General features: G+C 40.7%; 2 long non-coding RNA genes across 2 annotated transcripts; one reads left to right on the top strand and one right to left on the bottom strand.

Annotated features, from left to right (window-relative positions):
• Window positions 1–15,943: 15,943 nt before the first annotated feature.
• LOC145533482 (uncharacterized) lies at window positions 15,944–21,363 on the bottom strand. The gene is made up of 2 exons (XR_014074123.1): window positions 19,796–21,363; window positions 15,944–18,842 (listed from the first exon to the last, which is right to left on the bottom strand). It is a non-coding gene; the product is annotated as an uncharacterized LOC145533482 (long non-coding RNA).
• On the top strand, window positions 20,146–49,813 carry LOC145533483 (uncharacterized). Its single transcript, XR_014074124.1, has 4 exons — window positions 20,146–20,589; window positions 29,208–29,286; window positions 44,923–45,023; window positions 48,574–49,813. It is a non-coding gene; the product is annotated as an uncharacterized LOC145533483 (long non-coding RNA).
• The last annotated feature ends 22,276 nt before the right edge of the window (window positions 49,814–72,089 follow it).

A 72,089-nucleotide genomic window follows, 5' to 3' on the forward strand; every position in this document is an offset into this window, starting at 1 on the left:
AAAGCAGAGCTGGATTGGAAATAGCTGAAAATGTCCTCCATGTCACATGTCCACCATGGCTTAACTGAAGAATTTTCATGGTGACACTATAAATGGTCACATACCCTCCTTGTCCTATGCCTTCAAAGGAATAATATAAGAAGCTGAGAGCAGTTCAACTTTCAAAATGTGAGCATACTCTATAAGAAGCAAGAGAAATACTAGAAAAAGTGCCAAATTTACTGTCATGTAAATTCCATATCGCAATCTATATTTCAACCAGAAGAAAGCAAAGTAAAAATAATATTGCTCTGGCTGTTTTGGTCATTGATAGTATGCATATATTAAATACACACAAAGAACTTTTTTGAAAGAAATTAGGAGCCACTTTAGAACCAAGAAATGACTAGAGAGCCAATGTCAGAATTGGTTTTATTTTTTAATTGAAATAATTACACTTGTCATTAATGCATTGTTTCTAAATATTTGGAGACATCTGAATAATTGCTGATGAATAAGCATTGGATTAGGTAAAATACTTTATATAAGTAAAATTAATCTAAATGGTGGTGTGAGTGGTTCCCTTCTAAAGAAAATGCTGACCATCCTCAGTTTATTAATGTTAAGGGTTAATATTTGAAGTTGGAGGGAAGCATTGACAAATTATTAAAAATTTAAATGCATGACCTATAAAGAGACCATTGTTCTTACAGTTTATGTTTAATGATTCAAATCAACTGATGGAAACTCAACTGGAGTATTCATAGGATAATGTACTTAATGAGAAAAATAAATTATATTCTTTGGTCATCCTGATATCATCATGAAAAAGTAGCCCACTTTTGCTTAAGACATTTAACACATCCTTGAAGGATACTGAGAACTCTGTTCATCTCTCTACAGGAAGCCACCTGGTGACAAGGTCTCAGTGCCAGGGATGAAGGTACAGAGGATGAAATTTGCTGATGTTAATATCAATGACCCTGAAAGTTACCTGGTAGCCAAAAACTTTACATAAATTTGAAATAGGGGCTCACCATATACTTGTTTGCAAAGAAGGGACCACTCATTTTATCAATGCAAATTTGACTCTAAATTACTAGGAGTTTAACCTGATGAAAGTAAGGCTCAGAAACACCTAGAATTAAGATGACAACTCTCCACATTGTCATCTGCAGAATAATTATTTGTCCTACCAAGGAATTCGTGCACTTCAGCTTTATGAGAGGATTTAATTATTTTCAGCTGTGGAAAAGCTTCTAAGAAGCTTTTTATTAAAAAAGATTAATATTCGAACTGAAATGCTCGCTCTAAAGATTCAAACCACAAAACTTTTAAATTCATGTAATAATGCTGACATCCAAAGAAAATATAACAGTATACATATTAAAAGTATAATAAAAGTTGCATGATGAGATGAATCTATTCATAAAATTATAGTGCTCACTTACAATGCCCTCTTTAGGGAGGAAATTTATGTCACAGTATAAATCCCTCAGTCCTAAACCATTGCCCTGAAAATCTACCAGCAAAAACACATATTTTTGGCTTTCTTAGGTTTTCTTGAAATTCTTTTGTTAGGAAAATGCTCCAAATGATACAGAAACATAAAGGATAGCATGATGAACTGTTCTATTTGTTCCTCACAAACCACCCGTGGCTGTCATCTCATGTCTTCCTTAAATACTCAGCATACACAGAGAGCCTTCTTTTCTTCCTACAGGACTTCTAGTCTTCAGGAATTACTTAATAAAATTATTCTGACAGGGATTATTACATATAAGTAGATTAATATCATGAAAAATAATTTTAAAAATTTTATCTGAAATATACATACAGTATTACACATTGCTTCCCATATATGTGTATATATACCATATTACATTTCATATATATTACACTCCATATTCTAAGTTCAGTTCAGTTGCTCAGTCTCGTCCGACTATTTGTGAGCCCATGGACTGCAGCACACCAGGCCTCCTTGTCTATCACCAACTCCCGGAGTTTACCCAAACTCATGCCCATTGAGTCGGTGATGCCATCCAACCATCTCATCCTCTGTCATCCCCTTCTCCTCCCGCCTTCAACCTTTCCCAGCATCAGGGTCTTTTCCAATGAGTCAGCTCTTCGCATCAGGTGGCCAAAGTATTGGAGTTTCAGCTTCAGCATCAGGCCTTCCAATGAACACCCAGGACTGATCTCCTTTAGGATGGACTGATTGGAGCTCCTTGCAGTCCAAGGGACTCTCAAGAGTCTTCTCCAACACCACAGTGCAAAAGCATCAATTCTTCGGTGCTTAGCTCTCTTTATGGTCCAACTCTCACATCCATACATGACTACTGGAAAAACCGAAGCTTTGACTAGATGAAACTTTGTTGGCAAAGTAATGTCTCTGTTTTTTAATATCCTGTCTAGGTTGGTCATAACTTTTCTTTCAAGGAGCAAGCGTCTTTTAATTTCATGGCTGTAGTCATCATCTGCAGTGATTTTGGAGCCCAAAAAAGAAAGTCTGTCACTGTTTTCCACTGTTTTTCCATCTGTTTGCCATGAAGTGATGGGACCAGATGCCATGATCTTAGTTTTCTGAACGTTGAGCTTTAAGCTAACTATTTCATTCTCTTCTTTCACTTTCATCAAGAGGCTCTTTAGTTCTTCTTCACTTTCTGCCATAAGGGTGGTGTCATCTGCATATCTGAGGTTATTGATATTTCTCCCGGCAATCTTGATTTCAGCTTATGTATCCTCCAGCCCAGCGTTTCTCATGATGTACTCTGCATATAAGTTAAATAAGCAGGGTGACAATATACAGCCTCGAAGTACTCCTTTCCCATTTGGAACCAGCCTGTTGTTCCATGTCCAGTTCTAACTGTTGCTTCCTGACCTATGTACAGGTTTCTTGGGGGGCAGGTCAGGTGGTCTGGTATTCCCATCTCTTGAAGAATTTTCCACAGTTTGTTGTGATCCACACAGTCAAAGGCTTTGGCATAGTCAATAAAGCAGACGTAGATGTTTTTCTCGAACTCTCTTGCTTTTTTGATGATTCAGCAGATGTTGGCAATTTGATCTCTGGTTCCTCTGCCTTTTCTGAATCCTACTTACAGTATTGCACATTATTTCCCATGTATGTGTATATATATCATATTACTTTCCATATATATTACACTCCATAGTCTAAATGATGCTATAATACAGAGCATGATGGATACAGGACCCCCCTCTCACTCACAACAGTTTCCTCTTGTGCCCCCATCTCCACACCATTAGTAAATTCTGTGAATGTTTTTGTCTGTCTGTTAATTTTCACAATGAATCTTTAATCTCTTCTGAGGGTAAGGTTTAGGTTTTATTCATTTTTTAGGCCAAACTTCTGCAATACTTTGCACAAAATGAGCTCTCAGCAAACACTTATTAAACAAATAAACTGGGTGAAAACCAAATATTAATAAAAAATATTTTGATCAGAAAATTGCAATCCTCTTAGTGAACACTTGGCATGTGCTATGTTTAAATTATCAGCAAGTTTCAACCTCAGGCCAATTTGTTTAAAGTGAAAAAAATTAAATCAGTAAATGGAAAATGGGCCCTGTTCATGGTCACATAATGTAAAATATAAATAGTGTTTCTGTGCCTTCTGCGGAAGTGAGTTTGAGCAAGTTCCGGGAGTTGGTGATGATCAGGGCAGCCTGATGTGCTGCAGCCCATGGAGTCACAAAGAGTCGGACACGACTGAGCGACTGAACTGATACTGATGATGCCCTCTGTGGAACCGATCATGATGATTTTTAAGAGCTGTAAGAAATTTTTAAATTTAAAAGCCATGAGAAGAAATGTTCACCTAGAGAGTATGGAGGAAGAAAAATTTTAAATATTTGTGTTGTCATACTGAAGTACAAGCCTATCTTGAGTCTATGTTAGAAAATGTAGTCCCTACACATGACTTAAATTACATGAGTCTTACATATCTGACACTGCAACCCTGAGACACTTTAAAAAATTAAGCAATATATTCACAAAATGAAAACAAATACATGTGGCTGCCTATGGAAGAGCCATGTATCACTGACCACTGCAGTGATCAGACATTAGATGCACATCGAGAATATACACCCATCTACATAAATGGAAACGGTGCTACAGGAACAGATATATTTATGTCTTCATAAATGTTTTTCTAGCCTTTGCATTCCCCTCCCCCAGGACACACAATGTGAATTACACAAGCAGTGCAAGAACCCACTAAGCAAAGCCAACATTCCTCAGATCTGAGTGTCATTAATCATGAGTGATCTTGAGTTGGTGAATACTTGGCTTTCATAATATGGGGGACAATACCTTTCACCACCAGACAGTGGAGTTTCTAAAGAGAAATACCTCTCTTAAGAATACAGAGACAACAAGAATGCTCCTATGATGGGGTAGGTAATGAACAACAGGGCAAAAAATTGTAGATGACAAGATATGTTAATGTACAAAGTGAAAACAACTATGTGTGTGTGTATATATATACTTATACATACATATATATATATATATTTGGTAAGTAGCAGAATCATAAAATTTTTGATAAGTTCATCAAAGAGGAGATACATACCTGGAATTTCCCTTGGTAGATTTCCTTGGGACTCAATATGTACTTAAGAACCATGCTGACCAAATACCTCTTAAGATTAATATTTTAATTTGTATTACAGTAGAAACATTACTTTTATGGAATGGAGCATTATTGGGCTAAGACATATGGAGCTAAGACACAAATACTATACCATCATGCATAAGGAGCTACATTCAGTAAAGAGGCTTTTAATTATGCCATTGATGGAGGTTAAGGATTAATTAGGGACAACTCAGTAACTACCTTTAATCCCGCAGCACAGTGGAATAAATGCTTTGGAATTAAAGCCTTAAGGCTAAATTGTGGTTGTGTGACTCATGGAGTATCATCTTGGCCTTTCCATTTCACTTTTAGTGACACAATTTTTCTCATGTTTAAAATCATGCAGCAGAACTGATAAGGTTCAAAGCCTGCTATACATTAGATCATCAGTTCAGTTCAGTTCAGTTCAGTCACTCAGTCATGTCCAACTCTTTGCGATCCCATGAATCGCAGCACGCCAGGCCTCCCTGTCCATCACTGACTCCCGGAGTCTACCCAAACCCATGTCCATTGAGTCGGTGATGCCATCCAGCCATCTCATCCTCTGTCATCCCCTTCTCCTCCTGCCCCATATCCTTCCCAGCATTAGGGTCTTTTCCAATGAGTCAACTCTTCACATGAGGTGGCCAAAGTATTGGAGTTTCAGCTTCAACATCAGTCCTTCCAATGAACACCCAGGACTGATCTCCTGTAGGATGGACTGGTTGGATCTTCTTGCAGTCCAAGGGACTCTCAAGAGTCTTCCGCAACACCACAGTTCAAAGGCATCAATTCTTCAGCACTCAGCTTTCTTCACCATCCAACTCTCACATCCATACAATGACTACTGGAAAAACATTAGATCATATTTATAATAAAAAATGATGTGGCTTATACTGTGGAGTTTCCATAAAAATAGGTCTCCTGGACAACAAAAACACATTTAGGAGATTAAAACATATAAAACAACTAAAGGAATGGGACTTCCCTGGTGGTCCTGCAGGTAAGGCTCCCTGCTCCCAACAGAAGGGGCCCAGGTTTGATCCTCGGGCAGGGAACTAGATCCCACATGCCACAATTAAGAGTTCCCATGTTGCAACTAAGACCCCGCATGCCACAGCTAAGACTGGACGCAGCCAAATAAAACACAAGTCAAAACAAAACAAAGACACACACACACAAAATCCAAAGGAACAAACCACACACACTAAACTAAGTGCTAATATAATAAGTGGGCTCTTGCTGATTGCCAAGGTCAAGAAAACACAGCTACCGTGGATACATGTTTTAGGAGGAGTTGGTATGAGGATATACATATTTACAAAGAAAGATATGAAAATACTTTCATGCGCTGGAACCTGGGGCATCCTCTATCCACACACAGACTAACAGGGAAGCAGCTCTAAGGAAGCAGCTGGCCCACGCTGCCCCTGTGGTCAGTCTTCCCTGTCTCTCCCTCTCCCTGACCCGCCTGCCCCTCTGTGGAGTGACCAGCTCCTTCCTGCTCTGGTGCTCAGTCCTAAGGGTGAGTCAGTGACAGGAAGGGCTACAGTGCAAACGCACTCTGCCTCCTGCTTCTCTGCTGTGGCTTCTGACAGCACTCCATCCCAGGGCCATTCCACAATGGGGTCCTCCACTGTGTGTTTTACGTGGACTCTCCAATGGAGAGAGAACTGCTGGGGTTGATTGGTTTCAGAAGTTCTTTCCCCTGTTGGACTGTGGGCCAGAGAGCCACAGTTGGCTTCGGTCCGGGTCCCTAGTCTAAAAAGGCAGGGCCGAGATCCTCAAGAGTGGTCAATCCACACACGGCTTGTGGTATCCCTGCAGCACTTCCACATTACCCGATTCCAAAATAAACATGGCTCCGTTTACCAAGTAGTTTAGTCCAAAAGACTTAATAAGTGTTTATGTCCTAACAACTTAGTGGCCATTGGAAAAAATAATACACATAAGTTGAAGGATAAATAATATTTTTATTTTATAGTTAAATAACTACCATGACTCAGTACTAGAAAATATGCACCTGTTAGGCATTGCACGACTTCTTAATCCTCATTTCTGGACCTGTGTTGATTTTCACTGCATGTGGTTTTTATCATAGCAAGCACCCAAACCTCTGCTTTGCAAAGATGTGACATTACAGAAAGTTGCAATAAAAGATCTGCCTGCAATGAAGGAGCTGCAGGAGGTGCAGGTTGGATCCCTGGGTCAGGAATATCCCCTGAAGAAAGCATGGCAACCCACTCCAGTATTCTTGCCTGAGGAATCCTATGGACTGAGAAGCCTGGCAGGCTACAGTCCATAGGGTCACAAAGAGTCAGACATGACTGAAGCGACTTAGCAGCATGCAATGTTGAAGTCACTAATCATTCAAGCTAGTATTTTAGCAGTGTTTGACAGATGCCATGGATCTCTCTGTTTCCTTCAAAAGTTTAAAACATCTTGTGGGGCTCCCACGCATTTGTTTGATCCCCAGTGGTACCTTGATACAGTTTCTGAACCATGTTAATAAGAAAGACGGTAGGCTGTCTGATACACAAGAACTTAAGGATGAGTAAATGAACGTGATATGTATTTTTTTTTCCTCAGAAGGGATTAGTGACTGTGACAGAAATGAAGTACATGAGGGAAAGTTCACTCTAGTTGATTATGAGGTATGGGTAACAGTTGTAATAAGAGTTGTAAGAAAAAATAATCACTGAGGAAGAGTCTATGGAAGAGCTCAGAGTGAAGGAAGGATAAAAACTATGCTGAGATGAAAGCAGAGGGTGTTCCCAGGTTAAAGAACCCATCTGCCAAAGCAGGAGACATAACTGACCCTGGTGTGATACCTGGGTTGGGAAGATCCCCTGGGGGAGGAAATGGCAACCCACTCCAGTATTCTTACCTGGGAAATCCCATGGACAGAGGATTCTGGTGGACTACAGTGCATGGGGTCCAAAGAGTCCGACATGACTGGAGCAACTTAGCATGCAGGCACACACGAGGAAAGCAGAGATGCAGAGTCAAGGGAGCCTGTTGGTGCCATGACAGAGGAGTCACCTTTGAATATGGCTTTGGGTGAGACTGCTCAGTCAGAGATGGAAACATGGGCTAATGTTGGGGAGTGAACCCCCTCCTGTAACCTGGGTATCAGGGGATGAGGATTCTCCCTCTTGTCTCCTGGGAATATGCTCCATCAGTCCTGACCTCACCTCCCTCTTCTGTCACTCTAACATTGCTCTCTAATTGCTTCTTTTCCATTAGCACATACATGAACTCACTGAAATCTAACTTCTTCCTTATTGCTCCCATAATGATGTCCATTCTTGTTCAATATCTTCTGTATGGTAAACCCAACAAGCATGTCTCATCTCTTTACTGAATTCTCAAAACGCTTTCTCCCCTCAGCATTTCTTCTTTCTGCTTCTCTCCACTTTCTGTTTCTTCCCTTCTCTCTGGACGTACTTCCCTCCTCTCCTCTGTAGAAGGAACTATTTTCCTCTGTCATCTCTCCTCACAGAAATCCTCTCGGGAGCTCAGTGCAGCACTCCTGTCACTCTGAACACATGGCCCGCTCTCGCCCCGGGTTCTCCTCTTACTTCCCAGCCCTCTGGCCAGGCAGGTTCCCCCCACAACTCCCTGCGGTTACCCTGAACCCCCCGCCTCAGCTCACATGCTCCTTGAGGCTTCTGTGCCTTTTGCACATGCATTTTCTTCCTCTTGAGCTAGCCACATCATCTGCAGAGACTAAAGCAAAAGGAAAAGCCCCTTAACCCCCCAAATTACTAAGAATTTCAGAGCTTTAAGGCAAGTACCGGTCCCATGGGCCATGTGTGTCTACACAGGTCACTCTCCCTGCAGCCATGTCTGTTTCATTGTCTATTGATCCTCCAACACTCACCTCAGGCTTCCTCTCCTCCTGTCTGGCCACGCATCCCCACCATCTCGGTAAACACTCCACTCCTGTGCACCCCTCAACACCATGCTGGTTTCCAGGCCTACTCTCCTGACTGTGCTGTGATACCATTAACAGCAAGACAGTGTGTCTTTGTATCTCCAGCACCTTGGACCATGCTTTGTAAAGTTTAGTCCTCAGTGAATGTAAGTAATATGGTGGGGGCCAAGAGTAGGAAGAAAAAATGTATACAGGATCTTTAGACAGTTAGAAAGAGAAAAATCCAAGGATAGGATTCTATGTGAACTGGAAGACAGTTCAGAGAGGCAGAAAGGAGGGGAAAAATACAAGTTGAGGGGAGCTGATACTGCAATCTAGAACTAGTTGAAAACTCCAACACATCTGACCTCCACATACGTGAACTTTATTGAAGTTGTCTCCAAGTTTAAACACAAAATCCCAAATGAGGAAAAGAACCATAGGGTTACACCTAGGTTAACCCTACCAAACAGCAAACTAAGAACACAGCTTTTCCCATGTGTCCTGTTCAGCACTGGCTGTTTGTCCTGTGTCTGCAGGGGATGGTGTGTGTTGAGGAGGAGGATGTGGTGCTGGGGAAGTCTTCTTCTATCATGCATTTCCACCTATTGCCCATCCACTGCTGTGCAGACCTTTCCAGATAAGCCATCATATGGGGGGAGGCATGTTAACTGCTAAGCCAAGCCACGTGGTTCCTCCGCAGATGCCTGCATTTATTCACATGTACAGGGTGGTACTGTCAAGCCCACAGAAGAGTGCAACCAGGGCCAGGATGATCTGCACCCTGCTCAGAGCATCATCGTGACTTTCTCATTATTTGATCTTAATTTAACTCCATAAAATACAGGTCTCATAAAAACTTGTGTTTAAAAATATCTTGCATTCGATCATCTGGCTATCAGATTGGCTCCAAGCAAGCTCTACATTTTTTAATAAAGGAACATCCTGCTGGCAGTGGTACCACAGCAAGAGTGCAGAACACTATGCCAGCATCATCATATTTCTCAGAGGTATAGTTTTATGCAAAAAAAAAAAAAAGATTTTAGAAACTGCAGGGAGGGGAACAACCATGGGGAAATGAAAGATTAAATATTTTTAATGTGAGAAAAGTGAAAAACCATGTGTGTTATTTGATGTTCTACATAGGATTGTTGGTAGGTTTAATTGTCGAAAATAGTCAAAGATAAAAATAAAGGAAGGAAAGGGAAATATGACTGTTGACTGAGCATATCAGCTTTCTCTGTCTGGTCCTGAGTTGGGAGTGAAAATAGGATTGATGGCAGCTGTTGCCCCTGTCCTGACAGCCCTAGAATGACGTCTGCAGAGGCTGTGGGTCAGACTTCTAGCATCATGTGTGGTCTGGCCATTGTTCATTTGCATATTTACTCTCTCAGTAGTACTTAACTCTCAAGAAGATCTCCTAAGTGGTTGGAGTTAAAATTCAGGATTTATAATACAATAGGAGAAAAAAAGGAAGAGCCTGATATCATCATTTTTGAGTGCTTCTATGTTACCAGCACTTCTTATGGTACTTATTTTTATATATTTGAAACTGAAAACAAGAAATCTATATTATTGATCCCGTACTGAGATAGAGAAATAGACCCACAAAATTTGAACTTGTCCAATAACAAGGAGTAAGGTTTCCCAATGTGTGGGTTTCATTTGGTGGAAAAGGGCTTCTAATGCTACATCTATGTGTAGTACAATTATATTATGAGAATATCTACATGAAGGTATGAGGTTGCTTTACTTACGAGTGACACATCAATAAGATGCTATCCACTGATCTACAGACCTTATTTGTATTCTGTCAATTACCCAACTGTTGCTCTTTCTACTGCAGCTCCAGATGGTCCCAGATGCCTGGGGTTGATCACTCTCATTTCTGATGATGTTCTCTTAGAAAAGGCATAACTTTAATTTCTCCCTTTGTCATTAAAGAGTATTGTGTGTGGTGATGTTTTTAGAGCATAGAAATATTCTATATCTCTCCATACTTTTACCCACTAATTTTAGGGTCTATGATCATTCTTGCCTGAATCACACTTGATTGTGGTGTTTGTAAATGGTGATTTTCTATTTTCACCATTCCTTCTCTTTCTATATGCTGGAATTACACCATAAGAGAAAGTCTCCTTTGCTCCCATTTATTTATTTGATTATTTATATCAGGAGAGACTCATGCATAGATGCTTTATTTTATGAGCTATAATTCATCATCGTCATTAATTATTTTGTAGCTTAAATTGTCCTACATTCTCCTTGCATTTAAAAACATTTTGCTCCATATGTTTTATTACAAGCTCTTTTGCATAATTTAGGCTTTTCTCAAATTTTCCCAATTTTATTGACCCAACAAAGTCTGCTAATAACAATTTTAAAGATTTCTATATACATTTACATGATACATTTAACAAAACCCATAGTTGTGTACCTGTAAAGGGGTTTTCAAAACATTATGAAAAGTGTATTGAATGACTAACATGTCCATACTTCTTTTAGGTCACTGGTCTTACTCACTACCACTTCCTTCTGCATCTAGTTATACCAAAAACTATCTCCACCCTTCATGTGCATTGTAATATTTATCAAGAGAAGATAGTCCTCCCTATTCCTTGAAGTTTAATGCTGCAAACACTACTATGTCTGGAAATAAATTATGACCCCTGTTTTGTTTCTATCTTCATTGGCTTGTGTTAGTGAACTTTTTCATTTTTCTATACTGATGTAATTTCCCCCATTGCTGTTATATTCCTCTGGTCATTTCAATAAGAGAAAATTTACACATCTACACTTGTGTCCCCTGTCTGACAAAGAGTCCCTTATGTTTGTTTGTGACGAGTTACTATCAGTTAATATATAGACTGTTTATGGTGGTGCTGAGGATGTACCTGGGAAGGATATGGTTTGAGGTTTATCAACTTGGCTAATGCTGATCCTGAATAATAAGTCAACATCTAATGCTCTGCTATCAAATACTAATTAATTCTTCCTTCCCTCCCTCACATTAATTTAGTGTCGTTCCAAGTCTTTTGGGGAGAGTGCTAGCAGCTTTCATCAGGAACACTCTTATGTCTTGCCAGAGGTTTTTAATTAATTGCAGTAAATGCAGTGGTTTTGGACAACCAAATTTAGAAAAGAAAGATGAGTTTGGAAGATGGCTCTCCCCTTTGGCAAGTCTGATATTCCAAGATCTCAATAAATCTTTTTGAACCTAATAGAACTGGAAGTAATTTTCTCACATCTTTTTTAATACCCAGACAGTCTGGTAATCCAGTTACAAGGACTCTTGTAGTCCAACACTCATATTAACATCAACTCCAAAAGACAAAATAAAATAAATGCAACAAATTAGTTCAGTATTCATAGTTATAATAAGATATTTCATTCTGATGACGAAGACTATGCTTGCATGTACTTTATATTCACACATGGCCAAAAATATCCAAGTAAGCATTTTAAAACTTTGCTAGCCAACGAAATCTCCTGTGTATCATTACAAATATCTTTTTCAGATATTTTAAGCTTTTTCTGAGTTTACTGATTTGAAAGCCATATGATGGAGTCTTTTTTAAACAATATTATCTAGTGAGGAATTACATGAAAGTTAAGATGCTATGTGGCTTGAATGACTGATAACTATTATGTGATCTTAGTATGATGAACTCAGCCATTCATCACACTTTGCTGCACATAAAATGTGAAAACAGATACAATCCTCCAACTTTCTTCCATGTATGTTCCAGAAGATCAGGAAAACTAAATATTGTGAGAGAGGGAAGACCCAATAAGTGGTACATTCCACCTCAGAGTCCTGTGTGAGTCTTCAATAATGGAGCTTCCTTGAAACCATGACCAAAGCCATATATAATCAAGTCTAGGAGCCAGAGAGGATGGGAATAAGGCAAAGAAGGATGACTCCCCCAGCGAGGCACAGCCTTCCCAACCCCAGGGGTCAGAGATGGAACAGCCCTGGAATGTTCTGTCTTTCTAAACAAATGTTAGCTTTCGTGCATGTTGATTTTTCATTCTTTACTGAGCTTTTTCAAAGAATTCAACATTTTAGGAGTGCACAAAAGTTTCTGGGCATCGTGGCCTGTTTGGAAAGAATGCCTTACTTTACTCTCTGTCAAGACCTGGGATGGCTGAAGGAGCTCCCAGGCCCTGCAGCTGAAGTGGGGAATGAATCAGAGGTTCCTCACTCAACCGTAACCCTGGGCCCAAGTGCTTGGGTGTGCAATTCGCAACCTGCCTAAGGCTGGATCAAAATCAGGACCCACAGGTCCCTCAGGACAGTAAACTAGGATGGGAAAAAGGACTTGAAATAATGCTATATAAACTATGTGGTGAAAATATTAATAATATAATCATTTGGGGAAACTCTATCATTTTAACACCACCAAGGTAGCACTTATGAAACCATAAGCAGTAAAGCAGCTTTTAAAATGTATTAAAAAAAAAATGAACAAGGGAGAAACACACCTACTCGGCAAATTGGGCTCAATGTGTGTAAGGTTCAAAGAAAGATAAACAGTTGTAAAGTCTGTTGGTCAAGGGTTACCATACCTCTTAAATGACAAGTTGCCAAAGGTTACTGCAGGCATCAGCTTTGCTAGAAACTGTTGATTTAAAAATGACATGCTCAAATGAATCAATTCTGTTAGGGACATTGAGAAAGGCAGGGAAAAAACATAAAGCATAGATCGATCTTTCCTTTAGGTTTTATTTAGATGGCTGGACATTAAAGTATGTAAGTGTTTCCTCTGTTATCTTCCATTTTATTAGTGAAATAGAACTTAAGAGTTTCCCACATGTTATACAGAACTATATAAATTGGGTACATGTTATTATCGCTAAATACCCACAGAATTTTGTGCCTACTCAGCAACATTTTTATGTTCCTCTGAAATTCCTACAACTATACAATAATACATCAAAACAATGCTCCTTGTTTCTTAAGGGAATTCTCCTCATAACTAAATTTATTAGGAAAGTGTTAGTATTTCTAACACCTGTTCAGTTCAGTCACTCAGTCGTGTCCGACTCTTTGCGACCCCATGAATCGCAGCACGCCAGGCCTCCCTGTCCATCACTGACTCCCGGAGTTTACCCAAACTCATGTCCATCGAGTCGGTGATGCCATCCAACCATCTCATCCTCTGTCGTCCCCTTCTCCTTCTGCCCCCAATCCTTCCCAGGATCAGGGTCTTTTCCAATGAGTCAACTCTTCGCATCAGGTGGCCAAAGTATTGGAGTTTCAGCTTCAACATCAGTCCTTCTAATGAACACCCAGGACTGATCTGCTTTAGGATGGACTGGTTGGATCTCCTTGCAGTCCAAGGGACTCTCAAGAGTCTTCTCCAATACCACAGTTCAAAAGCATCAATTCTTTGGTGCTCAGCTTTCTTCACAGTCCAACTCTCACATCCATACATGACTACTGGAAAAACCATAGCCTTGACTAGACGGACCTTTGTTGACAAAGTAAAGTCTCTGCTTTTCAATATGCTATCTAGGTTGGTCATAACTTTCCTTCCAAGGAGTAAGCGCCTTATAATTTCGTGACTGCAATCACAATCTGCAGTGATTCTGGAGCCCCCCAAAATAAAGTCAGCCACTGTTTCCACTGTTTCCCCATCTATCTGCCATGAAGTGATGGGACTGGATGCCATGATCTTAGTTTTCTGAATGTTGAGCTTTAAGCCAACTATTTCATTCTCTTCTTTCACTTTCATCAAGAGGCTTTTTAGTTCTTCTTCACTTTCTGCCATAAGGGTGGTGTCATCTGCACATCTGAGGTTATTGATATTTCTCCCAGCAATCTTGATTCCAGCTTGTGCTTCTTCCAGCCCAGAGTTTCTCATCATGTACTCTGCATAGAAGTTAAATAAGCAGGGTGACAATATACAGCCTTGACGTACTCCTTTTCCTATTTGGAACCAGTCTATTGTTCCGTGTCCACGTCTAACTGTTGCTTCCTGACCTTCACACAGGTTTCTAATATATACCTAATCCAGGCAACGGAGATTTCTCTATTTCCTATATTTTCCCAGAAAGATTCAGTATTTTAACTTTCTCATTTAGAACTACACTTAGCCAAAATTGGCCTTTATATGTAGTATGAGTTAGTAATCAGAAATTTTATTGAGGCAATATTGCCTTATAACATATAAGTTTCATTGTGCAGCATTATATTTCTACTTCTGCTTACATCACAGCATGCTCACCAACAAAAATTTAGTTTTGGTCACCATATAGCTGTTGATCAGAAATTTTTACCAGTGAAAACACTTTGATATTCATTTTTACTTCTAATATAAAGTAGCTATAATACAATATGCTGCTGCTAAGTCGCTTCAGTCGTGTCCGACTCTGTGCGACCCCATGGACGGCAGCTCACCAGGCTCCGCCATCCCTAGGATTCTCCAGGCAAGAATACTGGAGTGGGTTGCCATTTCCTTCTCCAGTGCATGAAAGGGAAAAGTGAAAGTGAAGTTGCTCAGTCGTGTCCGACTCGTAGCGACCCCATGGACTGTAGCCTACCAGGCTCCTCCATCCATGGGATTTTCTAGGCAAGAGTACTGGAGTGGGGTGCCATTGCCTTCTCCGATAATACTACATAGCTACATGGAAAAAAACTTCCAAATAAATGCTAGATACAAATCCATAATTTTAAATTTTCATTTATTAGAAATAACTCAAATATCTTCACTTTAGAAACAAAGGTAAAAACTCAGTCGTCATCACTTAATCAGTCTATAAGTGAAAGTACCAACCATGTTGGTCTGTGAAAAATGACATCAACAAAAATATTTTGATCAAATTAACTTTTCTCAGGCAACTAAACTAAGTTCCTCAAGTCAAGCATGTAATTAGAATTCTTTCCTCTCTGGTATATACATTTTACACATTAAGTGTGCTTGAAATAGTTTCTATTTTATGAATTAAAATGAAAGGGTAATCTTTAATCTTTTCTTTTTATGAATGAACTTCTAAGTACAGAAAATTAGCAACAGTAATTGCTATAATAATAATTGCTATAATCTTTCATTGACTATATCTTTAAAAAATATTAAGCCTACAATCCCAAGGTATATTTTTTGCAATACTCTAAACTCTGCATTGGCTCTTGAATTACAGCATTGTTTGGGAAGATCCCCTGGAGAAGGGAATGGCTACCCACTCAAGTATTCTTGCCTGGAAAATCTCATGGACAGCAGAGCCTGGTGGGCTACAGTCCATGGAATCACAAAGAGTTGGACACAACTGAGCGACTAACATTTTTCACTTTCAAACATTAAAAGATGAAAAGAGAAGAGTGAAAATAAAGAGCTGAGAAATAGACTAATTAAAAAATTAAAGAGAGGAATAATAGATGTTACAAAGAATAAACAAAAACATGATTTCCCAAATAAAATTTAAATTTCGTATTTATTATTTCTGTAAATAGCTTAGCTCTGTAAAATACTATTTTCCATAGTATTTAACAAGTGCATGATATGCACAGTGGTATCCTTGGTATTGGGTGTTAGTTCTAAAAGGTCTTGTAGGTCTTCATAGAATCATTCAACTTCAGCTTCTTCAGTGTAACTGGTTGGGGCATAGACTTGGATTACCGTGATATTGAATGGCTTGCCTTGTAAATGAACAGAGATCATTCTGTTGTTTTTGAGACTGCATTCAAGTACTGCATTTCGGACTCTTGTTGACTATGATGGCTATTCCACTTCTTCTAAGGGATTCCTGCCCACAGTAGTAGATATAATGGTTATCTGAATTAAATTCACCCATTCTAGTCCACTTTTGTTCGCTGATTCCTAGAATGTCGATGTTCACTCTTGCCATCTTCTGTTTGACCACTTCCAATTTGCCTTGATTCATGGACCTAACATTCCAGGTTCCTACGCAATATTGCTCTTTACAGCATCGGACCTTGCTTCTATCACCAGTCACATCCACAACTGGGTGTTGTGTTTGTTTTGGCTCCATCCCTTCTTTCTGGAGTTATTTCTCCACTGATCTCCAGTAGCATATTGGGCACCTACTGACCTTTTAGAACTAACACCCACAAAAGATGTCCTTTTCATTATAGGGGACTGGAAGGCAAAAGTAGGAAATCAAGAAACACCTGGAGTAACAGGCAAATTTGGCCTTGGAGTACAGAATGAAGCAGGGCAAAGGCTAATAGAGTTTTGCCAAGAGAACGCACTGGTCATAGCAAACACCCACTTCCAATAACACAAGAGAATAGTCTTCACATGGACATCACCAGATGGCCAACACCAAAATCAGATTGATTATATTCTTTGCAGGCAAAGAAGGAGAAGCTCTACACAGTCAGCAAAAACAAGACCAGGACCTGCCTGTGGCTCAGATCATGAACTCCGTATTGCCAAATTCAGACTTAAATTGAAGAAAGTGGGGAAAACCACTAGACCATTCAGGTATGACCTAAATCAAATCCCTTATGACTATACAGTGGAAGTGACAAATAGATTTAATGGACTAGAACTGATAGAGTGCCTGATGAACTATGGATGGAGGTTCATGACATTGTACAGGAGACAGGGATCAAGACCATCCCCATGGAAAAGAAATGCAAAAAAGCAAAATGGCTGTCTGAGGAGGCCTTACAAATAACTGGGGAAGGAAGAGAAGCGAAAAGCAAAGGAGAAAAAGGAAGATATACCCATTTGAATGCAGAGTTCCAAAGAATAGCAAGGAGAGATAAGAAAGCCTTCCTCAGCGATCAATGCAAAGAAATAGAGGAAAACAATAGAATGGGAAAGACTAGAGATCTCTTCAAGAAAAGAGATACCAAGGCAACATCTCATGCAAAGATGGGCTCAGTAAAGGACAGAAATGGTAAGTACCTAACAGAAGCAGAAGATATTAAGAAGAGGTGGCAAGAATACACAGAAGAACTGTAAGAAAAAGATCTTCATGACCCAGATAATCATGATGGTGTGATCACTCACCTAGAGCCAGACATCCTGGAATGTGAAGTCAAGTGGGCTGTAGGAAACATCACTATGAACAAAGCTAGTGGAGGTGGTGGAATTCCAGTTGAGCTATTTCAAATCCTAAAAGATGACGCTGTGAAAGTTCTGCACTCAATATGTCAGCAAATTTGGAAAACTCATCAGTGGCCACAGGACTGGAAAAGGTCAGTTTTCACTCCAATCCCAAAGAAAGGCAATGCCAAAGAATGCTCAAACTACTGCACAATTGCACTCATCTCACACGCTAGTAAAGTAATGCTCAAAATTCTCTAAGCCAGGCTTCAACAATACATGAACCGTGAACTTCCAGATGTTCAAGTTGGTTTTAGAAAAGGCAGAGGAACCAGAGATCAAACTGCCAACATCCACTGGATCATTGAAAAAGCAAGAGAGTTCCAGAAAAACATCTACTTCTGCTTTATTGACTATACCAAAGCCTTTGACTGTGTGGATCACAATAAACTGTGGAAAATTCTGAAAGAGATGGGAATACTAGACCACCTGACCTGCCTCTTGAGAAACCTGTATGCAGGTCGGGAAGCAACAGTTAGAATGGGACATGAAACAACGACTGGTTCCAAATAGGAAAAGGAGTACGTCAAGGCTGTATATTGTCACCCTGCTTATTTAACTTATATGCAGAGTACATGATGAGAAACGCTGGGCTGGAAGAAACACAAGCTGGAATCAAGATTGCTGGGAGAAATATCAATAACCTCAGATATGCAGATGACACCACCTGTATGGCAGAAAGTGAAGAAGAGCTAAAAAGCCTCTTGATGAAAGTGAAAGTGGAGAGTGAAAAAGCGAGCTTAAAGCTCAACATTCAGAAAACAAGATCATGGCATCCAGTCCCATCATTTCATGGGAAATATATGGAGAAACAGTGGAAACAGTGGCTGAGTTTATTTTGGGGGACTCCAAAATCACTGCAGATGGTGATTGCAGCCAAGAAATTACAAGACGCTTACTCCTTGGAAGGAGAGTTATGACCAACCTAGATAGCATATTGAAAAGCAGAGACATTACTTTGTCAACAAAGGTCCGTCTAGTCAAGGCTATGGTTTTTCCAGTAGTCATGTGTGGATGTGAGAGTTGGACTATAGAGAAAGCTGAGTGCAGAAGAATTGATGCTTTTGAACTGTGGTGTTGGAGAAGACTCTTCCCTTGGACTGCAAGGAGATCCAACCAGTCCATCATATAGGAGATCAATCCTGGGTGTTCATTAGAAGGACTGATGTTGAAGCTGAAACTCCAATACTTTGGCCACCTGATGTGAAGAGCTGACTCATTTGAAAATGCCCTGATACTGGGAAAGATTGAGGGTGGGAGGAGAGGATGGGATGAGGACAGAGGATGAGATGGTTGAATGTCATCACTAACTCAACGGAAATGAGTTTTGGTAAACTCCGTGTGTTGGACAGGGAGACCTGGCATGCTGCAGTTCATGGGGTCCCGTGGAGTCAGACATGACTGAGTGACTGAACTGAACTGATCCTTGGTATTACCTGTATTCAATTTTAAGCTTTCTGAAAAGCAGGTTTCCTGTCTTAGTCATCCCTCTGGTCCCGACTAATGTTTTTCAAAATATGATGAATGATGTTAATTGTATTATTAAAAAGAGCCTCAGAGATTGTAAAGATTAGAAACATTATATAAAGACCCTGAGATATACACAGTACTTTGATAATATAAACATGGTAGTATACATATGTCCATTTTATCTATTGAATTCATCTTAACAATTACTTTTGATTAAGAAAAAATTTCAAATCAGAGTATGTTTCAATACTGAAACCACAATTTCTACAGTTGTCAATACCTGCACATTGTTATCGCTCACTGAATAGCATTACATGTGGGATTAAAAATATAAACTGAATAAAATTTGGGTAAGTATAGTTGAATAAGCCATAGATGAATGAGGCCATTGACAAGAAACCCATGTTATATTGGACTGCATATAGATTTCCTCTCTCTTCTCCTTCATTTGTATCTCTTTTTTCCCATTTAATTGGGAAAAAAGAGGATGTAATGGTTCAGTTTTGATGTCAGTTTGACTAGGTTATGAGGCATCCAGACACTTGGTCAAATATGATTCTGGGTTTGTCCCTGAAGGTGACTGTGGATGAGATGAACATTTGAATCAGCAGACTGAGCAAAGCACAGGGCTCTCCCCAATGTGAGTGGGCCTCCTCCAGTCAGCCGAAAGCCTGACTAGAGCAAAATGACTGATCCTTCCCCGTGAAGGGAGAATCCTACCGGCAGTCTTCAAATGGGGACACTGACGTCAGTGTTTTCGAGGGACTCCAAGTGAAACAGGCCTTTTCTTGGGTCAGGAGCCTGAGGGCCTTCCCCCTGCAGCCACGCCCTCTCCTTTTCTGGGTCTCCAGCACGTTGACCATCTTGCAGATCTTGGCGCTCGTCAGCCTCCATGATCACATGAGCCAATTTCTTACAATAAACATCATCCATATTATCAGTGACAATGAGACACACGTCAGGTTAAGCTCACCTCGTGGGAGAGCAGAACCTGATCGCCAGGCCCTGGGCAGGGAGGGCAGACCTCGGAACCAGAAGTCAGCCCTCCCGCCTTTTTTGCCTGGAATTCTGGGAAGCGCGGGCAATGGGTGCGGCAGGGGCCCCAGCCGGGCTAGGAGCCCGGGGAAACAGGCGGCAGGCAGGGCGCGAAGGTGAAGGGAGTGCCCGGGTTCAGTAGACTGTTTTGGGAAGAGGACGGATTTGCACTCCCCGTATTTATGACCCCCAACCATCAGGTCAGAGGCCAAACTCCACTAGTCCTCTCAGAGACCACTGCCTGGCATTTCCCAACGTCTTCTTGCCGTCCCTTAGGACAGTGCAGGATACTTGGTTGCTTCAACGTGGTCAGGTTTCTCTTGGGGATGAAACTGCGTTGTGTGGTTTCCGTGGTGTCTGGCGCGCCAGCGTCTGCCATGGGACGTTGCTCTACATAGCGCAAACAGCTTTGCGCTCAGCCCGGGTCAGGATGCAGACAAGGAGGGAAGATGCTCTGACGCTGTAGCAGTTGGTTTCAGGTAAGCTGCTTTCGGAGTGTGCCAGTTTTGAGATCCCTGGTAGGTTTCCAAGGCCCAACAGAGGTTTTAGAAGCACAGCAGCCCGGTCTCTCTTTGCCGCGGGGCCCTTTTGTCCGCAGACTTTTGTACGGAGAAAGTGGGCTTAGCAGGGAGTTTAGCGACCTGTTTTTCCGTGAAGGAAGTGAGGCTGCGGGCAGCTGGCCCTCTCAGGAACTTGGCGCCTTCATTAAGCTGTTGAGCAGCGGCGAACAGAGCAGCTGGCGACCTCTCCTTGCCCATCACCGAGTGTTTGCTGAGGCGGAGGTTGGGGGGATGGGGGTGGATAGTGGGGATGGGGGGTGGCTGCTTCCTCACCTTCATCAGGACTCCCAAGAGCACCTGGCCTGGAAGGGTGGGCTGTCTTCATTTTCCACGGATGGATCTGCCGCCCTGTGGCGCCCTGGCCCCTCCTATGCTCCATGGTCGTCCAATCCATTGTGCCTATCAGATCCTCAGCTCTCGTCAGAGGCAGCCCCTCCTCCAGCTCAAGTCAGAACCCGCTCCACAGAGACAGTAACTCCCCAGAAAGAGCAAAAGCTTCCCCGGGCCTCCTCCTGGTTGGGACCAGAGGAGGGCCTTTGGTTGCCAGATACCCTCAGAAGATTCGTTGCCTTGTGCGTTAACAGCAGACTGGGGTCCCCTGGTTTCTCGTCATGTCAGAGGCACTAAGTGAAGATGGTCATGTAATAGAGCCCTTAGCATGTGGCAGTTTCTACACCCTACCCTTCTTGTATCCCAGCCAGTAAGTACAGGCAAACCTTTACCAGAGACTGGTAATAGTCCCTCAGCCATTGGTCAGCATTACAATGGGCCCCTCCCTCAAGTGAAGGACTGTCATTGAGCCACCATTATTGGGCCATTCAGCCAGTGGTGAGCAGAGTGGTGGTCATCAGGCAGAGTGAGATAAGAGGCAGATCCCCACCTTCTCCCAGGACCCTCCAGCTGACCTGGTCCTGGCCAGCAGTTGAGCTGGGGTCCCAGGGAACAGGCTGGGGGCTGTGTTCTTTGGGGCTCCAGAGCCCTTGCCAAGTCTGCCCACTGGCTGGGTCCAGGCCTTGAGGCAGCGGTGAACCTTGGCCCCTTCCCTGTCTCTGCAACCTCACGGCAGCAGCCATCTACATAGGATGCAGTTTGCTTGACCTGTCCCTGCCGTGTGTGCAGCCTGAGGAGCCCGAGGGCCAGCTGGGTCCTGGGTGCCCAGCTCCCTCAGAGAAGACAGCTGGGCAGGGTCTGGGACATGATCCTGAGGGAGCCATCAGTTGAGATCTGCTGTTCAGCCAGGATCTGGACCTCAGAGGGTAACAGTCATGCCTAGGGACTGTGCCCTTTCTTGTCAGAATGCAGAATAACATTTGCTTGATAGGAACAACAGGAATTGTTACCTGACCATGACCTGAGCTCAGGAACAAAGACTAATATGTTTGCAACAACTCACCCACCCCTCCCTCCCTTTCCCTAGGAAAGGGCTTTGATGAGAGCTCTTGGGGAGTTTGGGATGTTTAAGGCATGAGCCTTCATCTCTTTGTGGGGGCTCTGCAGTAAACCTTTTTCTGTTCCAAACACTGACATTTTGGCGTTGTTTGGCCTTGCTGTGGGTCTGGCACATGGAGTTGCATTTGGGTGACACTCAGATATGAGTATATTCTGTTATTAAAGAACCACTTGAAAAACTGTGATGTTCCTCTGTCATACCAGCCAGAATGCAGATGCAGGAGGAGGATCAACTAGTTGGAAGTTTGGGGATAAAATCTTCTCATCCTTCTGCAAGCAGTTTTCAGGAAGAGGAGTGTGGAGCCGGCTGAGAGGGGAGGTCAGCACTGAGAGTCTAGTGTGTGGAGCCTCTGCCCAGGAGCTCCCGTCCAGAATCTGCTGCTGGAGAAAGAGGCTTGAAGATCAGCAGTGGTTGACTGAGACTCGGGAGCATTTATAGATTTAGCTTCCCTTCCCTGACCCTCCTCATATTCTGGTGTCTCTGCCTTAGACTGTCGGAGCCGGAATGAAACATTTGCAACTATTAGCCCTTAGGATGAAAGGGTGGGAGCCGCTGCAGTTGTCAGAGGCAGCAGGCACATCTCCGGTGGATGTACTGAGCATTTGGAAAGGCTGATCCCAAGTTCAAGGGAAGCAGATGTTGCCCCTGAGCTCCATCTCTGCACTGCTAGACATAGTGGACATTTGAGCTGCCTGACCTGGAAGAGAGATGGTCTCTTCAGAAGATTTTGTTTTTATTAAAAATAATAATATTATTCTCAGATGCTTGATGAACTGTTGGAGATATGCTTTTTATATCAGGCATATAAACAAACCATTTGGATGTCAAAAAAGAGGGACATTATATAATAATAGAGGGATCAATTCTTCAAGAAGACATAACAATCCATATGCATATGCATGTTCCAATAGAACATCAAAATAAATGAAAAAAATGATAGAACTATAAAGAGAAATAGGTAAATTTACTATTTCAGTAGGAGATTTCAAGACACTTCTGTCAGTAATTGACAGATAAAGCAGGCATAAAATCAGTAAGGATATAGTTTAACAGCACCATCAATCAACTGGATTTCAAGAACATCAGATTACCCATTTTTTAAAGTTTACATGGAACAATTACAAAGATAGACCATATTCTATGCATAAAACATACCTTAACAAATATAAAAGTATAGAAATCATATAATGTAGGCTCTTATAATTAGATTGAACTGGAAATTAATATCAGACAGATGGCTGGAAAACCTAGGATATCAGACAACACACTTCTAAATATTAATGACACATGGTTCAAAGAAGAAACTCAAGAGAAGTTATTAATAAAGGTATTTTAAACCAAATAAATAAAAATTATACTTTTCAAAATAAAAATCAATTGAAATGTGAATTTAAAGGTAAAACATCAAAATTTGTGAGATGCAACAAAGGAATTCTTAAAAGAAAACTCAAAGCATTGAATTCATATATCAGAATGAAGGTAGAGCTTAAATTCATAACATTGTCTTCCCCTTATGAAACTAGAGAAAGGAGAGGAATACAAATTTAAGGAGTACAGAAGTGAAGTATTAGAGCATAAAGGAATGAAATTGAAAACAGGAAAACATTATAGAAAGTCAATGACATCAAAACCTGATTATTTGAAGAGATAATAGAAATGGTAATCCACTAGCCAGGCTAAACAAGAAGAAAATGAGAGAAGATAAAGTTACTAATATTAGAGATGAAATTAGGGCCATCATTAATGATCCTACAGGCATTAAAAGGATAATAAAAGAATAGTATGAACAATTCTATGACCTAAATTTAGATAACCTAAATGTATTAATTCCTTGAAAGACACAATGTAATAAATTTCCCATAAAGAGATGTAGATAATCTGAATAGGGCCATAGGGATTAAAGAAACTGAATTAATAATAACTTTCCAAAATGAAAGCATCAGATCTAGATGGTTTTACTGGTGACTTCCACCAAACATTTAAAGAAAAAAAAAATTTCTCAACAATTTATTTCAGAAAATAGAAGCAGATGTAATAATTTCTATCATTCTAGGAGGCCTGCATTACCCTAACACCAAAGCAGACAGAGATGTTGCAGGAAAGGAAAACTACAATATCTCTTATAAATATGGAAGCAACAGTCTGAACATAATATTAACAATATGAATTCAACACTGTCAGAATTACATTCCACAAAAAAGTGGGATTTATCTCAGGTATGCAAAGATGGCTCAAGATTTGAAAATCAATTAATGCAATTCATCGTATCAACAGGCTGAAGAATAAAAATTGTATGATCATTACAATTGATACAGAAAAAGCATTTGATAAAATCCAACAGTTAATTCATCATAAAAACTCTTTGAAAACTAGGAATAAAAGTGAACTTCCTCTTTTTGATAAAGAATATCTATTAAAAGTCTACAGCTAACATTATACATAACTGTGGGGAACTAGAGGCTTTTTGCTGAAGATGAAGGACAAAGTCAAGATGTCCCCTTTTATCACTCCTGTTGTTGTTCAGTCACTAAGTCATGTTTGACTCTTTATGACCTGGTGGACTGCAGCATGCCAGGCTTCCCTGTCCTTCACTGTCTCCTGGAGTTTGCTAAAACTCCTATTCAACATCAAATTGGAAATCTTAGTTAATGCAATAAAATGAGAAGGAAATAAAGGTGTACTGATTGGATTGAAAAACTAAAATTGGTCACAGATGACGTGATTGTCTATGTTAAAAAAAAATCATGGAAATAATAAGTAATTATGGAAAGTTTCAGGATATAAAGTTAATATCCAAAGGCAATTGTTTCCCTAAATAAACAGCAACAAACAATTGGAACTTAAAATTAAAACTGTAATACTCTTTATGTTAGCACCAAAAGAGACATGTGGTTAGAAATAAATCTAACAAAATATGTACAAGACCTATATAAGGACTATAGATGAAACAAAAAAGTTAACTAGATAAATGGAGAGACATTCTATGTTCATTGGTCAAAAGACTCAGTGTTTTCAAGACATCGGCTATTCCCCACTTGATTTATAGATTCAATGCTATTGGGATGAATTCCCAGCATGTCATTTTGTAGATATCAACACAGTGATTCTAAGTTTCATATGGAAAGTAAAAGAACCCAGAATGGGCAACACAATACCAAAGGAGAACAAAATTGGAGATCTACACTGCTCAACTTCCAGCACTTTTGTTGTTTTGAGTGGAATTATTCTGTTGAGGATATCTGTACACTGTCTTCTCTCCTCTACTTATTTTCACCTTCTCTCTTTCCCTGAGCTTCCCATTCAAACTAGCCTGTCTTTCTTGGTATGGATCAGTGCTTCCTATTATTTCCTTTCGTCAAAATGAACCTTTTAGCTTTTCCATATAAGATACATTAATGTATACAATGAAATAGTGAATAAAGATATCATTGTCATCATAAAAGGAGAGAGCGACCTGGATTAAAATCCTTGGTTTCAGTCCTGTGATTTCAGGACCTGTTCATCTCCACAAAACTCTCCTCCACCTTTGTCTTAAATTAAGGTGTAAGAATTATCAGAGATAATAGGTGTGAAACGGCTTCATTATATGCAATTCATTCTAAAAATTTAGCCTACTATAGTTTTTCAACTACAGATCTCATAGGCTCTAAAATGATATGAGCCAAAGCTATAAATAATAAGACGTAATTTTAAGGCATTATGTGAATTTGTGAGAAAAGATTGTTTTAAGATCAGTCAGCTTTTGGTTCCTCTCAAAGTTAGTCTCTAGAATCTAAATGCCTTATTCTGCCTACTTATATGTGCATAGAGATCATATTTTACATCACAGCACCCCTATCCTGAGTATATGCAAATGGAAGCAATGGGAATCTCCTTTGTAATGCAGCTTCCTCATCATCAGAACTGAAATGGTATCGTATGTAGGTAATTTCATTCCTAGAATTTTTATATAAGCAGGAGAGCTGCTCAGCATAACTTTTCCTGTTGCTCTTCAGTTTGTGGCTCATATGGCAAGATGAATTTGGAAGGAAAGGCCAAGACACTAGTAGATGAACTTTATGAAATTTAATTTAACCATGTCAGGATGATTTTTCATTGGAAGATTTTAAGTCTCAAAGACATCTCCTTCAAGACAGAAATCAGTTTCCCAACTAGGTTTATGATCAATGTTTAAAATAAACTGTAAAAAAAATTACCTAAAAAGCCTATTTATAAATCTTTATTTTCTTGTAGGTAATGTGTTTGGGGGAAGGATGGATTTTGTTTTTGTAAACCCATTACTTGTGTTGTCCATTTTGATACTGAAATTTAATTTTCAAATAAAATATTCTGTTAAACAGAGTATTCAAATATACCAGCATTAATATATTGCAGAAAATATAATCTCTTTTTCTACTCGATTGTATGTTGAAATACAAGAAAGTCTATAACTCAGAATACTGAAGCTAAAGAAATAGAGTCATTTGTTCAGGTGTATAAATGAAATTGCACCTAACAATGGGATAATCATGTTAGTTTCATACTTGGCTCAACAAATTTGAATTATAAATACATGACTTCCATTTCTTGTATTTGTAAACAGTGACTGAAAATGGGAAGGATGTAGTTGTTAAAGATCAGATTAGACCACTGATTCTTTTCAAGCATTTTCAGAAAACAGAATTTACATCATTCATGGTGTTTAAAATGCCAAGGAACAGCCAGACTGTGATGTCAGCTGGCCTTCTAACACCTGGGTTTTAATCTTTTTTTTTTTTTTTCTAATTTGGTAGAAAAGCATATTGAAGTTCAAAAACTGCATTCTATGAGTTTTAACTGTGGACAGATCTCAGAATACCAGTGGTACAAGTGTACTGAGCAGTTACGTTAACTTTGGGGGCTTGTGACTTATCTTCCTTTCCAAAGAACTGCATCTTTAATTACTATTTGTTCAGAAATGCTTTGAACATTTTAGTAGTAGAGCAAGAAGGCCAGCTGACAGGGGGACTATCTCATCTCTTTCCTGTTTCCAGGAGACATAAGATCATTCAGATTTTAAGTGAGAAACCCTTCTTTAAACAGGAGCGAACAGCAGCATCTGTGCACAGCAAATCCTGGACCTGCACCAGCTCTTTCCTGTATTTTAGAGTGTGCACACTTCCTCTTATCTTGTTTTTCATTTCATCATCTCCTGCAGCAAGTTACAGTCAGAAGGACTACTTTGTAATCGTTTTGATTTATCTATAAGCAGGATGTATGCAAAATCCCTTATGAACTCATCCTCATAGATTTGTAGCTCAATTAAGCTGATTCAATTAGTCTACATAGACTGGCTGAAGAGCATAGACAGTTCAAATCCCAAAAGATGCCAGGATCTCATGCAGTTTATGACTTAAAAAGGGCTCATTTCCTTCCACTGATATATTTTTTAAAGACATTTAGAAAGGAAGCTACATATCTGAGGAATGCTGTAACTGCAGTTGAATTTTGCAGCCCCCATTTTCTCTATGTACCGTCTTTTAGGAACATGGGTGTAGATTTGGTGCATACAGTAAATATCCTCATTATTTGGTGCCTAAAAGACCGAAACTCTTTTAACTCATGTCTACCCGGATGAAAAAGTGAGGAAACTTAAGTGTCTACAACCCACTTTGATTACCACTACCCCAAAGATTTCCAGGGTACATAAAAATAATGTAGGGAACTACTGAGTCCTTGGGGCTTCCCAGGTGGTGCTAGTGGTAAAGAACCTGCCTGCCAATGCATGAGACTTAAGAGACACGGGTTCAATCCTTGGGTAAGGAAGATCCCCTGGAAGAGTATTCTTCCAGTATTCTTGCCTGGAGAATCCTATGGACAGAGGAGCCTGGTGGGCTACAGTCCATTGGCTCACAAAGAGTCAGAAATGACTGAACTGACTTAACACAGCACTGAGTCCTTGAGAGCCTGTCTGGTCACAGACACAGCAGCGACTTTCATATGCTTTGCTGAGTATGATTCTCAACACTACCCTATGAGGATGGTCCCCAAAGAAAGAATGGCTGAGATATTTTTAAAGAATGAAAGTGGGAGAGAGAGAAGGCAAAGAGGAGGAGAAGAACCTGCCCAAGAGTGGACAGCTTCTATGTAGCATATTAAACAATTCTTCCAACATGGCTAGAAGAAGAGCCAGATGAATATTTGGTTTGTCTGAGAGTAAAACCTATGCTGTTTGCCACTCTTACTCTATCCTAGGGCCTGTGAAAGAGACTGACGAGATTCCCTTTACCTTTTGGAAACACAGCAAGGAATATTTCCCCACACCCTGCAGGTAGAGGTGGTCATCCACCTGAGGGGTGGCCTGAGGAGTGTTATCACTTCACACAGACCTTTCTCAGGGTCCTCCCCTCTCTTTCCCTACCCAGAGGCTGAAGGAAGGACTCAGGAGAGAGCAGTGCCACTCGGTGGAGGGCCTGGGTCTCTGGAACGTCACACAGGAGGCTGTCCTGGAGGCGCTGCCTAGAGAGCCACCTGCGCAGTAGGTCCCATATATTGGGAAAGGCTGCAGGGCCCTGGAAGCGGCTGTTAGAGTAGCTGGCTGTGTGGCTGGTGCAGGCCCATATAGATGCAGCAGCTCTGCACACTTCCACCCCCGCTAGCCTGTTTCCACCCAACAAATCCTAGTCATGTGAGAGCCTCTTGGAAAATAGTGCCCCCATCCTTTGAGGCACCAGGAGGCACATTGAGGAAAGAATAAAGTGGCCAGTCTATTTTATCCTTGAAACTGTATTATGCATGGATGCAAGCAAGACATACCATTACTTATTATTCAGTGTAAAGCTGTGAGAGAGCATCACCTCTGTCCCCACGTTCCCAAATGCCGACAAACACTTCTAATCTCTGTGGAAAACCTAGACCAACAGACGTCTCCAGAGACGGTGCCAATGAAAACTTCACCTTCTCATAGATTTCTGTAACCGCAGGCCTCGAGTTGAGTTCCCAGGCCAATAAATTATAATACCCACAGCAGGATAACATCTCTTTGCTGCTGTCATGGTTATTAATACAGTTACTATTGAGAATTCTTTTAGCTGCATGCTTGACTAAGGACGTGAGTTTATCTTCACAGCATCCCTGGAAGGCAGACCGGTGAAGACTTTTATTAACACCGTTCTGTGATGGAGGAACCAGAAAAGAGAAATGCAAAGGTATTTCCCAGCATAATGCAGCAAATCTAGAGCAGCCTGAAGTTTGGAACTCCCAGTGCTTCGATTGTTGGTGCTCAAGTAGGCAATGATTCACACTCCTGGTATAACAGGGTCAGAATTCCTGTTGTGGAGAAAAATTTTCTCCAAGGTCGAAAAAGAGAAGTATTAATGGCCTTGGTGGTAGATTTTAAAGACTTTGTGACACATTTATTATTTGTTTATCTGTAAAGGCATATCCTAATAGAGCTGTTTTTCTAAGCGGAAGAGGGATCAGCTTGACACAGGTTGCTTACAAAGGAGTTTCAGTGTTGATCTGTTAAGGATACAGAAATGTTCCCCAATATTCACAGCAAATTATTGTGAGTTTATTTCTTCATTGGGAAAACTTAGCATGGTGAGTTGGATTGCTCTCAAGGCAAGGGATCACTGCCCAAGGCACACGTCTCGCTCCTTGTCCCTGCCCCTGCTGTTGCAGAGGCTTGCTGGACAGGGTGGTAAAAGCCATCCTCTTCAGTCAGCGGTCCCTTCCCAACCTGTCTTATCTGATGCATGCTCCTGCCACATACAAACACTCTAAACCTTATGCACCTCACCCTACTCCTTGCCCCACAAGCTCCCTGGAACTACTCTTTTTTTCACACATTTAATTATGTTTATTGCAGCCACTTGGAACAACTTTGCCTTCCTGTTAACCTGTATGTCAGTCCCTTTTCATCCTTAAAATACTTACTTTGGCAAACTTTCTCTTGAATCCCCAAGTTACCTTTGTGTAAGTCATTCACTTCCTCTCCTGCTTCTCATAAGATTTATCAATGGCCTGTGAAGTCTTGAAACATAGAAACTGTTATATTCAGTTTTTTGTTTGTTTTTATTTCCCGTAAGAACTAGCACAGTGTTTTCTATGTGGCAAATGTTCAGTAAGCAGTTCTCTTGTTCAGTCAGTTTTTAAAGTAGTTTCTTCAAATGTTTCTTACAGAGAAGATGCAGAATTAGATTTACAATGAGACATAAATTCTTTATAAGACATATGAGGGTAATTGGATCTAGAAAAACCAAAATGTGTTTGGTGGCATTAGTCCCTTTGTACTAAGGATTTTTGTTTATTTGACTATAAATGCTTATTTATTTCATTTGATCCCCCCTCCATTATATGCATGTTAGAATTTCAAGTTTTCCAAATAAGTGGCTAACAAATTTGATGTTACTTTCACTAGGTTTGTATGTCATGTTCTCTCGCTGACTCTTTAAAATCATATCCACATATCAGTAATGCCTGAGATTTTCCCAAAGAGTCCCTTTTAGAAAGGTTGGAAGATACATTCTTGTTCCTAGAGGTATAGTTACATTAAATAAGAAAGAGTAAAAATTTAAAAAATGATTACAAAGCTGAGCTCTCCTAGGGACAAAATACAAGTCATTAGGGTTGGAAGAAGATGATCATTATAAGTTACTGGGTTTAGAAGAGCTGTCACTCCAAAAAGAATATCATAAAAATGGAGGTGATTTTAGCAGTCTGTCTAGTTTATTATGTAACCATGATATGACTGCACTGGATTATTGCCAAACCTTTGTGCTCTCAGGAAATTCTATCCTTTGAAATGCACATGTTGTGGCTGTTGTTGTTTAGTTGCTCAGTTGTGTCTGACTCTTTTGTGACTCCCATGGACTGTAGCCCATCTGTCCATGGGATTCTCCAGGCAGGAAAACTGGAGTGGGTGCTATTCCCTTCTCCAGGGGAACTTCCTGATCCAGGAATTGAACCCGTGTCTCCTGCGTTGGCAGGTGGATTCTTTACCACTGAGCCACCAGGGAAGCCTTGAAATTCTCATAAAATCACTCAAACCTCCATCATATATTTGATGGAAAATTCAATACCACATTTCTAAGAATTGTTTGGAGAGTTGGGGTGGGATGGGATGAATTTGCTTTAATGAAGTCCATGGTGCATCATACACTCTTATAATTCCCTTTATTCCATGTACTTACAGATATTAGACATCAGTGTAATCCATCCATATTCAAAGTTACAAAAATTTATCAGAGAGTGAAGAGATCACAGAAATAAAGCTGGCTGTTATTGGTGTTTCATGCAAAAGACTCTACTATAGTTAATATTGGAGAAGGAAATAGCAACCCACTCCAGTATTCTTGCTTGGAGAATCCCACAGACAGAAGCGGGCTACAGTCCATGGGGTCGCAAAGAATCTGACCCGACTGAAGCGACTGAGCACACGTGCACTAGAGTTACTATAAGCAAAAAAAATATATATATATATAGGGGGAGGGTTTCTAATGGGATTGGGGAATTTAATTTAAAAGCCAGTCCTTAAGCGTAGGATCTCCAGGCTGTGTTATAAAGCTTCACTCTGGAGTATTGCCATTGCCAGGGTTGTGCTGCCAAGAAATCTGTACCTATGTTTTTCAGTGTAAATTCCAAATTCCTGGGAGGAACCTGCATGGCCATCTCGTGCCACAGGCCAGGGGGCATAGGTGGAGCACAGTTGGCCAAGATACTTTTGCTGACATCGAAGACACAGTCTCATGGGGAAAATGGCAGTAATTTTAATATTCAGTACGTGTGAATATTAATCCTTGTCTTGGTGCATTTGGGCTGCTATAACAGAATGGACTAAGACATATTGATGAAATATTTGCCCTGGGAACTGGGGGCGGGGAAGGAAGGCTGATGGTCACACTGGTGTTTTCAGATCGAGAAGACAGCAGGTGATGATGACAGGGGAGTCATCTTCAAATAGGAGGGCGTTTCGAGGAGGACAGTGATATTCACATTTGCTGAGCGTCGTGTCTGTAGCAAATCTAAGAGCCATGTCATGGCCTGACCCATGTCATACCTGAACACAGCATGAGGTAGCAGAGGTTCATACATGACTACAGACTATTAGGTTCAAAGCTGTAACCTGAGATTAAGACAATACAAGAGAACGTACAAGGTCTAACAGAATATATTACTAGATAACAAATATATTTTCTTCATTAAAAATATAATCCTGGAATAAGTCACTGGATGAGTTTAATAACAGATTGGAAATGACAGAAGAAAATCAGTGCACCTAGATATCAGTCAATTTATATTGCTCAGTTGAGGAAAAATGAGAAAATTTAAATATTTATAGTAGGTAATTGCAAAATTACCTGAGAAATAGGCATATTCATTGTTAGATGAAAGCTTTAACAGAAAAATCAAATAAAAATTTAACAACATGAGCAATAAATTTAGCTTTGTGGGTATTTATAAAATTACATTCCCAGTTTCTGCAGTTAACAGGATTGGTTGGCTGGGCAAGGATTTGAACAGCTAGGCTTACACCCATCTGACTAACATCCAGGCTCCTGACTTCTAGGAGAGGGAATCCCTTACCAGCCTGCTAGCCAGGCAGGCTGCACTCTGACAAGATTGGCTTGAGTTACGTGTTTACTCTTGTATGGTCATCAAGCAGCCTGAGTCTTAGTCCCCACTGACACTAGAAATGTTGTGGCACACCAAAATTTTTCATGTGACCTGGGCAGGAAAGAGCATTGAATGAAATGACCATGGACACCCAGAGTCTGGGACCAAGACCATGCCTTACCTGGACACAGGACAAGCAGGTGTGAACATGGCATCATCACTTTTCCATCCTGTTGGTCTGTCCTTGATGACCAATTCACACCTAAAGGACATTTTCATGCTTTTTCCCTCCGTAAACTCTGCCCAATGAACCCAAAGGGAGGTTGTTCTAAGATACACTAGAGACATATTCTGAGACATGTTCTCCTGTGAAGTAATAGAAAAAAATAAAGAAGGGAAGAAAAAAAAAAGAAACTTTCTTGGAGGCTTGCTTTCATTTATATATCTCCTCATATTTTCCCTGAGGACTTCAATATACTGGTGTTAGAAACAAAAACAGAGATTTATGAATTCTGCAGGATGAATACTTGAAATTATAGCACATGCCACTGTGAAGTGGTATCAGATTTCTTCCCCACAGAAGCTGTGCGAGCAGAGAGCACCTGGCAGCGAGTCAGCTCCTGGTGGGGCTCAGCTAGCGTGACCCTGATGAGAGCCCAGACTCCGGTTCTGGTGTGGGATTCACCAACACTGAGTGTGGGCTCAGTCTCTGTGCTACTACTGGAATGTGAGGCGCATGCTGAATTAATTAGCAAAAAAAAAAAACAAAACAGAGCTTTAAGCCTGTTTTTGGCTCTTTCTAGTTCTCTCGATTCATTTTATTTTCATTGGCATATTTTATTTTCATATCTTGATCCAAGGCTCATTTGCATAGGATTTATTTGCATACTCAGATCATTTTGAGGAATAGGAGACTTACAAAACACTATGAATCAGTGATTCCAAGTAATCCTTGATTAAGGTGTGTCCTTAGAATTGGACAGAATTCTCTGTTTTTGATTCTTAAATCCCATCTGGCTAGCTTCCCCTTGCTCACAGCTCCTCTCTTGCCTCTCCACAGATGTGAAGAACACCTTCTACTTCTTACTTTAAGTTAGTGCTATTTATATTTCAGAAATTTCAGATCTCTTTGCAAGCCCTTAGAGATCCAGTGGCGAGAATGAGTTACCCTCAGCTGTCTGTCTCTCTCCTGACAGATTGGCCTGGAAAGCCGCTCGCCTGGAGTTGAATGTATTGTTATTTCACTATCTGGGCCAGCAAGAGCCAGTTTTACAAATTTCTAACAGAAGGCATAAAAGGAATTCCAACAGAAACTGATTTTTTCCTTTTTAAAAAAATTCTTGACTTGGACCAAATTAGTAGGGACTGACATATTTGAAGTGCTTAGTGTACATACTGTTGTATTCTTTTGAAATTTAATCTTATAGTCACTGCTCCTGGGAGAAATATATTAAAGTTTATTGGCAAACACATTTCCCCTGATTTCTTTCTACCCTGAAATAAAAAGATGAGTTAGGGTGTCACACATACATGAGCACCAAGTGTTTGGTATAGCTCTCATCTTGCAAACGCAACTAGTGATTGGTACCCCACAGAGACTAATTACAATACCTGGGCTGAAATCGTACAATTTTAAATTAGTAGAATGATTAAACTGAGGATTTAAAGCAGCCAAAACATGTGTAACTGCTAAAGTAATGAAATAGCAGGAAGATATCTGAAGTGAATATTAGTAAATGTTATCTGAATCATTTCAGTTGCTCAGTCCTGTCCGATTCTTTGCGACCCCATGGCCTGCAGCACATCAGTCTTCCCTGTCTATCACCAACTCCCAGAGCTTGCTCAAACTCATGTCTGTTGAGTCAGTGATTCCCAATTAATATGGAAACACATTTTCTTTTATTCATCCTAGAAATGTATCTGCTATGTTCTGATTATAATAATTACGCAGCTCATGATATAGTGTTAATCCAGGAAGTCAATGCAGCATTTCTCCACGACTTCCTTGTTACTTGAGCAAGCCAAAGGCAAGCAAGTGAATAATTGAGATGCTCAGAGCTGTCCAGTTACCCCGGGGAATGTCAGGATAAACAGACTTCCCTGCCATTAGCCCTCAACATCCTCCATTTACATTGAATGATCATGTTTAAGGAGAGAGAATTTCCAACCCTGTTATTAACTTGTGAATCAGTAAAAATTTCAATCTTGCCTCTATTTGAATTTTTAAAATTAACTTTTATTACAATGCTTTCCCCAAATAATAGCGGTCATAATGGAATTATTTCAGTAATAATGAATATTTATTTAGCTCGTTGGAATGTGCCAAATGTCTGTTAAGCACTTTTTTTCATTACTTAATTCTCATAACCACCACTCCATTGGCAGCTCCATTGTACAGGCAAAAAGATATATGGAGGCTTGAGTGAGTAATGGATGGGCTTCAAATGGAGGCATCCTTCACCCAGTGCCTGACATCTTAGATAATGCTTTTGTTAGTCCTAAGTTTTATAATAATAAATAGTAATTTAATGAAAAGATTTCTAAGTTCTCCTTTAAAGTGCTTAATGAAACAAGTTTCTTAGTAATCACTTTTGACATCCTAGAACTTGGATCTCATCCTAGAGTCAGATGAGTCAAATTTACCTTCTACTAAAGGAAGTAATGGCAACCCACTCCAGTACCCTTGCCTGGAAAATCCCATGGACAGAGGAGCTTGGTAGGCTACCGTCCATGGGGTCGTAAAGAGTCGGACACGACTGAGTGCCTTTGCTTTCTTTCTTTCTTAAAGGAAGTCCTGTTAATGTCATCATTTAGCTTTTCTCTAATACATTCATTTCTCTCATTCTCCATCCAACAGCACAGTTCAACCTATGAATATTTCTTACTGTATTACAAAAAAAAAAAAAAGCCTGCTAAGTGGTATCCAGGGGCCACTGGGCAGCACATTTTCACAACTTATTCTTAACAACCAGAGACAGCTTTTCAGAACACAAGTTGGTTGTTAAATACCCACTCAAGACAGTCCGGTGGTGTCCCACGGATCTTACACCACAACACTTAACAGCACAACACTTAAAATGGATTTAGGGTTGGGTGTGGTCATCCCACAGAGGACCAGCCTTCTACACTCCCCCCCCACCCCCAAGCTCTTTTCCTTCCAGCCCTGCCGTCCTTCTTCTCAGCCCCTGGTGCCCACCCCGCTGTGACTGCTTTCCAGCATGTGCTGCTCTCCTCCACCTCCACCTCCACCTAAGAGTGTCCTCTTCCACTGCTAACCCCTGCTCACTCCAAGACACAGGCTGCATTGTTGTTTTCCCCACAAAGCTTCCCTGACCTCCCTGAATGCTGCCGTCTCCCTGTGACCATCTGGTATAATCCCATCTCTCATAGCATTTCCCTAGATCTGCCCCTGCACCCTGTGCTTCACAAGGGCACGTACACAAGACATAACTGAGAAAACATCAGCATCAAGAAGATGTAAATGCTTCAAGCTGATACAAAAAGCACAAAAGTAAAACAGAAATGTGGGCCAAAGATACATAGTGACATTGCACAAAAAATAAAACCCAGATCAGCAATAAAAATATAAAGAATTTTCATCTTCAGTAGTGGCTAGGAACATAAAAACCAACACCATAATGCCATCTCATTCATTTGGCATCTAATTTAGTCTGAAAGTAATGAGAATATGGATAAGCAGGATATTTTATATATTGTTATTGGGAGTAAATTTGTACTACAGTATGGAACAAAATGTGCCATTTCTATTTAAGTACAATATTTGTATTCCTTATGAAACAGCAGTTCCACTCCTGGTAATATATTTAATAAAAACCACCTCACGTGTTAAGAGAAGAAACTTGTAAGACTGTTCATAGTTGCAAATAGCAAAATGTCTGTGAAAATCCTTTGATAGGATAGTGGATTAAAAAAGGAATCAATTAGTAAAATGATTTTGATTATCCCATACTGTAGAATATTATGTACCCATTAAAAATGGTTATACCTGGATTTGTGCACATGTTGACAGATGATAGATACATGTGTATGTCTTCATATATAGATGTAGGTATAGACATAAACATAGGTAAACATTTTTTATTATAATGGATACTGATTGGATGGAAAAAAGTAGGTCAGATTAAAATATATGTAGATATAGATATAATTACATATTATGTACATGGTATATATATGAAATATATGTAAAGCTATAGAACATAATATAGTAGTTCTTTGTATTTTAACAAAACTTAATCTTTAAAATAATTAATGCCTAGTAATAAATGAATTTAGATTCATTTTCGTTTGTCTGAATTTCCTAACTCTTTTGTTACATCTCATTTGCCTGAAACATCTTTTAAATCAATTTGATCTCTTCAGAATTTAGCTAACCCATAAATACGTTAAATCTATACTTGCTTTCTCATATGCTTCATTTCTTTTAAAATCTAGGGCATTAGTTTTTCCTTGATATGAAGCAGTTGTATCTTCCAGCTTATAAAATATTAAATTGTAGCTATATTTAAAGTAAAAATGACTAAGCAAACATTTTTGGATATCTGAATTTTAGTCCTAGGTGTAGCTCCATAAATCTATGAGACATTTCAAGCAAGACCACTGCTTAAGAACTATCTTGGATTTAGTGATAATATACAGACATGTTAAAATCTCATATTTTTGTACATATCATTTCTACTGCTTTTCCCTGGGTCCCTTTCTACTTTTAAACTATAATTTTGGTTAAATGTTATTTCCCTATTAATTCTAAAGAGATTTCAAAATGTGTATTCTTACATACAGTGAATAATTTGGGAAGATCATTTACAGAAACAAGAAAAACAGGTGTGTATTTTCTTAATATAGAGCATAATTTAGAAATGTAAATATGAGGAGAAAATTTGCCAAGGATAATTCGCTATTTAAACTTTGGTTTAATTATTATAAACCAATGTCTTGAACCATTTTACTCAATAATTTCCTCAGTGTAAAACCTATCCCCAAATTTTTGGATAGGGAACTTATTATAAGAACTCAAAAGGTTTAGGGCAATAAATATTATTCACAAAGCAAGTGTTTTGAAGTGTTAAATATTACAGAGTCAGAAGCATATGGACTGAGTTTTTACACATCAAAGACTTTTCTTGAGTAAAACCTGAAGCTGCATCTCAGAATTAGTGTTTTGTCAACCTGCTGTGGTAAATGGAGCCGGAGAGCGCTATGGAAATTAATTAATTGGCTCTGTGCTTTGCAGAAGCTAGCATAAAAAGGAGATTTGATTGATTAAATATTTTCCAGTGTCAGTATGTAAAAAGGAAACTATTTTTGAAAGTCAAGTTTTATAAAATAGGAGCCTTGCCACTGTGGTTTCGAGTCAGAGCTCCTAAATAAGGTTGGGGCCTGTTGAAGCATTGTCCTTCTGAATATTTACACTTGAATGAGTACTATCAGGTAAAAATATAGAGTTAGCTTATTGAAGTCAGTTATTTTACCAATAACATAGTCAATTTAACTTACAGAGTATTTTTCTTGTTTCTTTGCCTTAGTGAACAAGCAGAATATGTTCATTCAAAAATGCATAAAACTACAAGAAGTAAAGTGAAACAATCTTAAATTTTATCACATAGATGGATACATGAGTGCATCATTGAAGGTGGTTGTCTGTACATATAAATAATAGTATATTAAACAGTGGGTTTGTAATATACTCTTTTTTATGGCACTGCCATGTATTCATGGCTTCCCAGGTGGTACTAGTGGTAAAGAACCTGTCTGTTAATGTAGGAGATACAAGAGATGAGAGTTCAACCCCTGGGTCAGGAAGATTCCCTGGAGCAGGAAATGGCAACCCACTCTAGTATTCTTGCCTGGAAGATTTCATGGACTGAGGAGCCTGGGGGGCTACATTGCATGGGGTTGCAGAGTTGGACACAACTAAGCACGCACACAGACATGTATTCATATTCTATTTCCCTAAGCAAATTATTCTCCCAGACTCCAAAATAGCTTGTCAATACCCTCTACACTTTTTTCCCAACTATCTCCCAACAAAAACAAACTCAACAGATGATCTCATCTTCCATTTCACAGAAAAAGAAAACATGAAATGCCTCTGCCAGCAAACTTCACTGCCTCCTTTGAAGTCTGCAAAATGCTTGCATTAGTGTCCAGGCTTCCCTCTTTCTTTCTGCTATGAAAAAAGTGGGCGACCACTTTGATGTTTGAATCAGACCCCTCTCCCTGCCTCTCCTTTTCCTCTCTCACTCCCTCTTTTGCACTACCCTCTGTCTCCTCAGCTTTCCAGTTACACTGTTAAAAAGCAAGCTCAAGAAGCAGTACTGCTTTTTTAAAAAACTGAATTCTCCTTAACTCATGCTATCTTCAGATAGTATTCTCTGCCTTCTCTTATCTCCAAAGTCTAATTCCTTGAAAGCCTCATCTATTCTATTTCCATTTCCTCTCTTTCCAGTCACCTTGAATCCACCCTAATCTGGCCTGTTGAGAATGTTTTTCTGAAAAGGATGTAGGGAGGTGAGGTGCTTTCTCAACCAGCCCTTTTGGCAGAATTCAAAACAGTATCTTGTTTTATAGATTCTTTTAAACAGTTCCTGTGCTTAGCATCTGTAATTGCACACTCTCCTGATTTGCATCCTCCCTCAGGTCCCTATTTATATCCCTTTCTGGCTCCTCACCATCCTTCGGACTCAGAGGTGAAGTTCTTTAAGAGTGTGCAAGCCCTCCTCTTCTGTCTCCCCCTGAACGTGCTCCCCCTGAACGGTTCTGGTTTCAGTGACCCTCAGCATGCTAGTGTTCCCTGTCCTGACTTCTCTTCTGGGGCCATCTCACAGATCAAAATGCTCACTTGACGTCTCTACTCAGAGGTCTTAGCCTCTCCATGTAGAGGCTCCTCAAAAGCAACATGATCAAAATAGAATTTATGAAAATGCCCACCAAACTGCTTGTCTCCCGTTGTTCCATGTTTACTGGAATGTCCCCAGGCCCCAGCTTGCTCCCTTGGCCTTCAACACTTATGTCCACTCAACCGGCAAGGTCCGTTAACTCCCTTGAGTTATTTTTATGTTTTTAAAAAACAGCAACAAATGATAAAATCTCTCTTTTTCTTGTCACATAAGGTTAGAGAGCAAATTGAAAAATAGGCATAAGTCTATAAAGAAGTGTTATCAATTGTCCACTTGTCTGGCTTGACAAGAAAAAGTATTTCAAGTTTCTTTTTAAAATTTCTATCTTCCAATAAGGGAAAATATATGATGTCTGTGAAATATATCAATTATCAGATGTTGTTTCAGCTTCCAGCAGATTCCTCTTCTGTTTAGTCCCTTCACCATTCTTTTAAAAAATCCATTTTTTTAATAGAATGCACTAAATTTATGTTATGGCCAATGTAAATCTTGCTTGTCTAAGTAGACATAAAGAATTCTGTAGCAATCATTCTTATAAAATATTTTTGCTGATAATATCATGTTTTATAATTTGAAGGGTTTTTTTTTGAGCAACATAATTATGGAAAGTATTTCATAACCAGTCATGTGCTGTAATAGCTGGATCATGTTAAAATGAGTTTAAACAAAATTAATAGGAATATGATTACGTAAAGTTTGAAAAGTGTTATCTACCATAACACACTCATTTTCAAGTATTAATAGTTTTCTTAAAATTGTATTTTCACACAGAATAGGTCTTAGATTCCAAAACACATTTGAGAACTCAGTAAAAATACTTTCAGTAAATTATGACCCAGTAATATTTGTGAAAGCATGAAAAAAGGTCACCAGTCTGCATACCAAGCTGCACAGACTTGATGAGGGCAGAGGTTGCATCCGTCTTCTTTATGACTGTATTGGATGCCTGGTACGGGGCTCTGGCCATAGTAGTCCTCAGGAAATACTTGCTATATGACTGGACACATGTGAAAGAGTATGATGTCCACATGTCTGTATGGACTAAACACTGAAGCTCTAATGGCATATTTCACTTCCCTCTGGAGATGCCACACATCTTTATAATCTACTAGGAGAGTTGTTGTCATTGTTCAGTCACTAAATTGTGTCTGACTCCGCGACCCCATGGACTGCAGCATACCAGGCTCCTCTGTCTCTCACTGTCTCCTGGAGTTTTCTCAAACTCATGTCCATTGAGTCGATGATGCCATCCAACCATCTCAACCTTTGTCATCACCTTCTCTCCTGACCTCACTGTTTCCCAACATCAGGATCTTTTCCAATGAGTTGGTTCTTGGCATCAGGTGGCCAACATATTGTAGCGTCAGTTTCAGCATCAGTCCTTCCGATGAATATTCACAGTTGATTTTCTTTAGGATTGACTGGTTTGATCTCCTTGCAGTCCAAGGGACTCTCAAGAGTCTTCTCCAGCATCACAATTTGAAACCATCAATGCTTCAGTGCTCAATCTTCTTTATGGTCCAACTCTTATATCCATACGTGACTACTGGATAAACCATAGCTTTGACTATATGGCCCTTTATCAATGAAGTGATGTCTCTGCTTTTTAATTCACTGTCTAGGTTTGTCATACCTAGGGTATCATACTCAGTTTTTTCATACCTAGGGTATGGTTCTCAAACTTCAGCATCATCAGAATCAGCTAAAGATGCTATTAATATTAAAACATTGGGTGGCGAGCCCTGCAGCACACAGTTTCTATGTCTGGAATAGGACCTGAGAATTCGAATTTTTAACAAATGTCCAAGTGATACTGATGCTGCTGGTCCAGGAAGCCCACCTTGACAACCACTGATCCACGGCATTATCATTTACATAGGATTCAGTATATATTTAGCATATGGAGAAGGACACAAGAAGGAGCAGCAGCAACAGAATAAAATCATTGCCATCTTTTTTGCATTTTATGTGTGTTACAGCCAACACTCAAATAAGTGAAAAATAAGTTGTGCAAAATAGAAAAAATGTCAAAAGTTAAGGTTTTTAGATTTTGAAAAGAAGCACCGTGCTCTCTTTATTATACATGTTAAGTACCGAGACCACATTTTTTAAGCATTTTGCAAAAGTGCATGAAGTACCATCAATAGATACTTGATTTTTCTCAATCTATACAAACTATCAATTATCTTTCTAAAGCACAACTAGGACTTTCAGTCTAGACAGGATGACATAGACTTATTTCACCCTGCTTCTCCCCACTAAGGACAACTGCAATTCCTGGAAATTATGCAAGAGGCAAATGACAGGGAACTCTGAAAGGTGGTAAGAGGTGAGAGGAAGGTGAACTAATGTAGGTCCCCAGGGCTGAAGAAACAACATGGCAGCAGCAGATTAATGAATTCTACCAAAATAACACAGCATAAGCTCTGAAAATTAAACTGTCATTGGAACCACAACCTGCAAAGTAGGTAAGTACCAGGGCAATAAACCTAAATAACCCATCATGCCAAGAACCAAGAAAACCACAACTTGAGAAAGACAAGCAACTGATCATAGCACCAAGATAAATCAGATGTTTTATCTGACAGTGATTTTAAAGCCATCATCATAAAATGCTTACATGATTATGTGCTTAGTGGCTCAGTCGTGTCCAACTTCTTGTGACCCCATGGACTGTAGCCCACCAGGCTCCTCTGTCCATGGGATTTTCCAGGCCAAAATACTGGAGTATGTTACATTTTCCTTCAGTGGATCTTCCCAGCCAAGGGATTGAACCCAAGTCCCCTGCGTTGCAAGCGGATTCTTCACCCGCTGAGCCATTGGGCTTAGATAATCAGTTATTAATTTCTTGAAACAGATGGAAAACAGAATTTCAGCAAAGAAATAGAAACTATGAAAAATGAACTAGAAGTTATGATAACAACAAAAGCAAGAACAAAGCCATAAACAAAACAGACAAATAACAACGATAACAACAAACCTATCTGGATAGGCTTGATAGTAGAGTGGAGACGACAGAAGGTAGGATCAATGAACTTAAGCAATTATCAGGAGAATTCACCCAAGTTGAACAACAAACAGGAAATAGATTGAAAAAGAGACTCAGAGACCTATGGGAAACTAGCAAAAGATCTAATAATTGCATCATTACAGATAGTAGGTCTGAAGGATTATTCAGTGAAATAATGGCTGAAATGTATGTAAAACTGTACTATCTATTTAGAAAAGTAAAAAAAAAAAAAAAAAAAATCAGCATTGAGGAGGGCTAGGCAAAGAGTTCTTACAACTGACACCAAAATCATGATCCTCAAAGGAAAAAATAGTAAATTGGATTTCAAAATTAAAAACCATTGCTCCATGAAAATGTGAAGAGGATCAAAAAACAAGCTACAGCCTGGGAGAAGGTGTTTGCAAGCCACACCTGAAAAAAGACTGCTGACTACAGTATATGAAGAACTCTGAAAATTCAACAATAAAGAAGGAATCCAGTTCAAAAATGGGCAAGAGACACTTCTCTGATAAAGATGCATGGATGGCAAATAAATACATGAAAATATTGTTGATGTAACTACCCATTAGGGATATGCCAATCAAGACCATGATGAAAGGTCACCATACACCTCCCAGAACAGCTAAAACAAACAAAAATATTGAGAATACCAAAGGTTGGTAAGGAAGTACAGAAACTGTATTGCTCCCACATCGCTGGTGGCAATGTGAAATGCCACAACCACTCTGAAATTGTTTGGCAGTATCGTATAAACCTAAACATCCAATTAACATAAAACCCAGTAAACTTACTCAGGCATTCATCCCAGAGGAATGAAAACTTACTTTCACAGATAAAACAGTATACAAAAGTGAAGAGCAATTTTCTTTGTAACAGCCAAGTAACTGGAAATGACTCATGTATTTAATCAAATGGATGGTTAAATAGTCTAGGACACACATTCCATGGAATGTTTACTCAGCACTGCACAGTAATGAGCTATTGATACGTGGAACAACTTGATGAATCCCTAGGGGATTACACGAGTCACTGGAGCGAGTCAATCCCACAATGTTATATACTACATTATTCCATTTGCCTGACATTTTTGAAATAAAATTTTGGAAATGAACAGATTAGTGGTTGCCAACAGTTGAGAATGGGAGTTGGTTGGTGGGTATAGTTACCAAAAGTAATTTGATGGATCCTTGTGTTCATTTCCTGACTATGGTGGACACACAAAGCTATACATGGGATAGAGTTGCCACACACATGCACACACACACACACACACACACAAGTACAGATAAAGCGTAGATAATCTGAGTAAGATGGACGGGTTGTATTAATGTCGAGATTCTGTCTGTAATATTGTATGAAATGTAGTTGTACAAAATGTTAACAATGAGGAAAATTCTTACAACTTGCTTATCCAAGTAAAATATCTCGATGTGAAAGCACAACAAATCAGTCAGCTGATTTGCTACTTTTCAAGAGGTGCATCCGGATGGGGGTCCATTGTTCTGAACCCAAGGAGTCCATGGTGCCTGGAGACAGGTGTGTACCCATCATCAGCCCACAGACACAGAACTGAACCTGAAGTCTTAAGACTTGGCTCAAGAGTGGTTCAGCCACCCCTCCCACCTCCCTTGGCCTGTTCCACACATTGTTCTAATTAGAGAGCCGTTTCCTCTGCCCAGCTGTTTTCAATCTGGACAAACCACAGTGACGTCCAGCAAGACAACATGGTCCTTCTCATCTTCAGGGAGACCTTGCCCCAAAGCCATATGAGTTAAGTCTTTGGGGCAGTTTTTCTGAATACATTGAAAAGGACAAAATGCCTCCAGCAAACAGATAACATATTGTCCTAGAAAAAGATTTTATTCTGTAGACTAAATATAAGCCACTCTTCATACATGTTCTTTCCCATAAATTAAAGCTTACGAGTGACAAGTACTAAGTGAACAAAAACACGCTGACCTGAACTCTGAATGGGATGAATCAGTTTTATAAAATATATAAATTGCAAGTTTTAGTCTTGCCTTAATTCATTTTGGCAGCTTCTCTGTTATAAAAATGTCTCTGGGTTGGTTCTGATGATAAAAGTGGGATAGTATGTGTTCATTTGAAAAGTTGAGAGAAGCAAAAAGAGTGCGGGAAGGAAACCAACCCCATCACAGCCCTGCCTCATGGAATGAACTTAAGTGACTGTTTTGCCTTAATGCCTCTATTCCTGTGTGTGTGTGTGTGTGTGTGTGTGTGTAACTGGGTTACAACTGCATACAGCTCTTAAGGACCCTCTTGATGCACTTTTACAGGCATGTTTATCCAAGATTCATAATCCTGATCCTGATCTAAGACACTCCTCAGCTTCCAACTGGCCTCCTACCCTACTTCCCAGCAATAATCCCCACTCAAGGTAACCTCTATTCTTATCTCTAGACAAAAGAATGATTTTACCTCTTTTGGTATTTCATAGCAGTGGAGTGTGTGCTTTTGTGGCTGACTGCAATGTTTCAACATGAGGTTAGTCAGGCTTGCCCTGTTGCAAATATTGGTTTGTTCTTTCCCCCACTGTGGGCTGTTCTGATGTGTTAATAGTCAAAGGTTCATTCACCTCTCTTGAGGGACAAGTCTGGAGGCTGATCTCACCATGGGGTTGTTGTGAACAAGGCTGCTTTTGGTAGACATGAGCTCTCCCATCTATTGTCTACCTATCTGGAAGTAAAATGACTAAGCCGGGAGGGTGTGTGTGTTCACTTAGGTGATGTCACTAATTTTTGAGAACTTCCATGCTTCCCATTCTTGCTGATACTATGTGTCCTTTTAATTTTAGTCAGTGATGATAAATAATTGTAATTCAAAAGAAGAGCATAGTGAGTCTAGAATTTTGTATCTTGTGCATTACATCATGGTCTTTCACACAGATTATTTCTTGTCCTCATGGAATCATTTCATTGTTTTAATCTCAGAGAGCAGGATTAGCTTTAAGAAGAAAAGCAAAAACATCTTACAGAAAAGTCTGTCAAAAATATCTAAAGGAATCACATATTATGGGATTTTAAAGTTACTTTTAGTATCATGGACAGTGTGAGCGTGGGGTGGGATGTACAGGGCTTCCCAGGTGGCACTAGTGTTAAATAGTGAACAATAGACATTGGATCCCTGCATCATTAAGAGGATCCCATGGAGGAGGGCATGGAAACCCACTCCAGTATTCTTGCCTGGAGAATCCCACAGACAGAGGAGTCTCATGGGCTACAGTCCATAGGGTCGCACAGAGTTGGACATGATTGAAGCAACTTAGCACGCATATGTATTCTGTATGGAATATGTTTTATCAAAAAAATTACCATGATTTGTTGCACCTTAACTTACAAAACAGTTCTCAAAATATGATATTTTAAAGATATTTCAAACTAGAATATGATGATTCATATGATAAGATATATAAAGTTGTACAAAGGTAGTAGAAACTTGCTGTAGAAACATTCTTAATCATTTTTAATTGGTTTTTGCTTTGTTTTTTACCCAAATTTTATGTGAACATCTATGATTGATAATAGAATTAGTATTCTACCACAAAATTAATAAAAATAATTTTAAAAATCTTCATGTAAAACCTGCCAGAAGCTAAAATTTAATTACTTATATGCTATATTAAGAACTCTACTTATACCATTTTCATTATGTATGCAGCATTATATTGTTGCTGTTTTATTTCTCGTCTTCCTTTGTTTATTTTTTTCTAGCTTAGAGATTTCTCTTTTTTCCCTTTTTTTGACTTTGTTTTTGTACACATACACATTTTCTCCATTGCTAAATAGCTCTTTTATGTATTAAAGAGAATAGGCTTCCCTGGTTTCTCTGGTAAAGAACCCACCTGCAGGAGACACAAGAGATGGGGGTTCAATTCCTGGGTCAGGAAGATCCCCTGGAGAAGGAAATGGCAACCCACTCCAGTGTTCTTGCCTGGGAAATCCCATGGATAGAGGAGCCTGGTGAACTATAGTCCATGGGGTTGCAAAAAAAGTTGGGCACAACTTAGTGACTAAAAAACAACAATTAAAGAGAGTACAAAAAGGCATACAAAAATTGTCTCTTAATCTACAAGGATATGCATCTTGAAACTTTCTTCTTGGGGAAAAGTTTATATATAAACATACATTTTTATTAACTTGCAAATTTTGAAGTTCTATGATTCAATTATGTACTCTAAGCAGGGGGATAACTCTGAGCAATAAATACTGAGGTTTACTAGTTCCTGCTAGGTGTTTACCTTTTAAGCTTGTGGTTGTCTGGGACCCATCTACTTCAGAGTGTGTATTTCATTTCATACCCTCTCTGTAGTTACTACAGAGTGAACTGGATCTCCTGCTCTGTTGCCAACACTGGGAGTTGCGAAATTAGTCACAGTCGCTTGCTTTCCTTTGATATTCACTTGATTTAGAGGCAAGATCAAATCTACATTTTCCCTCATCTGGGGATACTGCAAAAAGCCCCACTGCATTTTATTCCAGAAGATTCTTGATGTTAACACCCTCTTATAGCTGGTAAGATTGCTTGTCATCTATGTGCGTTATGGACACACTTTTGAATTATTTCAACTCAGTCACTTCTCTTTTGGATGCCCCCTCCCTGCCCCGGCTCTCATCATTCCCTCTCCAGTGAAGACAGACTGCAGCAAAAAAAAAAAGCAAACAAACTATAGCTTTTCAAGTTGAGAATCCACTCAGTCACTTTTCATCCTGGGGATTTTATAATGATTATTTAAGGAATTCAGTTGTTTGGTGCCTCTAGATCAACCAAATAGAATATTTTAGTCCAAATGAAAAGAAACCCTTGACTCAGTCATCCCAATATTTTGTCTACAAGATAACCACCCCCCAAAAAAAACCTTAAAATAGTGTCTTAAGGTACAGAAAACATATTTTATGTGTTCCCACATATACAGCTTCCAAGGAAACTGAGACAAGAAAAATAGCAGAATTAGGTCAGTTTCTCTAAGGCACATAATGTGTGCTATGGTGTAACAAGCTTTGTGGGCTCTCGGACACTTGGCTGAGATTGTATTTTCATAGCTGTTAAGATGAATATTCATAATATATCAAACTCAAAAGACCCACTACTGGGTGAGTCATCTTCTCCTCCAACCCATTTTTCACTTGGATTATTCCCATTCCTATCAGGGCATCTCCTGGAGCGCAGACCTTTGGCCAGCAGCTGGAGTGCAGTCACCCTGACAGGGTATGAGGCTCATAGGGATGGACTCACCCTTAGTCCAGCAGAATGTTGAGGGCATTATTCCACAAAGAACATTTCTTTCTAGAGATTGTTCTAAAAGGCCCTTGTGTTGGGGGTAAACTACGGACTAATTGGGATCAGGAGATGTCTTTCCTGCCTTCCATTCTGGTCCGTGACAGTTTGTAAGCTCTTGTTTCTGAAGGGGAAACTGACAAAATCGATACAGAGCTGTAGTCCTGGCATCCTGTGATAGTAAACAAGTTTCCAGGACAGAGACTTTCACTTAGGAAACCAGGAAGTTCCAGCTGGACTACAGGTGGTTTGGACTACATAAGGGTTGATTTCCAGTGCTTGGGAATGAGACTGTAAGCCCATGTGCCGTGAAGATCTCACATTAGAGTGTACAGTATTATAGCAAAAGAGATGGCCAAGTTTAGGACAAAGAGAAAAAATGGAGGTTGGAGTTAAGAATATTTTGACTGAAAAAAAAATAGAGGTTGGCAGATGGTTAAGCACCATGTTGTAGAGGGCAAGAGTGTTATAGGTTATCTGAATCTTCTAACTGGTAACAACTGAAGTGTATGTTATTTTACACATATCTTTATATTCTCCACTCCTTTTACCAGAAAGAAAATAAATACCTAAGGATTATGATGATAGTTTGAGGAATGGAATCAATTTTTGTAAGCAAGCTAATTTTTTTTTTTCATGCATTCATCACACAGTTTAAGAATGGACAAAACTCCTCCTGTAGAGGGGCCATGTGGCCCCATTGTGTGGAAACACAATCTGAGAAAAAAGAAAAGATGGGGGCACTGCCACACATGGCCAGTAAGATGGAAAGTCTGGATCACACAGAGCCCTTCTTCCTCTCTTCCCCAAGAAGGAGCATCCAAAGAGTTCCCCAGCATGATGACTCATTTCCAATGGTTCTGGCATCTGCCCTTCCTTTTCACAATCACTACAGTGATCTTATAACTGCCTTTTCCAAGGGTTAATTTAATGTATCCACTGTAACTGATTCCTCCCCTTGGACCTATCACATATGTCATTGTCAGATTCATGTTCTGAAAATACCAATACATTGGTGGCTGAATAGCCACTAATCTTCTGTTTAAAAAAGTTTAATCCATATTAGCAAATACGTGTCACTATATTTATGTTTTGCAAATATTTGATATTCTAAAATGATATCTCAGTGATCTGATCACCAAGAGAGATACAGAAAGTGATTTTTATCCTGTAAACCAAGGTTTTCATCCTGTATGATTCCAACTCTGTGACATTCTGGAATAGTGAAAACTATGGAGACAGCAAAAATATCAGTGGTTGCCAGGTGGGAGGAACAGATGGAGAGATGAGTACTTGGAGCATGGAGGAATTTTAGGGCATAAGATTATTCAAAGGGCTTCCCAGGTGGCTCAGTGGTAAAGAACCCACTTGTCAATGTAGGAGACGCAAGAGACGCAGGTTCAATCCCTGGGTCAAGAATTTCCCCTGGAGAAAGCAATGGCAACCCACTCCAGTGTTCTTGCCTGGGCAATCCCATGGACAGAGGAGCTTGGTGGGCTACAGTCCATGGGGGTTGCATAGAGCTAGAGATGACTCAGCCACTGGGCAAAACAACACAACACAAAATTATTCTTACGATACAATAAAAGAGGATGGATACCTGTTGTTATACGTTTGTGAAAACCCTGAGAATGCACAATACTGAGAGTGAATCCCGATGTTAACCGTGGGTTTTGAGTAGTTCAGTGTCAGTGCATTGACTGTAACAAGTGTACCATCTGGTGGGGATTGTTGACAGTGGGGAGGCTGGGGGGCAGGCAGGGATTTACCTTTTTCTGTACCTTAACCTCACTTTGCTGGGAACCTAAAACTTCCCTAAAGATGAAGTTTGTTTAACAAATAGCACAAGTTAAATCAAAATAACCTTGCTTTATTAAATAATAGTACACAAAATGGTGTTTTTAATCCACTGACTGCATACCTTCCTTCCAACCAAACATCCCATCACACACTTTAAAAAATCGAACTGGTAAGATTCTTCAAAGTGTTTGTGAAATAATTTTAACCCCAGATTGTTAAAGGTTTTATCCAATTTGCTTTTCATGCCTGAAACGGCTTTTAGTTTATTCAGAGGACACAACCAGTTCTTCAGGGTGCAGGCAGTATGGTCTCAAAGGTCTGTTTTTCACATGACATGGAAACATGACTCTCATTAGTGATTGTAGGGCTTGGGGCACGTGCTAAAGCTGTGCTGAAGCTTAAATACACACACAAATTGTTAGATTTCATAGAAATGATTTCCTCTTATTATGTCATAAATCACGATTATTTCTAGTGTCATCTGTAATCTTGTGGACTAATGTGATATGTGATGCTCTGGAGCTTTCTGAAAGCTGCGTGGAGAATAGAGTTGCCAGCTGTGGGGCGACTGGAGCCTTCAGTCTGCGTGTGTTTCCAGCACAGGGCTACAGATTTGCATGTGCAGCTGTCTCTAAGAATTCTGATTGCCCAGCACCCATGGTAAAATAATACTAGTACCCATCTGGTTAATTAACTATTTGAATGAGCAGAGCATATTTGTCACAGGCCAAATCTGAGTTTCTAAGTTTGCACATACACACACCCACACAAACTTGGCGGATACCAATATGTTTTCAGTGTCCAGGTTTTTCTGTTTCATCTTTGTAGTTTAGAAATGACCTGAGTTTTCACCCTCACAAGATATTAGAGGATGACTCAGCAACAGATCTAGAGCTTCATGAATCTCAGATCTGCCTATGGTGCAGATAGCGTTGCATTTTAAAGTCCTCATTGCCTTCATATCTGTATGTGTCACAGATAACTGTTGAAAAACAGCCATGAACACCAGCCCATACCAGGTGCTGGAAGACCCGTAAAGAGCCCACGCTACTACCCCAGTTGCTGTTCCTCTTGCATGATCTGAGGACGAAATCTCTCACATGCTTGCTCTGGCCTGAGTGTATACGATGTTAGTGTTGTAACAAGTGACCTCCATATGAATTGTTATGTCGACTCAACTGTATGTTGCAGGAGGGTATCAAATAATAAGATCTAGACCTGATTCTTTAGCAAAATAGCAAGAGTTAGGAGAGGTAGGCTATGTTTTTTCATAGCAATGCTTCTAGATATACAAAAGATATATCTGTTTGAGGTATCTCTCTATGTTCTATAATTCAATATGCTTTCAATTCCGCAGGGTATTGTAGCATGCAAACACTCCTTTCATTTAGCCCACATTTCAAAATGTGTTTATACACATTTTTTAAAAGACATTGCATTTTTAAGTGGTGATTTGCAACATGTTTAGAAAGAAAAATTTCCAGACTTATTTATTATTCTTTATTAATTCTGAAATATGTCATGCATTTCAAATATATCACAACAAAAAGTCCACATAATGGCTTAAAGAAGAAAATTAGGGCAGCTACCCATATACCCACCACCACACTTTAGAATCAGAATCATACCAAAATGTTTGAGGCCCTGATGACACAGGAACACCCTCTTAAGATGGCTCAGTGGTAAAGAATCCATTTGCCAATGTAGGAGACATGGGTTTGATCCCTGGGTGGGGAAGATCTCCTGGAAGAGGAAATGGCAATCCACTTCAGTATTCTTGCCTGGGAAACCCCATAGACAGAGGAGCCTGGAGGGCTGCAGTCCATAGGGTTGCAAAGGAGTAGGACACGACTTAGCAACTGAGCTCACACACACAAAATAGATATCCAATACTTCCCACATTTAGATAAGCAGTGATTGCACACTGTTGAATGGCACAGGTTTTTTCTGGTGATCTTCAGTGACATCTGGCCTAGGTTTCTCTTTATCCCTTGATCTATTTCTGAGCTCCCTACTCCTTTCATGATGTATTGTAGTGTTCTTGAATTCTCATCATGATAGCTTCTTGTCAGTTCTTGATACCTCTTGAAGGTAGATGCCTTCACTGCCATCCTAACCTAGTTCTTCTTCAGAAATGTTTTGGATAGCTTTGACCCTTTTTCATATAAATTGACTAAACAGATTATGCAGTTCATGAAACAGTGGCTGGAACTTTGGTACAATTACACTGATTTAGGGAACAGTTGATAAACCTAGATAGCATATTCAAAAACAGAGACATCACTTTCCCACAAAGGTCGATATAGTCAAAGCTATTGTGTATATATGTAAGAAGTGGGCCATAAAGAAGGCTGAGCACCAAAGAATTGATACTTTTGAATCGTGGTGCTGGAGAAGACTCTTGAGAGTCCCTTGACAGCAAGAAGATCAAACCAGTCAATCCTAAATGAAATCAACCATGAATATTCATTGGAAGGACTGATGCTGAAGCTCCAATACTTTGAAAATCTGATGCAAAGAGCCAATTCACTAGAAAAGACCCTGGGAAAGATTGAAGGCTGGAGGAGAAGGGGACAACAGAGAATGAAATGGTTGGATGGCATCACCAACTCAATGGACATGAATCTGAACAAACTCTGGAAGATAGTGGAGGACAGGGAAACCTGGCGTGCTGCAGTCCATGGGTTTGCAAAGAGCTGGGCACGACTTGGTGACTGAACAAAAAGAACAATGAAACAGGATGGTTGTTACAGGGACTTTTGTAGATAGTATCTATTGAATTAAAGAAGCCTCTTCTATTCTCAATTTGCCAATGTTTTTTTTTTTTTTTTTTTTTAATAAATTTATTTATTTTAGTTGGGGGCTAATTACTTTACAATATTGTAATAGTTTTTGCCATACATTGACAAGAATCAGCCATGGGTTTACATGTGTTCCCCTTCCCGAACCCCCCACCCACCTCCCTCCCCCTCTCATCCTTCTGGATCATCCCATTGCCCCGGCCCTGAGCCCTTGTCACATGCATCGAACATGGAATGGTGCTCTGTTTCACATATGACAATACACATGTCTCAATGCCATTCTCCCAGAACGTCCCACCCTCACCTTCTCCCTCAGAGTCCATAAAATTGTTCCATGCATCTGTGTCTCTTATTCTGTCTCGCATATAGGGTTATCGTTACCATCTTTCAGATTCCATATATATGCATTAGTATACTGTATTGTTGTTTTTCTTTCTGGCTTACTTCACTCTGTATAATGGGCTCCAGTTTCATCCATCTCAGTAGAACCGGTTCAAATGTATTTTTTTTAATGGCTGAGTAATATTCCATTGTGTATATGTACCACAGCTTCCTTATCCATTCATCTGCTGATGGACATCTAGGTTGCTTCCATGTCCTGGCTATTGTAAACAGTGCTGCGATGAACATTGGGGTACACGCGTCTCTTTCAATTCTGGTTTCCTCGGTGTATATGCCCAGCAGTGGGGTTGCTGGGTCATATGGCAGTTCTATTCCCAGTTTTTTAAGGAATCTCCACACTCTTCTCCATAGTGGCTGTACTAGTTTGCATTCAATTTGCCAATGTTTTTATCATTAGTGATTGTTCAATTTTATAACATACTTTTTCTGCATTAATAAGGTGATCACTTGGCTCATTTCTGCTTATTTGTTGATGTGTTAAGTTACCTTAATTATTTTTCTTATGCTAAAAAATTTACAGTTGATCCTATATTGTTGTTTTGTTTATTTTGATGTACCTATGAGATTGGATACCAGATTTCCTCACTTCTATTGCATATTCTGGTTGTGATGGTAAGGCATCATTTGTTTCATAAAATACTTTAAGGCCACCTGCTCTTTTCATGTATTCTGGAAAGATTTCTGGGAGAGGAATTAAGTTTTCTATATGTTTGGTAGATTGCACAAAATTCTCTGCGATTGTTATTTTCTTGGTGGAAATGCTAGGGATTATTGAGTTAACTTCTTTAATAAGGATTACTTACACTTATGTTTCCTCTTGAGATAGCATTTTATTAAGATGATTTTATGGATCTAATTGTTTGTTTGCTGATTTATACTGTTAAAAACAACACTCTTACTAGATTGTTTTTTGTGTTTTGTAGGATGCAAATTTTTCAAATTTATTTTATGTTTTAGGTGTGTCTTTTGTAAAAAGCATATGGCTGGGTATTTTTAACTGATCCTGACAATCTTTGTTTTTAACTGGATGACTCAGTTCTTTCCCATTTATGGAGTTTACTGTATATTTAGATTTATTTCTGCCATCACATTCTTACTTTTTCTACATTTTACTTTTCTTCATGCAGTCATGGTGTGCATTAATTGGGGTGTTTATCCATATATTTTTCTCTATCTTGTTAAAATTATAAATTGAAATTTTGTTTTTTTTCTTCAGTGCTTTGATTATATTTATGCTGTGAAAAATTTTAATTATATTCTTTTAAAATTGCTCTTTCAGATTTCCATTTCATTCTTTCAGATCACCAAGTAACTTGATTTCAGTTTAGTACTTTGATTTGCAAAGTTCGTTATGTGGTATAACTCATGAATGGGAGGCTAGTTTTCCTGGTGAGGGTTCCTTGTGGCCTGGACTGTGAGCATCTTCCATGGTGGGTTCCTATTTACTTTTGCCAAGAGCTTGAGGCAAGTAGCTGACCTTCAGTTCACATCTCAGTTGGGTGGTTCCTGGACCTCCTGAGTAGTGTAAATATGAGCTTTCAAAATGCATTCCAAGTGCATGCCCATGGTTTCAAATTCAACCAACTTTTCCTCTTCTTCCCTGTATTTCAGAATAAGTATTTCAGTGTTGTCTTCTCTGAGTACATTTCATATTGTTTTAAATAAATTGAGTGTGTTTGATAGTTTTGCCCATAATTTCATAATGTTTCTTGCAAGAGATTTACCCGCTTCTTATTCTATCCACCATGCTGGGCCTATAGAAACCTAGATGTGTGTCTTACACAATCAGGCTACACAACCAAGCTAGAAGCTAAAAAAATTTAACACTACTAGAACAGCTGAACTGTTAACCACTTGCTTATATTTGCCATGCCCCCAACAACTCATGAAATTCTAAAATCTTTTGTGTTATTCCATTCCTATTTCACCTATGCTAGCACAGTTGGTTAGCAAAATCTGTTTATTTCCCTAACAATTATAGAATGTTTGACTGCCTCAGTTATACAATTATCTGGGTTCTTCAGTAGCAATGAGGACAAATGAAATAATTGCCTACTGTGTAGATACAAAGGTCATCTCACAGTCAGTTATTCATGCAATACTTGGATGCCCAAAATCACTATTAGCATACGTTAGGATAAGATGAATGTGTAATCATATATTTTATTACTATATGAGAGATGTGAAAGTCTGGCTACACAGCCACCAAATAAGGCAAAGGTTGAATTTAGAAAATTTCTAATTTCCCATATTGAGGAAGCTGCATTTTCACAATAACTTTATAACTGTACAGTAATATATAAAATACTGTGTTACTGCCCATGCTTGAGAATATAGGAAATAGTTGTTTTTTTTTTAATTCTAAAGCACATTTATTTTGGTAAGTAATGAAGTCTTAACTCATCAAGAAATGGACAACTTTCTAAATAAATATTTCCTTTCATCACCCTAAGATATTATTTCTTGCCTTTGGCCAAACCCATCCTTATACTTTCTCCTCCAAATCTCTCTAAGTGTCAAAACCACACTGGAAAGTATGTCTAAGAACTGGTGAAGCCCAGCTAACACACTGGATTAAGCCTTAAGCTGGGATATGATGACATACCGAGGAATTCAGCAGCGTGTGAGAACAACCACAGGGCACTGCTCTGCTCTCTGTGCCTGGAAGATGCCCCAGGGTCAGCTCTGCTTCACTGTGACTTGTCTTTGCTGGGTTATCCCTTCGTTCTTTCTTTCTGTGCCCTTCTAGGGTCAAGAAAGCCAATGACAGTGAGTGCTAAGAGCTGGGGTCGCTGAACAGTTGCCCATCCTGGTATCTAAGAAGGGAATGCACAGGGAGACAGCCTCGAGCCTGTGCTGAGACAGGGCTGTTCTCTTTCATGTTTCCCTTCCAGAGCCTCTGCTATCCTTTTTAGTAGGTCTTCTTGCTTTTTTAATAGTCCACATCACTCCTGGGTCTCAACTCTGCTTATTGTCCAAAGTCACCCTTGCAGCCTCCCACGGCCCCAAGGGCTCCAAGTCCTAAATTACATTTCCTCTCTCATCACAAAGAAACAATGATAAATAAATGAATTACTTTGTCCTGTATAAGTAATTTGATAAGCCTAAAAGTTTATTCAAACTTTTTCCGACTTCTGTTAACTCCAGTGGCCAGTTATCATTAACATATACAGAAATACATCCTTCCTGACTCCTAACAATGGGAGCCCATGAAGGGGATTCCCCAGGACGAGCCCCTCGGGAGCAGGATGGGCACCAACTCCAGGCCCTCTGAGAAATCAGAAACGCAGCAAATGTCTGCACTTAGGAGTAGGTACAGACCAGGGAAATAAGAGCAGGGCTGGGGTGGGGTGCGGGGCATGACTGAGATCAAGCAGGCAGTATTGTTGGTTGTGAGGAGTTACTGGGGAAAGGGAACACTTGCGGGGATAGTTTTGAGACAAAGGAACAACACAGAGAGGAGACTCAGCCAGTTGTGCAGACAAGCAGAATCGAACCATTTCCTGTTTTCAGACAGCCCCAAATAAAATGCATTTCACATTTAGCCACTACTGAAAATAAATTAAAATGATGCAGTTTCCACAAATGGTTAATTTTAATTGCCTACCTAATGAGATGTTGACCTGATTTTCCATCTGCTTTAATGCGGACGCGTATGACTTATAGCCCATTTGTGCACGCACTTTCAGTTATGGTTTATTTTGTACCGCAGCAGCAGGGTTTCCTCTGTTTCCGAGCTGCAGAGTCTCTGTCCCATTGAGTTCCTTTTCATGGACCATGACCTCCCCTCCAGTCCCCATAGCACAGTGCACCAGAGTTGATGGTCTAATCCAATAAAAAGGAGAGTTGTATGGCCTCAAGTATGTGGTCAAAGCATACTTGAAGAAAGACAACACAATAAGGACTACCAACTTGATTTTACCATATCACCAGCCTGATCAATGTGAACTAGAGTAATGCCAGCACATTCCTTTGGGCCTTCTGTTGGCCCTCTTGTGTTTGGTGAATGAAGCAGCGCACACACACCCGTGCACACATACACACAGAAACATGAGCGCACACACAAAGTCGCAAAAATAACCATGGCTGCTTGTTCTAGTCCAAGATATGTCAGATGAATAAAATGACTTCATCCTTGATCATTTCGGCTAATAGAATTGACACGGCACACTTTTGGATGGCATAGAAATTGAAAGCCTACATTTGCAATCTCCTCTACCAGCTTCGGGTAGCATCACGTTGACCTCACTTCACCTCACTTGCCTGGTACACAAGATGAGAATAATGATGGTGTCTCCCTCAGTGACTGTTAAGAGACCTTCCCCAGATCAGCGTGCCAGGAGCTCAACCATGGCAGCCAGAAACCACAGCTCATGCACTTGATTGACTTCTCTGCAGACCTCACCGTGATAGTTTGTGGTTTCTAAGAACTGTGTCACCCATTAAGTAGCTACCATAAATTCTGTTATAATTGCTGACTCATTTGAATATAACAGCATCCAGTGCTCTAGGAATTCATACGCCTTTAAAAAATGGATAGGGCAAAGAATTAACAAAAGAAAGGAAAAAGTGTTCCTTGTCTTAATTTGGGATCCCCAGAAACAGACTCAGACGAGGGTTTTAGGATAACCCAAGAGAGGAGATGTCCTGTATTCCTTTGGTTCATGCCTTCCTTGAAAATCAGAGATGTGAAATCCCTCCATTTCAGGTTGTCTTCCACCATCTGTCACAGACGACAGAGGATGAGATGGTTGGATGGCATCATCGATTCAATGGACATGAGTTTGAGCAAACTCTGGGAGATGGTGAAGGACAGGGAAGCCTGGTGTTGCTACAGTTCATGGGGTCACAAAGAGCCGGACACGACTGAGCGATTGAACAGCAAATCCATCATGCTGCAGGGGGAACAGGAACATAGCAGCAAACAGAGAGCTGCAGATAACAGCTCTCTGCACATGTTATCTGCACATACCTGTTATCTGCACATGACTTCCTTAGACAGAGAAAGCCTGCGCATCGCTGAAAACTTAAAACTCTAATTTGCCTGGATGGTATACGGTTCATAGAATGGGAACCTATGTGTAAAAGCTGCCACACAGGAGAAGGTCTTGTAAAAATAGTCATTGCTGACACGTGTGAAGCTGCTGTGTGCTGACATCCTCTGTGGACACTGATGTGTGTCATCACAGGTACTCAGCACTGTCAAGAGAGAGTCTGACCCTCCCATCTCCACCTGGGGGCTCACGTTTGGAGACCTGAGTCCTGCTGGTGTTTGGGGGTGAGCACTCTGCACTCCTCTCCACGTGTGGCCGCCGCTCACTGTGCCTTCTTATCCCTCTTCTGGAGCTCTCAGTCCTGCTTTGCTGCCCTCCATGGGCCCAGCTCACTGAGCACTGTGCTCACCGCTTGCACAGCACCAGACACAAATAAGCTGGAGAAGAGGCACGCATCTACTCCGTGGCATAGAGCTGCCCATTCATGACACAGAGCTAGCTGCTCATTCCCAGCTGTGTTTCTGCCAAAGAAAGAAAAGTTGGGGTTATTTTTACTGGTCATTAGGTGTTTAGTCCTCACTGCAAAACTGACTCACTCACCGTGCAAGCTGTACTTTGGGATTGCCATGCTTTATCAATGTGATTTGGCGCTACACTTTGAATTGTAAGTCCATCCTAATCATAGTTTTTGTCCTAAATAAATGACCAGTTCTATACTTGAAACATACATTCTAGTTTCCAGTATATTTCGTTGTCTTGGGCAGCTTGGTTTTTATAGTAATCCAGATTTCCTTGATGTGTGCTGGGTTCCACTCCAGACTGTATTTGAAACTCCTGTTAAATAAGATGCTTTGGCAGAAGATGTTTTCATGGGAGATTTTTCTATATCTATGTATAAATATGTATATTATTTTGACAACATGGATCTATGTATATACAGATCTGTCTATCTATCCATCATTATCTGTCTATCTATCTACATACAGATCCACTTTGTGTATAGAATCCATGAATCATACATCTGTCAGTTATGGTATTTGTGTCATTTCTAGTCCTTTCCAGTGAAACTTATGGAGGAGATGACACAGCAATGAGTTTGCTATGTTGCCCAGATCCCAAAGAATTTCCTCAGGCTTGTGTCAGTGAACACTCCAGGTTTCAGACTAGATGTTCTTTGAATTAGTTGTATGTAACTGTGTTGATTCTGGAACAGATGTGACTTTCAAAAAAAAAAAAATGAGGAAGAGGAATGAGGAGGGGGGCCTGGGGAGAAGAAGAAGAAAAAGGAGGAGGAGGAGAAGGAGGAAAATGAGGAGACCTTCGAGGAGAAGGAGGAGGAGGAAGGGAGAGTTGGGAGCACATGTTGGAATTTATTTTGTTCATAATAAGAAGAAAATCAGAGAAACGCCAGCACTGGACAGTCACCCCCCCACCTCATTTTCTTTGAAATCTCTGTGGCTAAATACGGTGATTAAGAGTCAGTATGTGGATAATAAAGTAAATGAGATTTTAAAGTGAAAACTAATATAGAGAAAAGAATTAGGAAGGCAATTATAAAGAGGTTGCTTTCAGTGCAGCAGCAGAGGAAATGGGATCTGTTTATAGAATTGGGCGCTGAAAGCAGAGTACTTTCTATTAATATCTACAACCATTACCTAACACATTAGCTATTTTTGTTCCCAACAGCAGCTCCTAAATTTATCCATATATTAAATATTTTCCTTGGAGTGCATGATGTAAGCTCCAAACACCACAATGTTGATGGAATGTTTAGCAAATACAGGTTGTTGCTGGTGGAATCCTCATTACTAGACATTAAAAGCATTTGATATCAGATGATACCTCCACTCTTACGGCAGAAACTGAAGAGCAACTAAAGAGCCTCTTGATGAGGATGTAAGAGGAGAGTGAAAAAGCTGGGTTAAAATTCAACATTCAAAAATTAAGATCACAGCATCTAGTCCCATCTCTTCATGGCAAATAGAAGGGGAAAAAGTGAAAGCACTGACAGATTTTATTTTCCTGGGCTCCAAAATCACTGTGGACAGTAACTGCAGCCATGAAATTAAAAGACGCTTGCTCCTTGGAAGGAAACTATGACATACCTGGACAGCATATTCAAAAGTAGGACATCACTTTGCCAACAAATGTGTGTATAGATTATGATTGTTCCAGTAGTCATGTATAGATATGAGAGTTGGGCCATAAAGAAGGTTGAGCACCAAAGAACTGATGCTTTTGAATTGTGGTGCTGGAGAAGACTCTTGAGAGTCCTTTGGACTGAAAGGAAATCAAACCAGTCAATCCTAAAGGAAATCAACCCTGACTATTCGTTGGAAGGACTGATGCTGAAGCTGAAGCTCCATTCCTTTGGCCACTGATATGAAGAGCTGACTCATTGGAAAAGTCTCTGATGCTGGAAGAGATTGAAGGCAAAAGGAGAAAGGGGCAGCAGAGGATGAGATGGTTGGATGGCACCACTGACTCGGCGGACATGAGTTTGAGCAAATTCCAGTAGATAGTGAAGGGGAGAGGAGCCTGGGGTGCTGCTGTCCACGGGGTCGCAAAGAGTTGGACACGACTTGGCAACTGAGCAGCAACAGCAACAATTAAAGCATTTCATTCACATTTCTCGATGAGCAGTTTTTCATTTAGAGATTCACCTTTTTCTCAGGTTCTCTCCACCTGCACCTGGAAATCTCAGCAGTGGACACTGGTGCCAGCGTTTTCTGTCTCGTTGGCATGTTACGGGGTGGCTGTGCAGGGCTCTATGGCAGGTGGAAGGGGATGGGAAATGAAAGGTCTTGGCTGTTGGTCGCATGAGGGAGACCTGGTGGATGGGTGTGCACCACGGAGCCCCTGGGTCTGAGCCAGGAAGCTCGGCAGTGACCGGGTCATCCTACAAGCAGAGTGGAATTTGATTATTCTTTTGTGAGGGCTTCATCTTTCTGTTCTAGACGTTTTCTCCCTACCAACAGCCAGCAAGAGAAAAGGCTAGAGAAGGAAGGTGAGAACTGGAGAGAAGTTCGGGATAATGTGGGGGCCAGAACCCTAGGGGAAGTAGGCTATTAATCCTGTCTCCCCTGGCGGGGAGCAGGGGCTTAGTGCTGTGACACCTGGGTCATCCTCTTGACCTTGACCAGGTTCATCTATGCTTGTCTACCAAGGTCTGCCCCAGACACGTCCACATCCCCTCTGGCTGGAGATGCTGAAGTCTAGCAAGGAAAGCCCCTCCCACTCTTGACCTCACTTTCTTTCTTCTCTGTCTGACTGTGCACAGGCATTGAAATAGGAGCATGTAAATCAAATCTCCTAGGCCGTCTCTAAAGACATGGGTCAGAAGACAGCTCTCTGAATAATGAACTAAGGGGACGTATTAACTTAAATTTAGTAGAACAGATCGACACATACAAGTACGTCCAGAGATAATTTATATGATGTCTGCACAACAGCCCCACAACACTTCACAAGATTAAAACAGAGAAAGAGAAAAGAAGAAATGGTAAGGAAATTCAAACCTTTCAGTATCAACCATTAACTCCAAGAAAGCTAAATCTGCCGAACAAGTGGGATGTCATTGTCTGAATCTCCACATAGATTTCTGTGCTCATTACCTGACTGGCAGTTTTGAAAACATTTTTAAATGTGACATGGCTTATCCACACAGTTCTTTGGGAAAAGATTGCAATGGTTAGGATGAAGCTAGCTGCTGTAACCAGCAGACTCACAAGCGCATGAAGTGGTGCAAAGTGAAGGAGGTCTAATTCTTTCTCTGGGGATGTGAGGAAATGAGTGTTCCTGGTGGGTGGGTGGCTGGCTCTGGCTTTCCTCCAGGTGGTGGTGATTCAGAGACCTAGGTCCTTATACCTATGGTTTCATCCACGTCAAGACTTTCAAGGCTGTGTGTTTCAGGGGGCTTCAGAGGAAGGTAGGCTTGGGGATTGTGCACAGAAGAGTTTTATTTTCAAAATAAAGAGAGTAAAAGGGATATGTATCACTTATGATCACATAAGGTCAGCTGCCCATTTGTCACATGACCACAAGGAAGTCTGGGAAACGTGATCCTGCCATTTTCCAGGAGAAAGAGGAAACAGGTGAATAGAGAGCTGATCTCTGGCATGAGAAGCACCAGTCCCACCAGTGCAGATAGCATTCAGGGAACCCCTCTCCTCGACCAAAACTGCTTGGTTTTACCACCTATCACAATTGATCACAAGCTTAAGTACCTGAAAATCATGAATGTTAACAACTAGAAGAGTAATTCGAATTTGCCAATTCTAAACTCTCTTTTCAGATAAAAATAAAGTCTAGGAAGGCAAAATAAGTCTTTGGGGACCATAGAACTGAGATAGTGACAAGGTCAAAACAGTTTTTAATTTATTAAGTTAATGGGTTAATGTTCTTTCTACTGCAATTCATAATTCAATGTTTGATTTTTTTATCATAAGTTCTCACCTGAACTTAATAAAATGAGCCATCCTGAATCACCAGGAGTTTGGGAAAAAGATCAAAACTTAGGGATTGTGTCCATTAAGAAATATATTGATGAAAATAAGTGACTCAGTGAATAATTATTAGTCACACATCTTAATTTCTTTTGAAGGAGACTACTTATGCATTCAGACAGTCATGTTCTTAGCCTAGTCACATCTTTAAAACCTCCCCCAAATTGTGACAATGCCACTTATAAATGTAAGAAATAAAAAGATAAACATTTTCCTTTATGCAGATGATACAATCTTGTGATTCTGTACGAGGAGTGACTTCAAGAAGTAAATGAAGTTAATAACCCCTTATTATCAGCAGGAATTGTTCAATATCAGCTATGTTGAAGCAACATTGTCATTTTCAGCAGGCACTTTTTAGTATGGAGAAAAAAACATTAAACTCTATTCATGAGGTTAAATCATTTAGTTAGTTTAATTGGACTTTCTAGATAACATCCTTTTCATTTCACTGAGATTCAGCAATATTCATTCATTGACTAGAAATATTATTGAGATCCAGTTAAGTGTCAGGGAATATGTTAAATACAAAGTTTATGCCTAAAAGTCTGTGCCCTTTTGTGGAAATATGTTTTACTACTTATCTGCTTCCAAGTTTCTTGCTAGAGGTGAAAGACTGATAATTCCTGTCTTTGAATGAATTCAGAGCCAGTGAGCACATTTAATGTTTTATTGTCCACATGGATGAGGTGCTGTGGACAGAATGTGTGCCTCATAAACAATGATGCCTCCCCCCCTCAGTGGGACAGTGTTTGGAAGTGGCCCTGTGGGCAGTAATTAGGGTTAGAAAATGTCATGAGGGTGGAGTCCCCATGTTAGGATTAGTGTCCTTAGAAGCAGAAGAAGAGGAACCAGAGCTCTCTCTCTCTCTGTTTCTGCCATGTGAGAGCACAGTGAGAAAGTGGCCATCTGCACGACAGGAAGAGGGCTCTGCCCAGCTCTCAGGTCCACTGGCACCTTGATCTTGGACTTCTCGACTCCAGGACTATGAGAAATGAATGTCTGTTGTTATAGCAGCCTGAGCCAGGACATGAGACTTATACGGAGTTGTGATGGGACACTTAACAGAAACAGAGGCATTTCCTGGAAAAGCTACAGTTCACGTCTGGAGGACTTGCGGGCTACTTGAAAAGCAGCAAAAGTCTCAATTGAAACAGGCAAAAACCAGGAGAGGTTTGAGTTTATAAAAGCATGCCGTTGCTACCAAGACCACATTCCTTCTTTGGTCATGTCGCTTGTTTTATTATGAAAGATGTTTTGAAAGAGTAGAATAAAATCCCACTTTGGTAAATACAAAGTAAATTTGAATAGGAGAATAAATTGCAAAATGTCAAAGTTGTGATGAGTGAGTATCCCAGTTATGGATGATTTAAAAAACCAATATGGCAGAGTTTAGTCAGTTTTTCTCTCCTTACTTCTCTAGAAAAACACCTGGAGATGGTGGGGGAACCCATTTTTGAAGCCAGAGTCGTTCCCATTCATTCATGCAGCAGTGCTTCTCAAGCACTGGAACTCAGTGTGTCAGGAACAGCAATACACCATGGGGAGACAATGGTGAGAAAACGGGAAGCCAGCCTCCAGCGTGACTTCAAGGCCAGGCTTTGTGATTTAAAGATTGTCTAGTGACAAGTGTGCCCTTGCCCTTGATTATGATGGGATGGAGGGAAGAAGTGGCCAGAGGTTTTGAATCATCAACCTGGAAGATGGCTGGAGGCAGTTAATAGGTTTCATGTTATTTTGGGCTTGAAGTACCACCACTCAAAAGCACATGTAAAGACTTTATTTCCAGTGCTTTCATTCATGTACAAAAATGACCTCACATTGATTGCTGTGTTTTATGTTTACTGTAGAGATAATACTGTGTAGGCAGGGCCATAATTCATTTTTCTATAATCATGAGCTGAGCAACAATAATGGGGAAACGTGCAAATATCTAGGCCTGGCCATTCGGCTGACACAAGGGGGAAGGAAGTACCATACCCATCCATGTGCCTTGCAGAAAGAGAGAGTTCTTGGGAATTTGGAGGAGAAAGGACAGTGACTGAAGTAAGTATATAGGCAGTTTGGATGTTACACTTGTGAAAAGTCAAGGGTACATATTTTTTAAATATTCCTTTTTTTTCATATCCTTTTTGTATCTAAATGGGAGCACTCAACTGTAATTTAACAAATTTTATTTGGAAAGCTCATTTTCATAATTAACAATTCTTAAATAGTGGCCATTTGGATAATATTACTGTCTCGGGGTTCAGCTGCTCCTCCAGGTTAGCCAAATATTTTTGAGTCTGGAACGATGACTGGAAATTACATCAAAACAAGATTTTGCATGAATTATCTAAAACTGATGTGAACAGCTGACTCATTGGAAAAGACCCTGATGCTGGGAAAGACTGAAGGCAAAAGAAGGGGGCGGCAGAGGATGAGATGGTTGGATAGCATCACCAACTCAATGGACATGAACTTGGGCAAACTCTGGGAGATAGTGAGGGACAGGGAGATCTGGTGTGCTGCAGTCCATGGGGTCACAAAGAGTTGGACATGGCTCAGTGACTGAACAACAGCAACATCTAATACTTCTTCATTTTTGGACAAGCCAGAAATACTGTCAAAGAGACCATGTGGTATTTCTACTTACCACCCACAATGAAATGAGAAAACCATGGTCAAAGTTCCAATGTAAGAGTCCCACACAGGGTTTTTCTTTTTTCGAGTAGGACTGCTTTTTAGTGGCTTGAATGTCAGGTGAAATCTGAGATCTGATTTTCTCTCTTGGCTCAACTAGACCAGCCATCCTTTGCTTATTTAAAAGGAAACATCAACTTTGCAATTTACTCTCTAAAATTGGTTGCTGTAGCTCCCCGCTGCAGTGGAAAGGTGCCATCTTGTTTCATAATACTGATGGTGAAAGAGGGAATGGTTGTGAATGTGCTGGGAGAGCTCCAGGTGAGCAGGGCTCCACTTGGAGAAGAAGAGGTTTCACCTTCATGGATGTGGTTAAATGCCGGCCTGACCAGGTGTGGATGGGCCGGCACAGGCTCACATGCCCGGAGAATGGGTGGAGCCTGTGCACACAGGAAGCCAAGGAAGCCAACTCAGGAAAGAGATGTCAGCATGCGGGGGTTTGCAGGGGGGTGAGGGGGGTGGGGGACGGGATGTAGGAGAAAGGCAGCAGCGGTGAAAGAAATAGGAGAGTCAGGGCAGGCACAGTTTTTAAAGGGTTTTTTTTTTTTTTTGACACTGCTTTGTTGTTTGTTTTGTTTGGCTTTTGATTATTACTGGAAGGTGAGAAATTCTTGCCACAGTAGTTAGCCTCACCAAACCAAATCATCCCTCTCTGGGCATTTGAGTACAGAGTTTCCTTGTCCTGCAACTGAAACAAAGATTCTATTTCTCAGCTTTGAAAACTCCACAGACCACTTGCTGGCTCACCCACTGGCTTCTGGGTAGAACTGCAGGTGCATAACTGGACTGGCTGTGTAGTAACAAAGCATGCACACCCAAACACACACACAGGGAAGTATATGCCCACACACCAACACACAATACACACAACCAAACACCCAGGCACACACAGATAAATACCTGTATACACAAACACATATACACATCAAATGCACACACATGGACACAATAAATATATACACATGAAATGTATATACCCACACACACACAGGAAAATGTGTGCCCACACACCTACACACAACCAAACACACACAGACATACACAACAATATACATGCAGATACACACATGCCTGAAATCACACACATATGCACATAGTCGAATACATACACATACAACCATATATACACAAACAACACATACACAAGTGCACAATCACACATTCACAAAATATGCACACAGATTTGCACATGTGCACATGCACACACACGTATGTGTGCATTAGGGAGACTCCCAGCCTTCCGCGGAGAGTTCCGGCCACCACAGCCCCTCTCGAGGCATTGTTCTATATCTCCTTTCTCGGGATTAAAACACAAGATGCAAATAAATATACGAGTACCTCCCAGAGTCAACCTAGTGTGAAAGGGCGTTTTGCCTCAGGAGCCTCAGCCTGTGAGACCAGGGCTGATATTCTAATGTAACCCCTGAAATGCCACACAGTGACTGCAAACCTAACCAAGTGTTCCAAGATGTGCCTGGAACAGGCAGGTGAGATCCTATAAAGATAGATATAACGCTCTTCCTTGCACTGACTGCTTTCACATCTTATCAGATGCCCTGTTGTAGCAACAGTCTCTCTCTGTTTTCCCTCCTGCTTCACCAGAAGATGACTCAACCCGCAGACCCAGAAACCACGGCCCAATTACAGCATTCAGAATGGCTCATGTGGAACAGCTCTCAGCTCCTCTCCGATTGGATCCTGCCTCTCCGGGCTAAATGGAAGTTAGCTGATTCCTAAAAATACCCACTGACATGAGTCATCCTCTTGCAAGAGCCCTGGGGAATGTTTTCCAAAGAAACGGTGAGGCCCAGGGAGGAGGGGGTTGCTCCCCAGTGAGTCATGTCAGTGGTGCGCGGAGCTGTGTCTCCCCTGTTCCCAGGCTCTGGGCTGGGCCGCTGGGCGATTTGCTGAAATGCAAGCCTGGCAGCAGTTCCAACTCCTCCTCCCACACCCATTCCCAAAATGAAATGAACCTGGGCCCGAGGAGAGGTGCAGGTCAACAGGATTCCCTTTCTCTCCACGAAGGACAGCAGGAAACCCAGCGCCTAGGGCCAGCCGTGCAGCTCTGGGCTGGGTCAGGAAGCCTGTTTTTACTGTGTCCCTTTCCCCGATGGCAGCACTGAGGGCTAAGAACTGGCTGGCCCCCCACCCCATCCAATCGATGAATAGAGAGGGTGCTGGGGCCATGGACCCTGCACCGCTCTTACAGACCCTGAGGTGGGCAGAGTCCGTGAAGCCAGGACCCCTCACTGAGTGAAGCAGCTGATGCTCCCAGGGCTTGAGGCTCTGCCCTTGCCAACAACTGCTGCTCCTTGTTAGCGGGTCCTAGAATGCACATGAAATCGAAAACATTCACTCAGAGTGGGTTTTCAGATGTAAAAGTGTGTCCTGTGGTGGAGAAGAATTTTATAACCTTCCTGAAATGAGGCAGCATGAAAGATCAATGACCTCACAAGGACACTGACGTTCAGATAGTACGAGTGCCTCTGCGTGCTTGCTGCTACATCATCTTCACAGTGAGCATGGAGATACCCCATGCTTGCGCTCCCCCGCTGGCCCCGAGACCACCCTCAGGGGGCACGTGCAGGGTGCCACAGCCGCTGCGCTCCAAGTCAAGCTGCAGTGCCTCAGCTGGACCACAGACAGGATGGAGATGGAGTTCAGCTGTGTGTGGATGCAGCTGAGGACAGCCAGAACTTCTGAAGCTCACAAGGCAGCCCTCTGTGTACAGCCTCCTACTAGGAAATTCGATATTCCTTATTGACCTGGGGCAGGGGGGGTCTCAGAATGGGAAGGAAGGGAAAACCAGCTAAACCAACAATCCGAGAAGGCAAGTTATACACATGGAATCCAGACACCACCACAGTGGGTGTCATATTGCCAGCAGGCCTTCAGGCAAATTGATGTAGTTCATTAAAATTAAGATGAATCAAAAGCAACATTTTCACTTCATTCAAAACGTCAAGCTATCACAAACTCTGCTGCTCTGTGTCCATCCTAGGCGATGCCTCCTTTCTGATGTGGCTGGAGAATGAACTAGTCCTCTTGCAGGACCTTCTGGATGAATGAAGTGTCCCCTATGCCAGGACTTTTTAAAAATTTAGCTTTTATTTTCATAGTAGTTCTTTAAAAATGGGTATTAAAATTCCCTCTGTTTTCTGTCTTTATCATGTAATTTATTCCTCAGATCATTCTGTAACCTCTGTCCTACCATTAACAGTGTGAAATTAGTACATTAAGAAATCATAACAATTTGGAATCAGGCTTAGTGAAGTCTGTTTATTTTTACAAAATTATTTATTTTTAATTGAAGAATAATTGCTTTACAATATTGCGTTGGTTTCTGCCATACATCAACGTGAATGGGTCATAGGTACACATATGTCCCCTCCTTCCTGAATCTCCCTCCTATCTCCACCCCCTACCTTCCCACCCCTCTAGGCAGTTACAGAGCCCCAGTTTGAGTTCCCTGAGTCAGAGTCTGTTGCTTTATTGAGATCTTTCACATTGTGTCCCAGTGATAAAGCCAGATCGTGTTTGTGGCAGCGAAGTTCAGACCTGGCTCGACATTCACGTGTGACTCTTCTTCCTCTCTTTATTCACTCCATCCCACACTGGACTCAGGAAGCTTTGCACCTGCCCCATCCATTTCAGCACCTGCACACACCCAGTCATCCAGTGCACCCAGCTCGTGTCTCCACCCAGACACCAGCTCCCACAAATCACATCTTACCTTATGGCTCACTTCTTTTCTGTAAGGTCAGAGCCTCTCTCTGAGAACATTCTTATCACTGCCCACATCTAGCCCAGGCAGCAGGAGCCTTCTCACCGTCAATAGAAATGTAGTGCGAAATTCACTTTTCTGTGTGTGTGTGTGTGTGTGTGTGTGTGTGTGTGTGTGTGTAAGCAGAAGTAGTGGGGTATACTCATATCTGCAAAAATTGGAGGAGTGGTGATGTTGAGTGTATCAGGGGCTCTACACTTACTGATTTCAGGTTTGATTAGTAATTGGGTGGATTGTTACCTGTGTTGAACACGTGTGGCTCTAGTAGGCTGCCCTTGGAGTTCAGGTGTGTAGAGAGCGAACATCCACTCTTCCATGGATGGCAAGTAAGTTTCTACATGCCTGGAAGTGCTGGCCCCATGAGGGCCCTTGGTCATATCCAGGCTTCACTGAGACACAGACTCTTGTCAGCAGTGCCCGTCCTGGGACAGGATGGATTCATAGCTTGTGTAACAAGCTTTACAATTCCAGTCTTCTACACAACAGAAGCCAACTGTTAAGCTATTCTTTCCACCTTGTACCTGTCATGTCAGGGAGTGTCCATCCACATCAAATCTTAGGATCATCAATGAACCGAGATCCACTGACCCCACTATTTACACTCCCCTTGTCTAAACCCATTCTAATCCATGACTTCTGAACTTTTATGGGCAGGAATTTATGCCATTCAGCTTCTTAAAAGTGTGCTTATAATGGACTGACTTATGGACAGAGGAATGAGTAAGATGGATAGATAGGGAACAAAGCAGAGGTGACAGATATGAATGATAAAATCTGGGTGAGGTTACATGCGTGTTCACTGTGCAATGCTTTCAACTTTTTGGTATGTAAGACGGATTTAGCTTATGGTAATAATTAATTATTTGTGCCTGACAAAATTGCCTAAAAGTACAGTGCATGTGATTTCATGGATATCATTCAATCTAATACACTATACTGGTTCCACAGGTGCCTTTTTTGCTAGCTTCCACAATTCCATTTTCTCAATATGAAAACAGTCAAACCAATGGCATAGTTTACTGGGTCATTATTACTTATTTTAAAGAGCTTTGGAACAAAGTGTGATGCGTTTTTGTTGGTTTGCTTATTTTCCCTTGGCTTTTTTATTATATTGGTTCTGTGGGCAATAAAACACAAGAGATTTTCCCCTAAAATACAAATCCAAGATACACCAATATTCTCATTGACATTGTCTCTCGTAGCAGCAAAGCTAGTCAATTAATTTTTGTAAACCTGGAAGAAGTTTCAGAATCAACGGAAGACACCTAGTAGATATTTGAAGTCCAAGTCTATCTCTAGTGGCTGAACCAAACTTTTAAAAAGTGAGTGCACTGTGGTAATGATCTGGGGATACAAGGAGTCCTAAAAAGCTGATGAAAGGCATGCAGTCATAGAGTCAGGAGAAAGAAGGAAATGGGTGGTAATATTTTTTCCTCATATAAAGAGCCACGTAAATTTATCCAACTTTTTTTTTAAAGTGAAGGAAATAAACTCACTAAATTTAGTGGTTCATAGAAAATCTGAGTATTTAAAAATATTTACAAAGTAACTAAACTGAAACAAGCAATGTTAGTCATTTGCTGTCCCTCTCTTGGACTCTGGAAACTTCCTGCGTGTGTCAGGAAGGAAAACAAAAAGAACATCTACATCAGCACAGGAGCGTGGATTAAAAATTGGCCAATGACTGGAAAGGCAAGTAGAGTCTGGCAACTATGAGGGAGGCTCATACTCAACAATGCCCAGAGCCCTGGCAACATTAGCTGCATGAAAAAAAATGCCAGGAGAATTTCAGGCCTTTGACTTCTTAACAGAATTCTACATAGCAACAAAAACAGCATGTAATAGGTTGTTCTGCACAGCTAGGCAGACCTCGGCCACAGAATGACTTGAGGGCTAAGTGTCCAGACCTCACTATCTATTAAAGACAGGACTGATGAGCAAAGGCCCAGATAGCAGTTCATGGAAAACAGAGCAAATGACCAAGGATGACTGAGGGTGGAGAACAGGCATGGGCCTGGGCTCCCAAGCCTACTGGTTACAGAAATGTGGTGGGAAGTGTTGAGTTGGTTTCTATTATTTTTGAACAGTTGAAGTGAAAGTCTAGCTCCTTGAAATGCAGAAAGAAATCACAGTGGAGCATCCTACACTCTGTACAGCGCAAGGCGCCATCGTGGGAGCAGCAGCGTGGTTGGAGTGATGAGAGCGGGAGACTGGTCAGTGGATGTAGGGGGCCGAGGAGCAGTCGGCTGCCGTCTCCTCTAGGATGCGTCTGCCCAGACTAAGCCCCGGCCTGGAAACTGGCAGAACCTGCAGGGCTTTCAACAGGACCCCCAAGGCAGCTGCTCTCTCATCCCGGGGTCCCAAGCTTAGTGTTCTTTTGTCACTGCCCTGGGGGAGGAGGAGGAGGAGATGATGGAGCAAGATGGGCCTTTTGTGTGTTTATCTGAAGGTAACGATTATGTACTGATGCACTTGGCACAGCTGGTGTGGGCAGGGCCAGGGCTGGGCTCAGGGAATAGCTCAGCCAGCCATAGTGGTGGGAGCTGGAGCCCCCATCCTCTCTAGGCCAGTCATTCTCCTAGAGAAGGGATGATAATACCTGGGCTCCCTATGCAGCTGGATTGTCACAGGATTGATGGAGAGAACGTACACAATGCACATGTACTCACGGTGTTCCAGACCATTCTCTCTGCACACGTCATCTCTAAATCTCTAAAATCTAACTGGCAGTTATATGATCCTCCCTACCAGTGAGCCAGCTAAGGCTCTGAGAAGCTGATTTGCCAAAAGGCTTCCAGTCTAATAAAAGGTGGAGTGCGTATCTGAACCTGCTCCTGCTGTCAGCACTGAGAGTCTTGTTTGGGACAGCTTCAGTCCCAAGAAGATGGTGACAGTAGTGACTCTGGTTCTGGCTCCAAATCCTTTTGCTTCTGCACTGTAGCTGGCATCATCAGACCCCAATCTTAGGTTCTCTCCATTAATTTTTTTTTTTTCTTTTCCATTTCTACCTTGGGCCACATAACCAACCAATGATAGAAAAGTTGCAAAAATGCTTTGGGACATTTTCCACTAAAATAAATACGTCCATGCTTCCTGTAGACTTAATGCTCAGCAAAGATGGTGTACACTAGGACTAGAGCATTCAGAGTTACATACTCCTGTTTTTCTCTGTTTGTTTGTATTTAAGACAACAGGATCATT

Source organism: Giraffa tippelskirchi, chromosome 13 (assembly GCF_054371585.1).
Source record: "Giraffa tippelskirchi isolate mGirTip1 chromosome 13, T2T-mGirTip1v1.2.pri, whole genome shotgun sequence".
Classification (NCBI taxonomy): domain Eukaryota; kingdom Metazoa; phylum Chordata; class Mammalia; order Artiodactyla; family Giraffidae; genus Giraffa; species Giraffa tippelskirchi.